The sequence below is a fragment of the Chironomus tepperi genome, unplaced genomic scaffold (genome assembly GCF_022539635.2).
Source record: "Chironomus tepperi strain 1889 unplaced genomic scaffold, CSIRO-AGI_Ctep_v1 contig_247, whole genome shotgun sequence".
NCBI lineage: Eukaryota > Metazoa > Arthropoda > Insecta > Diptera > Chironomidae > Chironomus > Chironomus tepperi.
The window spans coordinates 136354-207766 of NW_027226369.1; the positions used below are offsets into that span (position 1 = coordinate 136354).

Below are 71413 nucleotides of genomic sequence, written 5' to 3' on the forward strand. Positions count from 1 at the left end.
GTTTGAAAAAAAATTAAAAAAAATTTCAAAAAATAATTTTAAAACGATTTTAAAAAACTAAATTAAAAAAGTTAAAAAGATGTGAATTAGTTTTCAAAAACAATTACCGCGTTTTTTAATGATATTTAACTTATTATTTTTAGAATTCATAAGAAAAAAAATTTCAAACTTTTTTAGTGAAGCTTAATTTTTTTAATTTAATTTTTTAAAGGCCGCAAATTTTGTTAATTTAATTTAATTTAGCTAATTTGCAACAAAAATAAAATAATCAAAAGATTGTCAAATCATCAAATACATATCCAAATGCATATTTGAAATTTAAAAAAAAAATTTAAATTTTATTCAAAGTTGCAACTTTTCAAGTGTCTAATTTCTTAAATCCAATTTATATGAAAGAATTTTTTTCAAGCATTTTTTTTAATGATTTTAGCTTTTTTAACTTTTCAAAAGCATTTTTAAATTATTTAACCTTATTTAAACTTAAAATAGTTTTTGCTTCGTTTTAAAATGTTAAATAAATTTGAAAATTCATTCACGCCATGAAAACTTCAATAAATCAATCACACCAAATAGTCTCAATTATCAATAAATTAAACTAACTTCTTGTTTCCCACGTCAACTCTTCCATATTATTTTCTGTCAAGACTTGTGTTTCGCTCTGATGTTTTAATGAAACTGATAAGTCCATCAACAAATACCTTTAGCCAAACCGTAAAGTTTCTTTTTAACACAGCAGCAGCAAAACGATGAATCTTTTATTTAACATATGGTTACATATTTTAATATTAATGAGTCTGTGAACTGGTATTTTGACTGTTAAAGACAACGGACCCGACATGAGAAAAGCATGAAAAAAGTCACGTGTTACACAAAAAATGTAAAATGAAAATTGACGTCAATCATTAATAAAAATATTTAAAAAATGCAGTCAATTTGACTATTTTTAAAAATAGAATTTAACTAATTCTTTTAACACAATTAAATCAAATTTTGTGACTTTTTTGTCGATTTTAATAAGGTGTCAAATTCAACTTTTTTTGTCTACGTATTGTCTTTGTTAACACCATTCCTTAAATTTTTTATCATCCGACGTCAATGAATACGATTATATAAAATATAAAATAAAAACAGATGATTTCTGGATGTTCAACATGTAATACGCGAATAAAGAAATTTTTGTGAAAACTTGTTTTTTTATGTCTGCCCAAAAAAGTTGTTGAACTAGAAAAAATTGACTCGAAGTTCATGTTCACCAATTGAGGTAGAAGATTTACTGAAATAATCGCCACGATAAATTATTGTAATTTAATTTTCAGAGGGATAGTCCACATATTAGGTAACTTAATATATTGACTGTTTCCCACGAAACCTCCCCCCTTTCCCTCCTATCCCCAATCTCCAAATTAGAATTTTAGGAGCACAAATCTCAATTCCCCCTAAAAATGTCACATAACAACCGAACGGCCCCAATTTCAAAATTATTTTTAACGGCAAAGTCTGGTAAATTCAAGGTGCGCATGCAAATGTCGTGGTCTACAAAACGATTCATCGTCAAATTTGATATTTTGCAACGTTTTGATTTCATAAGTCACCTGATCCACAGTTTTGTTTATGATTATTTGCTGCGTTAGTGAAGAATTTGCATGTTGACTACGTGACTTTGCATAATGCAAATGGTGAAAATGATCAATATTTAAAATTCACAAAATTATCTAAAAAGCACAATTGATCAGACTTATTCATAATTGATGAGATTCTTGGATTGGTCTTGAATCTGAACTGAAAATATGCTATACTAAGAGCTGAGCTTGATGTTGACTCAGGTTATGTAAGAAAAAGTCGACTCAAGCCAACTTGATGTCATATAAAATTGCGAGTCTACTTCAAGCTTTGACTAAGGGATTGTTCACATTACGTAACTCGAAAAATCGAATTTTTGACTTACTTGTCCCCATTCCTCTACGTAACTTTCTTTGTCTTTCTCGAATTCCAAAAACTTTTCTCCAATTTCTGTCGATTTTTAAAAACTTTCTAAAGCTTGAAACTCTAATCGTTTCTTCGGTTACAGAAAGCTGTACGATAGTAGACAGTATTTTGGGATTGACAGACGGAAACCAGCGATATAGCCAGCTTTAGGCGCCATATGACGTAGATCATGGATCATAATTGATCTGTACGGCCAGCTAAGTAAGTACAATATTTAAGTTTGATCGTTGATCTCAAAATTTTTCCGTTGAAAGTATAATTCAAAAAAGATAAGCAATATCCTCTAAAAATCAACTTTTGAAAGTCTATGACAGTGGTGTGCAACCTGTGTGCCGTCAATTTTTTTGGATATGCCATGATTTGCTTGTGTGTGGCTTCGATCAAGGCTTACCACCAAGGTTTGCCGTGTAAAGTAAAAGGTTGCTCACAGCTAGTCTAGGGGTTTATGGCATCAAAATTGCAATATAAGTTTGCCTACACTTCTCAATCAACAACACTGGATTTATGTACCAAATAATTTCCCCAAATCCTTCCTTAACTCCATTATTTTTCAGTTTATTAAAAAAGCTTCTATAAAATAAAGCAAGCACAGCATGTCATCCTAAAAAAATACCACAGAAAAATTGTCAAAGCTTAATAAACCCCAAAACTCACTTTTTCTCCCTCATTTCCTCTCCGATTTTTCATCAAAAAAATAAAAAAATAAAAAGTTTTGTGTGAGAAAAGCCACTAAAGTTGCTAGATTTTAATTTCTGTAGGGAGCACATCCAAAAAAAGAAGAAGAATTGAAAACTTTTTCATGCTGTCTCGCTTTTAATTGTCAATAGGAATTATGACTTTATCTTTTTTTATTTTAACCTTAAACACTCACAGATACACACCTTAACAAGATCCAACATAAAAAATTGTCAGGAATGGAGGATGAGACACAAATCCCATTAAAGTTTTCCATGCTTATTTTCACCGCAACATCAAACTTTATATCCTCAGTTCAGGTTTATTTTTGCTGAATATAAAAATGAAATTTTTAGCCAAGCAACATGGATGGATAAAAAGTTTGTTTTTTGTTTCTCTTCCTCCTCTTCTGTCGAGGAAGGAACCAAAAATGAGGAATTTTTACTCAGTCGATGTCTCCTCCTCGGCAGTTTTGTCAACAATATAATATAATTTCCTCTGCACAGCAAAAATTATTTTTTATTTTTAATTTTGTTGCTTTATTTTTTATAATTTTTTTGTTGGAAGGCAGGATGAGGAGGCACATGAAGGGTAATAATTTGTGTAAATTTTTTTGAAAAAGTGAATTTTGAAGGGTTCATCCATAACTGTAGATCTGCAGATCAAAAAAAGGCGGTCGCCAAAGCAGGCAATGAGCATGCTTTCATTGTTCAGAAATACGGTACCTTAAAGCGTTCTCTTTGCTGATGAGGGTCAGACTTGGACGAACTATAAGAAACTGCCGAATACTACAGGCCTGCGCATCTAGAACTCTAGAATTTTAAAATACCAGATCAGCATTCCTGAATATTTCTTTAAATGGGACGTTAAAGAGCTTAGGTGATAGTTCATCTCCTTATCTCAGACCTTTTCGGTATTCAAACTCGCTTAATGCTTCTCTTTGAAGCTTCATTTAGCACATGACGTTCCTTGGACGTTCCATAGCGTTGCTTTCGGCAATATAATCATCCTATGCGAGTAGTGAAACTCAGCCATAATATTCCACATCCAAACTCGATGAATTTGAATGAAAGACGACTGAGCATTAATTTTGGCTACATTACCAATATTACAGCTGCAAGATTGCAAGATTTCCTGGTTTCAGTCTCAAGATTTGAGACCGAGACTTGGGGAAATTATCTTGCAATCTCATTTTCTCGAGTTCTTGAGAATTTGTCGAACCCAAGACTTCAGGATACCCTACCTAGTAATACTTTCTTACTTCACTTGCCGTACAGATCAATTGTGATCCATGACCTTCCTCAGATGTCACTTAAAACCAGCTCTATCGCTGGCTTTCATTTGCCAATTTCCTATTCCAAATGCAATACTATCTCGATCTACAGCTTCTTTCCATGAGTTCTTTGACCGTCCACGTGACTTTAGCCATCTACAAAGTCTGCCAAGTAATAGTTTCCAGTAAAGTGATGGTACAATAGGATTTTAATCGTAATGGATTCAGTTGAACTTTACAAACATTGTGTATATAAAAGTGATTCCAATCCCTTGCTAACCAAACTTCATACAATGTATCACCAACCCCAACTAACAACATATAACAAAAAAAAATTCTTTATTATATAAAAAAAATGTTGAAGAAATGTTTGTATTTCATTAAGCGACAATTTACCGTGATTCAGTTAGAGTATTGAGGCAGAAAAACTTTTTTTTTTGAGCTGCTGAGCATGCAGCAGTCGAGCTAAACAACAACAACAAGAAAAAACTTGCACGCAAAAAAAAATAACTTTTTCAACATTAAATGCTGCCAGTTTTGTTGGATGCTTTAAAAAAAAGTTTGATACACCCGCATTTGCTACATGAAAAAAATGTTTATACAATGAATAATAAAAAAAAATTGTTTGCTTCAAATTGCCAAACCAAAGTTCAACAGAAAAATAAAGTGCGAAAAATAAATATTTTCGGTAGGGATGAGAAGGAAGTTGGGAACACAAAATATTAACACAAAAGTTTTGTGGATGGATTGAGTTTTTTTTTAAATGAAATTTTTGTTGTTTAATTGATTTTTTAAGTGACATTGTTGAATGTTTGCGATTGAATTTTAGGAAACTTGATTTAAACTGAATTGAAATTGATGAAAATTTGTTGATTTTGTTGATCTGCAGATGAATTTTTAAAGTGAAAAATGTGTTGAAAGAATTGAAAATTTCCATAATTATTTATATACATACTTCGCTGGCCGTACAGATCAGTTGAGATCCATAGGTCGGATTTTATGTTCAGAAATTACCAAACTCTTAAATAATAGACGAATGTAATAGCTGCTAAATACGGTTTTTCAGCAATTGGTAGACTGGAAATTAGGAATATTAGCCTTCAAGCGAGAAACTTGTGCAATTAACAGGTCATCAATAGAACAGACATCAACAAGAAGATTCAGATGAGCAAGCGCAATTAGTTTAGACCAAGGCATTGACACACGTTTCATCCGAATGAAAGGATTCTTTATCTCCATACAAAAGTTTTACCGGATGAAAGATTGTATGGACCGGATGAAAGCGAATGAAGAGTTTCAATGCCATGGTTTACTCATGCACTTCTTAAAAAGAATACCAGAACAAGTATCAGTTTTAGGACAGAAACACAGGTCTCTTAGATCGCCCATGGATGGTAGGAATCGATGATAAGAGACATGAGAATGAAGAAACAATTTCAATTTAATTTAAAGAGTTTAAAAGCATTTTGTTGTAACCTAAGGTACCCAATAGAAGAATGGTAAAATTTCAAAATCCCAAACCCAATCTGCCAAACATTTTTGAAAATCCATACGGATTCATTAATTTGTTACGTAACTCTTGAACGGAAGGGGATGGAGTGGTAGTTTGAGATTTTATTAAGATGCTAACAGGTTCAGTTGCTGTTCCATAAAAACTCACAATATGGTCAGTATTGTTTTCAGTATCAGTACCCAAATATTTGCACCTCCAATGCTGGCGACTTATTCTAATAATTTCTTCAAATTTTCTATATAAATTCTTCCCTAAAAACTTCAACCAGATGCTTGAAAATTGAAATTAAGAATCTTCTTTTTCAACATTTCTTCTCATTCTTTAAAGACTTAATCTTACAACCTTCTTCATAAAATCTCCTTAAATTTAATTTTCCACAAAAATATTCTTTTTCACTTAATTCTTCTGCATAGAACAACAACATCATCGCGAGTGAGTTAAGAGTCGCTTAGAGTTTTTTTTTCATCATGAACACAAATTTTCACTTTATATAAAAGAAGGCACAGATATACACACATAGGATTTCACTCTCCTACTCGTTAGAAGGTGAGAATATTTTCATAAATTATGCATTATGAGTCTTATAACAAAAAAAAAAAAAAAAAAAAAAAAACATTTACGCTGTCACGTTTTCTATTGCTTTTCGACACTTTTTTTGTGTTTCTTTTCTTTTCCTTACTTCACGGGTATGTAGGATGGAAAATATTTAAGGCAAAAGCAGTAGCATGTGAAAGAATTTTAATTCGCAAACGTGACATAATTTATGAGGAATTGTGAATTTATGTATATTCTGCTTATTATTATCGTGATGATACTCATATTGCATATGCAGTGTAACGTAAAAAATGAAGATTAAAACATTTTTGTTGGAAATTATTTTATTTTTTAACTGAATATGGGTGGAATTACGGAAGAGATTTTTTACGCTTTTCAGTTATTGTTAGGGAGAATTTTTATGTGGAATTTAAATTAATGATTTTTATTTATATTTTTTTAAATTCTTTTTAGAAATAATATGTGATTTTGGAATTTTTAAAAAATTAAATTTTTTAAATAATAATTTTTTAAAATTTAAAACTCAAATTTTTTAAATTTCTATAATATTAAAATTTTTAAAAATGTTTTATATTTCAAAAAAAAATTATTATTAAAAAAAATTATGATTTCATTTAAAAAATTTTAAAAATTTTTATTATAATTTCTAAAAATCTAACTTTTTAAAATTTTTAAATTTATGAAATTTTAAAAAAATTAAATTTTTATAATTCTAAAAATTTTAAATTTCGCAAGGTTTAAGAATTTTAAATTTTTTTATAATTTTTAAAAAATTTTTTAAAATTTTCTAATATTTTACCATTAAAAAAATTTATATGTTAACAATTTGTATTATTTTTCAAAATTTTAATTTTTAAAGGTTTTATTTTTTCATAATTTTAAAATTTCTTAAATTTTCATAATTTTGAGTTTTTTTAAAAATATTTTAAATTTCTAAGATTTTAAAAACTATTAAATTTTTTTTTTAGTTTTAGTTTTAGTTTTTAGTTTTTTTTAAATTCTTGCAAATCTAGATTGGAAATTTTTCCAGTTCTTTAAAATTTAAATTTTTTAAATGTTAAAAATAGGTTTATTATTTTTTTTATCAAAAATCAACTAATATCATTGCGCAGCTTAGCAATCCTTAATAAGCTTCTCAAAAATATTCTTAATTCCAACTCCATCCATTCACTTCCAGAATTTCCCCATCCATTTACGCTTCAAGCTGCATATGTGTCTCATTTTTCTCCAAAAGTTCATATTGAAAGCATTATAAAGGAAGTAAGAAACATGATGATAAGAAAATTGCTCCATTAGTTGGAAGGAATTAAGCGCGACATGTTACTACCGCTACTGCTATTAATGCTAATGCCATGGATCTACATACACGAAAGGATTATGGATGATATGAAAGCTCTCATCATATGTTGATTATTGCTTTAAGTCTGCATGATGTTGTTATATTTTCTTTGATTAATTAAGATGATATTAATACAAACAAGAGAGCATGAGTTGGTAAAAATGATGAGCATATATCTCAATTTCATTGTGATGCTTAGTGGATTTTGATGAAAACTTCTTGAAAATTAAAATCTTGAAACTTTTCAGACGAGATGTTGTGTAAATTAAGCTTAAGTAATAATTAATTGGTATTTGGAAAGAAGATCTTGTGGAAAAATTATGAATATTTTAGGAAGGGCTTTTTGGAGATGATTTGTGATGAGTTTGTGTCAAAGGATATCAAAAAGTATTTTAAATGTCAAATAATTTGAGCACTTTTAATTGAAATTAGTCTCGTAAACATCATGACGATGACTAGACTATCAAATCTACCTGAATACAATTCTATTCAGGCTCGTTATCCAGAGGTCGGCAACTGTACATCCTTGACAGCACTTCCATGACGGTAAACCATGACCAAAATCGAAAACTGTACACAATTTTCACAAGATTCCCCCTATTTACGCACCAATATTGCAAATTTTAAATGTAAGCAAACAAATATGAGTAACAAATCAAGTACGTAAGAATGATGTGAAGACGTCAACTCACACTTCTAATTATATTAACATGCTTAATGCCATTTAATAACACAAAGTTCTATAAAGTAATGTATATTTGGGTACCATTAATGTGTCAAATCTCATTGAGTGAACATCAGTTACTGCAAAAGAAATGAAAATTGATTTTCAAAATTTTAAAAATAAAGTGCAATCTACAGACAGTGGATGTAGAAATGTTAACAATCAAGAATGTTTAGGTGAATATAATTTGTATTGGATTGGATTTTGGTTGACTGTTCATGACTTTCGATTTTTGTATCACTCATGTTCCGTACGACAAACATGAAGAAGGCTCTTATAAACCTCTTTTATCAAAGGAAGCATCCTAAATTTGACGTAAATATGACTGCCTAATTAAGGCGGGTTCCATTTGTTATTATAAAAGTAGATTAGCGAATCCTTCAAATTTGCTTGTGCATATATAATCTGACCCTTGTTTCAAACAAATTCTAAAAATATCGCATTAATAAATAATAAATTTAACCTTGCACTTGTATAAGCCACTGTGTTGCATATAAATGTATTTTTTTTTTAAATTCACATATTTTCTATGCATATCAAACTCATTAATAAGCAGTTCATGTTTCATAAGACAATATGACGTTGATGATGATACAAAATAACATAAAATAAAATTGATGGTCTTCAAGGTCGTAAAAATTGCAGATTCTTACAAAAATTTAAATATTGGAACGTTAGGGGCCATTCAGTTATTACGTAACAGGTTTTTGAGATCGAGGTCAAGTCTACACAGACTGGAAATTTGAAGAATTCTATTGCCTCGAGAATTGCTCGAGTGGACATAAAAGTTGGACCTTGAAATCAACTTGTTATAACGTACTTTTGTCCACTAAGGTCGGTCTAGGTCTCGGTCTCAATAATTCATCGAAACCGAGACATCGAGAAATATTGTCACAATTTGAACAATGAAATTTGACAATTGAGACAAAGATGTCATTTCTTCATGTTACATAATAAGTGAATGCTTCCAAAATTTTTCAAACTTTTGAAGTTTCGAGACAGTTTACAGATTGATAACTAATTTAATTTCATTTTATGTTTCTTTTTAATAGATCTGACATCATTTGCCACATTGAATGAGCGATCACCAAATCTAAATGAACTTGAATCAAAATTAAGTTCGGAATTTCCTAATTTTAAATATTGCGAAAATGAAGATGACATCATTAGCAAAATTAATTCAATTAACATTGAAGATTCTCAACAAAGTCAAGAAGTAGTTTTGAACAGAAAAATTAAAGTTAGCGATAATTTAATTAATTTAAATTCCAAATGCCTTCAAATACTAAGCATGAAATGCAAAAATAGATCAGCAGTAATCGAAATTGAGTCAATAAATAAGGGAATGTCAAGAATTTATTGGAAGTCAAAAGATATTGATGAATTTTTAACTCTGAAATTCAACGATAATGTTCATCATGACGAGATACGAAAATTAAATGGATTTATTTCAAATTTCTTGTGTAATTCACTTATTATTAACCATTTAGGTAAGTAAAGCATCTATTATAGCAATTTGTTTAACTTAAGCTCCTTTCTTTCACCTTGTTTACTCATTCTGTTACTAATACTTACTGGCTCATAAGGAAAATACTAATAAGCAAAAGGGATATCCAGAATCGGGTCAATAAGAAGTGAATTGATTGCTACAAAAACTTCCACAAGTTGGATATTGTTGAGCACCAAATTTACATAGCAATCTAGCATGCAAAAAAGCATCACATCTTGATGTGCATTAAAAAAGAGCTCATATCATTAGATTCATTTTGAGAAGCTCATTCTCATAAAATAATACAAATTGTGTCATTACCAAGCATCGAATTAGTCAACGAATGCAAAAATAGGAATCAGACACAATATGAAACTCTGAAAGTGAGTGTAACAGTTCACAATAACAGCAACAAATCACATTGAACAATCAGATCGTTCAAAATAATTAATTTGAAAAATTCAGACACTAATACTCATCTTAAGTTCATAAGAAATATCAACAGGAACTGATTGTTGTCACCAGTGGGCTTAAAAGCCAACAGAAGTCGATAACCAAGCTGCATAGAACATAAAAGTCATCAAATATATTTTCTTCTGGATGATTTAAGTCGCTGAAAATTATTCCAAAAATATTATGAAGTCTTTAGTTTATGTCACAAATTTTACGTGTTACAGATGCTAAATTGTCGTCACAAAGTCGCTGAGATAGTCGTCAACAGTTAGCAGCAGATTTTCCAGCTAAAATTTTAATAATTGGCACTTTTAAGTAAATTTAAATTTATTTGTAAAGTTTGTTTACAAAGGGGCTTAAACTATGAAAGTTCAATTTGAGAAATCGAACTGAACGCGTCCTTGCAGAAAAAAATGTAAACAAATCAGGAAATATTTTACGGGAGGAAGTTCATTGCTGTTTTTTGTGATTTTAATGCTGAAAATAAACTAAGGATGAGGACGGCACAAAGGAAATTGATGATCAGTACATCACTAGCCACAAGAAATAATTCGTCGTCAAATGTTAATCGTAAGTTACAGAAATTTTCATTTGTGAATCTCAAAGTAAGAAATAATTACAGCGAGAATGTAATTGTGGACACATCAAGCATTTTTGGACGAAATAGGATGTTGACAAGTTAATGAGACAAAATTATTAATAAACGCAGTTCAGGCGTAAAAATACTGTACAAGTTATTTCAGTTCTTCGTGATGTTAAGTGAGCAGTGACAGTCAGGTTATTTTAAGATCTTTAAAGCTTCATACAGTCGTCAGTTCACGCATGCAAGCCAGAACATTGGTCATTGAATCATGGATATAGGCTAATTGACGTTACGAGTACTAAGCTTAATGAATTTGAGTTCAGTTGAGGATATTAACCATCAAGTATGCTGTGAAATCGAGTTAATTGGTTCTAAAGCGCATAATGATCATAATAAGCTTATCTTTATAATTATTATACATTATTTTTCATAATTGAATGCATAATTCATTTAATAGTCACACCGATCATCCATGAGAGAATTTCTTGGATTTTCAACGCAATCATGATTCTGGAACAATGACAATTAAGGAAATTATGGACACTTAAAGCAGACATCACACAGACTGAAAATGAAAACATTTTCAAGCTTTTATTTCAACTGCATTTTATATTAATTTATATTTCGAATCCTGTCTTTGTCCTCAGTTTTTTAAATTGAAACTTTATTTTTTGCATTTTCTACATTATTTTATAAACTACTTTTGCACTAATTGTATTTACTTTTTCCAGGACTCATAAAGAAGCTATCATTTCATCCTGGAATGAATTCAATAAGCATCAATCTCCTAGCTGATATCCGTGACTTCAACTTGCTTCTCCTTGCAGCTGAGCATGGAAACACAGAAATTGTCGAAATTTTACTTAAGCAAGGCATGAACACAAGTTCATCAGACAATAAAATCAATGCTCAAACTCTAGCCTATCAAAATCAACATTTTGACGTTCTGCACCTGTTATTGCAAGCAAATCTGAAGTTTCCAGACTCATTTGATGCCAGCTTGTGCACTGGAAAATGCGAAGAATTTTGTGATGTTACTGAGGAAGTCCACAGTCTTATTAAAGCTAATGACAATCGAAAATTAAAGGAAATTTTAAATCGGCACAAAAATCTCAAACATTTTTACAATTTTGCAAATGAATCAGCTTTAAAAGTTGCGATTCTTAAAAGGTCTTATGATACTTATAAGGAACTGACTGGCAGGAAATTTCGATATGCATCTCATGAAGATCCAGCTGAATATCTACATGATCTAGACGTTAGAGATAAAAGAATAGTTCGAGAAATTCATAACAACTTTTCAGAGGGCATTGTTGACAAGCACATTAATGTTCTTATTGGTAATTCCTTCATTTATCATGATGACGTAGATGGCCAGAACAAGCAAAACATAATTATTCGAGCATACAAGTCTCTTGATTCCATACCACTCGTCAGAATCATTCTCAAGATTGTTGCAGCATCTAAAAATTTCAAAATTATTTTCGACTTCAATCGCGAGTCAGTGAATGTAGCTGATCCAACAGTTGAATCATGTACTCAAGGTCTATTCTATGTATCAGGTAGAATTTATATTGGAGCTAAACAATTGCTCAATTTGACTACTGAACATGAAGCATTGGCTAATCTAGCTCATGAGCTTTGTCACTTTACAATGAATTTAGTCTACAATAATGCTGCAAAACCTTACAAAGCTAATGATAAGAAAGTTATGAAGAATTTTCAAGAAATTTCAGATATTTGTGAGAAAAGTGATGAACGAGAAGACATTGTTGACATGGTGTATGAAGCATATCCAGAAGAAGTTTATCACGCTGAGTTAATAGTTCGTCCTGTTCACATGTTAGTTTACTATAAAAATTCTCCTGAAATATTAGAACGAAGAAAGGAAACATACAGCAGATTATTTGAATTTTATGAGAAGAAGGTCGTTCCAGAATTAGAAAAATCATTGCCGGAAATCGAACATAGAGATGAAAAAGTTATTAAAAAGAAGGATAAAAAAATTTCGAAGTTGAGGAAGCGAGCAATAATTGGTGGAATGTTTTCAGTCATTGGTATCATAGCTGCAATTGCGATTGGAATTAAGTTATACAAACCAGTTTATAAGTTCAAAGAGCTATCAATTCATGATCAGAAAGTCGTCGAAATGTGTCCAATTATCTACAAAAATGTAAGCCTTAAATTTGTTGATTTATTTCCTCGAAATTCTAACGTCTATGAAAAATTAGAGTCAGATCACATATCGCAAATGCTTAAAACATTTCCTTTAAACATAAGTGATCCTCATAAAAAATATTTGGATGATTTTGTTGAGCATGATTGGAGGAACTTGACAAAAGAACTAAAAGAAAAAATTTTAAATTCAAATTTTACATTCCAAAATGAACGTGTAAAATTCGAAAAATTGTACGAAGTTGTCCCTAAATCATTTGATTCACTAACTTCTCAGCAAATTATGGATGTCTTGGATGGAAAAGCATTAAATGTATCAAATATGATTAAAAATGAGACGAAGTTTATTGTTGACAGAATAATTACGGATGAAAATATATTTGCAGTTTATCACTTATTTAATCACAACTATACTGATAATAATAGAAGATTTGAGGAGTTTTATGAAAAATTCAGAAATCAAAGTTTAATGATACAAGTTAAAGAAATTGAAGAAAATGAATATCTAAAACCACATAACATTGCTCCAGTCGAATTCTACAGAAACATAGACACAGAAAAACTATTATCACATAAATCCTTATTTTTCAATCTGGATGGTGTCCTTAAAATTGCCAATGAGACAAAAATATTCATTCTATCAGCAGAAGCAGGAACAGGCAAGACAGAAACATTTGTCCAGCTCACAATGAGAATCAAATATAAATTTCCGTCTCACTGGGTTTCTTTCATTGACTTGAAAGATCACAAAGAATTGTATAAGGCTATTGAGACTCTAAATGATGTGATGGAAATGTTTGAAAAGATTTTTGGACTCAGTGACGCAAATAAATTTGAGAAAGAGGCTTTTGAGGAACTTTTTAAATCAGGGAATGCAATTTTTTTATGGAATGGATTCGATGAAATTTCACCAGGATTCAGTGAGGCTGTATTGAAGATATTAAGCATAATTGAGAACAAGACTGGAAATATTCAATTCATATGCACGAGACCATTATATAAGGACTTACTACGAGATGCATTCATGACTGAAATTTATACTCTAGTTCCTTTTACGATAGAAGAACAGAAAAACTTTATAGAAAAATTTTTAATTTCACAAAATATTAAAAATATCAAAATTCCGCATTACATCACAAAAGTTAGGAAAATCCTCAATGCTACTCAATCTGATGAATTTGATACTCCATTATTGCTTTGTATGATCTCAGAGTTAGTCTCAAATGATGTCAAAATTTATAAAACTGAAAATGTGTACGAATTATACAGAAAATTCGTTGAAAAGAAAATCCAAATTTGGCAAGAAAAAAGTGCATTTGCTAAGCAGTTCGTTAATAATATTCTGATTAGCGGATTTAGCATTAAAAATTTACATCAACAGTATGCTTTAAAGACTGAACTTCAGACAGGTGCTTATCTCAAAAATTTTGCATACTACAATGCTCTAAAGTTGAAAATCATGCGACAAAAAGTTCCAGAAATCTTGTCAAATGATGAAATTTCTAGAATGGGTATTTTGTACATCAATGGACCTATATCTATCAGATTTGCTCACAGAACCTTTGCTGAATTTTTCATTGCACAATATTTTATCGAGAACATTTACATGGCTGAAGATGAGCCAACAGGTGCGGAAGTTGAAAATAGAATTCGAACATTCTATCAAATTTTAACTCCACCGTTCATTAAAGTTAGGAATTTTATTATGTCTTTTCTTCTCACTAAAGCTGGAAATATGACAAAAATGTTTGATTCAAAAGTTTCAAAGATTATTAGAACACGGTTCCAAAAGCTTTATATTAATTCACTGAGAGATAGCAAGGTACTGTCACTTTTAGACTTCTTCACCAAAGATCACAAAGTTTTGACTGAACTGCTTCAAATTGATGCTGATGAGACACTTTACTCTGCAATATTTAATTATGACAGTCATGCAAGTTCAAATGAGAATATTTCATCTAATCTTGGTTTGAACAATTATGGCAAGGAACACTTGACTGACATCGAATACCAAAAATTAATAGATAGTAAAAATCAAAAAGGAATAATTCTATTCAGCTTCTATTGCATTAGCCGAAAAAATCGAGAGATCATTAAACCTGGTAGAATTTTCCATGAGAAGTTCACATTAAATGAGGAGCTTATTCAAAATGACGATCCGTTTTTTGTTTTTGAAGAAATCACAAGGAATTTAACAAAACCTGAACTTAAAAGACTTTTGACATCAGAAATAATATTAAATCCTATTTATACCAAACATATTAATAACATATTCAATGAACAAATGTGGAAAATTGTTGAGGAAAATTTAAATGAAACTGAACAAAAGGAAATGCTACAAAAATTCTTCAACACCACGACAATCTTCTTAGATGAAAGAAATTTACAATTTGGACTAGAAAAGCTACCAAAATTATTCTCAAACAGTGAAATTATTGAAATATTTTCAAATTCATCGATTTTAATCAAAGCTGCAAACTTCCGCAAACATAATTTTCAACCTTTATGGAACTTTTTCATCAATCACACAAATTTGGACCAACAGAAGTCAATGCTTAAACAAACAAACCAAAATGAATGTTTTGCAATACCTTATGGTGATATTTATCAAGTAAAGCATTGCTATGTATTTCCAGCACTCAACATGCTGCAAACATCTTTATTCTCATATGACAATCTTGATTCATTCAATAGAATTTCAAACATTTATGACACTTACTTCAACAAAACAGAAATGCAGCAAATAATCGCATCAAGTTCAACGGAATTTCTTCCAATTTTTATAGTTGAAGGCTATCAGCTACTTTGTGAGAGATTTGTTGATTATTTGAAGGAACTATTTAGTGGTAACGAAGATGATTTACAAAAATTTTTGTTGCGAGAGATCGAACCAACAAATATGAATGTCTTTGATCTTTTGAATGGTTTTAATGATCCTTACAGTTGTCTTGAAACATTTTCAACATTACGTGGTTCAAATACAACGCTGACTATCTAAAATTAAAGTATTAAACTCGAGTTTTCTTCGCCGAGTTTACGACAAGACTAGAGGATACTCTGACGAAAATTAGCGCAATCTATTCATTGGTGATGAGGTAATTTTGAACAAATACTTTCTATAGACATATGATCCAACAAAATTTAATGTCTATGAAGTTCTTATTGATTTCAACGACAGTAATAATTGTCTGGATTTATTTGCCAAACTAATTAAATAAAACTAAATTTGTTGATTAAAAAGCCGAATTATGTTAATTTTTGCATACTGCATACTCCCTGCAACCAAATGCCTTATGTGAGAAACTAGTTAAATATTTACGTCATCATACAGATTTTAAAAACTAAATTGTGACTGCATTGATGACGCCAGCATCATATGTTAATGTTTATGAGTGTGCAAAGAAAATATATCGGCACATGTGGGTCTGCTTACAAATAAATATATTCAAAGTGACCACATTTAACTCTTTTCAATATAAAACTTGTTTTTTTAAACACGCATAATCTCTGTGTTGACTCAGTGTTGTGTCAGTATTTGATGGAAATACATCACAAGAGCATTAGTTGAATTTTTTCAAATGAAAATAATTAAAATACAGTTAATAAAATGAGCATAGACTCTTTAATATCCCAAAAACATCAAAATTTAGTTGATCGAAATGATAATTTGGCATGGGATCAAAATCATCATAAAATTGAAGGTAAGTTGAATGAACTTATTGATTTTTAACTTATTTACTTACTTTACTGGCTATATACGTAGATTAATTTTGATTCATGGCATTCTTCAGGTGAAATTTGATGCTGATTCTTTAGCTGGTTACTGCTTGCCTAGTGTATAGTATTTTAAAAGTAGTTGTTATCAATGGCAGCTGAAGAACCTTTAACATTTAGCTTTAATATCGTTAATTCACTGAAAGTTTTAATTATTTTTTTATTGGAATAACCCAAAAGTTAGTCATTCAAGTATACATATTATGATAATGATCATGACACATAAGTGCTAAATATGTGAGTTCTTTTTTTATTTATAAACATATGTATATAAATAACAGAAGATGTTAATGACCTTGAAAATTAAAAATAACAAAAATAAGCTCACACATAAAACTTTCCGGTGCCTAATTGAATACATTTGTCTATTTTTAATATCATATTGAAGATTGTTTACCAGGAGCGTAACCTAATTAAGTTATTTTCATGGTTTTATATCATTTACATTTATTAAACTATTATCCTACTCAGGGAGCGAAAAGAGTTGTCACTAACAATCATCTCAGGTTACGCTCGTGTAACTTACTTATGAAGCTACTATGGGACTTAAAGACAGTGGATTTTTGGGCTTATTCAATAACATTGAATTAATTATTGAATAATGTATTGTATGTACTTACTAGCTGGCCGTACAGATCAAATGTGATCCATGACCTCACATGGATATCTCCTGAAGTTGCCACTATCACTGACTTCCACTTGCCTTTTCCCAATGCCCAATGCAATACCATCTTAATCGACAGCTTCCTTCCAAGTGTTATATTAAACCATAATCTACATCTCTCTTTTCAGACTTGAAGCTAAGGCCAACAGAATTAACATTCGAGAAACCTTCAAAAGATTTAATCACAGCAATAGAACTGACTGCACTTGAAAATGAATTAAACTTCATAATAATCAAAGACTTTATCAATATAGCTGAAATAGTGCAAAATATTGAATCATATGATATAAGTGATACTCAAAACAAACAGCAGGAAGCTTTGCTTTTAAAATTTCAAATCACAGACTTGCTGGAACCAAGCCTAATAGATTTAAGAAAATTAAACAAAATTAGTCAAAATAAACCAGCTGTAATTGTAATTGAATCAGCAGTTGACCATAAATCCGTTATTTACTGGAAACTTCCTATAATTGAAGATTTTTACTCACTCAAATCAAATGAGGAACTAAGTTCTGTTGAAGTCAAAAAACTAAATGCATTTATTACGAATTTTCTTGCTGAATCTGTTCAGAATAATCACTTAGGTAAGTTAATATAAGAATAACATCCGAAAATCATTACAAACATTTAATTTTTTTTAAGGTCTCATCAGCAAACTTTCATTTCAACCTGGAGTTAAGTCAATCAGTCTTGACCTACTTGCTGATCGTCGTGATTTCAATCTACTTCTTCTTGCAGCTGAACATGGAAACTCAGAAATTGTCGAAATTTTACTACAACATGGAATGAACACAAACTCATTGGACAATAAAGTCAATGCTCAGACTCTAGCCTATCAAAATCAACATTTCGACGTTCTGTACCTGTTATTGAAAGCGAATCTGAAGTTTCCAAACTCATTTGATGCAAGCTTATGCACAGGCAAATGTAAAGACTTTTGTGATGTCACTGAGGAAGTCCACAATCTTATTAAAGCTAACGACAACCGGAAATTAAAGGAAATTTTGAATCGGCACAAAAATTTGAAACATTTTTACAATTTTGCAAATGAATCAGCTTTAAAAGTTGCAATCCTCAATGGATCGTACGATACTTATAAGGAACTGACAAGCAGGAAATTTCGATATGCATCTCATGAAGATCCAGCAGAATATTTAACTGATCTAGACGTTAATGAGAAAAGAACAATTCGAGAAATTCACAATAAGTTTTCAGAGGGCATAGTTGAAAAGCACATTAATGTTCTTATTGGTAATTCCTTTATTTATCATGACGAAGTCGATGGACAGGACAAGCAAGACATTATCAGTCGAGCATACAAGTCACTCGATTCCATACCACTAGTCAGAATCATTCTCAAGATTGTTGCTGCATCAAAAAATTTCAAAATTATTTTCGACTTTAATCGTGAGTCAGTGAATGTGGCTGATCCAACAGTTGACTCATATACTCAAGGTCTGTTCTATGTTTCTGGTAGAATTTACGTTGGAGCTAAGCAATTGCTGAGTTCGACTACTGAACATGAAGCTCTGGCTAATCTTGCTCATGAGCTTTGTCATTTTACAATGAATTTAGTATACGATAATGAAGCAAAACCTTTCATGGAAGACGATTTGATGGTCGAAAAGGAATTTCAAGAAATTTCAGATATTTGTCAGAAAAGTGATGAACGAGAAGACATTGTTGACATGGTGTATGAAGCATATCCAGTAGAAGTTTATCATGCTGAGTTGATTGTTCGTCCAGTTCACATGTTAGTCTATTATAAAAATTCTCCTGAAATACTAGAACGAAGGAAGGAAGCATACAGCAGATTATTTGAATTTTATGAGAAAAAAGTCGTTCCAGAATTAGAAAAGGCACTACCGGAAATCGAGCATAGAGATGAAATTGAGCTTAAACAAAAGGATCAGAAAATATCAAAACTTAAGAAAATTTCATTGATTGGTGGAATATTAGCAGTGCTTGGAGTTATAGCAGCAATTGTTATTGGATTCATTTTCTATACGCCGACTTATAGCTTTGAGGAACTTAAACCTGAACAACAGAAAATTGTTTCAAATTCGTCAATAATCTACAAGAATACTCAGATTCAATTTAATAACTTATTTCCTGAAAATTCTACAGCATACCAAATGCTAACATCTGATCACATCACTCAAATGTTACACGGAGAAGTCTTGAATTTTAGTGACCCACATGTCCATTATTTAGATGAGCTAGTCACACATTCATGGACAAACTTAACGGAGAAATTGCAGGATAAAATCCTAACTTCAAACTTGACATTCCAAAGTGAAAGTTTGAAGTTCAATATTTTACATGAATCAAATCCAAAGGTCTTCGACTCGCTAACGTCTCAACAGATTGTTGACGTTTTGGACAACAAATCAATGATCATATCCAACATGATCAAAAATGATACAAAATTCATCGTAGAAAGAAGATTTTTTGATGAAAACCTCCACGAACTTTATTATGATTTTATGCATTTTATTAATGGAAATGATGATTCATGTAGATGTGATTGCCTCAATATTACTGGAAATACCAAAACATTTGAAAGCTACTATGAAGAATTTAGAAATCAAAGTTTAGTTACTCAAATCAAAAAACTAGATGAAATCAGAAGGAAGGAAACTTATACAGTATGCCCAATTGAAGGATACAAAATTAAGATTTACTTCTATCCATATCCTGTAGCTGAAACTTTACTGACTCATACATCCTTACAATTTGACTTTGAAGATGTTCTTAAAATTGCAAATGAGACAAAAATATTTGTTTTATCAGCAGAAGCAGGAACAGGCAAGACTGTGACGTTTGAGCAGTTTACAATGAGAATTAAGAAGAAGTTTCCAACTCGCTGGGTTTCTTACATTGACTTGAAAGATCATAAAGAATTGTACAAGGCTGTTGAGACTTTTGACGATGTGAAGGACATGCTTGAAATGATTTTTGGACTTAACGATAAAAATAAATTTGAAAAAGAAATGTTTGAGGAACTTTTCAAGTCCGGGAATGTAATCATATTATGGAATGGATTTGATGAAATTTCACCGGAATTCAGTGAAGCTGTATTGAAGATACTAAGCATAATTAAGGACAACACTGAGAATATTCAATTTATATGCACAAGACCACTTTATACTGACAAGTTGAGAGACAAATTCAGTACAAAAACATACACTTTGATTCCATTTACGAAAGAAGAGCAAATTAATTTTATAACCCAATTCCTGATTGCTAACAAAGTTGACGAGTTAAAAATTCCGGATTATATTCTAAAAGTTCAGTCTATAGTTAATTCCACTCAATCAAAAGAAGGCTTTGATACACCATTGCTCCTTGGAATGATGGCTGAACTAGTCTCAAGTGATGTCGAAATTTATGAGACAGAAAATTTGTATGAACTTTATAGGAAATTCGTTGAGAAGAAGGTCCAAATTTGGCAGGAAAACAGCGCTTTTGCTCAGCAATTCCTCAATACTCTTGTGACTAGCGGATTTAGCATCAAAAACTTGCATCAAAGGTACGCAATGAGACATGAACTGCAATCGGGTGACTATTCCTACAAGTTTGCATACTTCAATGCTTTGAAGCTCAAAGTCATGCGACAAAAGGTGCCAAAAGGATTAACAAACGATGAAGTATCAAGAATGGGAATTTTGTTCATTAATGGACCGAAAACCTTCAAATTTGCCCACAGAACCTTCGCTGAATTCTTTGTAGCTCAATATTTTGTCGAGAACATTTACTTTGCAGAAGATGAGCCAACTGATGAGGAAGCAGAACGGCGGATTCGTTTGTTTTTCCAGACATTCCACTATCCATTCTACAGAATAAGAATTTTCATCAGATCCTTCCAAGAAACTCAAGCTGCGAATGAAACGCAACCATTTGATGCTCAAATATCAAAAGTTTTGAGGACAAAATACCAGCGACTTTATTTTAACAGCATGAAGGAACTGAATGAGGTTACATTGTTAGACTTTTGGGCAAAGGATAACAAAGTCCTCACAGAACTGCTTCAAGTTAATTCCGACGAAACTCTTTATACAGCAACTTATAATTATGTTTATTATCCAGGATCTAAAAACCAAATTATGTATCATAAAGGAATAAATGACCTTGGAAAGAAATATCTAAGTGACAGTCAATATCAAAATTTTATAAGTGACAAGAATCAAAAAGGAATAATATTGTGGAGTTCTTACTGCATGAGCATAAAAATAATTGACTTACGGTATTTGGGATTTGGATTTCATGAAAAGTTTACTTTAGATGATGAACTGCTCAAAAGTAGTGATCCAATTCACGTCTTTGAATCTATAGCAATGAATCTAACAAAACCTGAGCTTAAGGTGCTTTTAACTTCGGAAATAATTTTAAATCCTGTTTATTTAATTAGTGGATATGTACGTTATATCTTTAATGAAACAATTTGGAGCATGATTGAAGATAATTTAACAATTGAGGAACAGAAGCATCTACTCATGAAATTTTTCAGTACATCCTCGATTTTATATAGCATCGATAATCTCAATTTTGGATTAAACAAGCTAGAAAAGCTCTACAATAGTTCAGAAATCTACGAATTCTTTTTGAATACAAAACTTTTGACAACAATTGCGAATTTCCGAAGCTACACATTTCAACCACTGTGGAACTTTTTCATCAATCATACGACTCAAGATCAACAGAAGTCAATAATGAGGCAAATCGTTCAAAATGATTGCATTTCAAGACCATTTAAAGCTTTTGAGCAGCTCAAGTATTGCTACGTATTTCCACCTTTGAACATGCTGCAAACCTCGCTGTTCTCATTCGAAAGCCTCGATTCATTCAATGATATTTCTAAAATATATGAAACTTACTTCAACAAAACTGAAATGCAAGAAATAATATTCTCTGGTACGGATTTCTTACCTGTCTTAATGGTGCAAGGAAATCACGACCTATGTGTGAAAACTGCCGAGTATCTTAAGAGAATCTTTAGTGGAAATGAAGAGCTGCTAAAAAGTTTCTTGTTGCATGAAATTGAACCTACAAATTTGAATGTTTTTGAGCTTTTCAGAGATTTTAATGATCCTAATAATTGCATTGAATCATTTAGTAAATTACTTAATCCTATGTAATGTACAAATTGTAAACTTTTCTATGAAAATAAATGTTTCTTTATTCAATTTATTGAAATTATTTTAAAATAGTGGTTGTCAACTTATGTGCTGTGATTCAAGTATGTTGTGTGATCTTCAAAGAGTGTGATTAGACGTACGCCATATTCAATGATGACACATCTTTGTACTTATTCGAGATTATCTCCCAATTATCTCGATTACTGTAGCTGAAACAAAACTGAAAGACTTGAAAATTTACCTAAACTATGCTACAAACTAAGGTCAAGATTATTTTGTAGTCAAGTACCTTCAATTATTTTTGGACATTTAAAATAAAGAAAAATTTAAATTTTTTTTAGAAATAATTTCATTTTATTTTATTTACATATATTTACATTTTAGTTAATTATTATTTTTGTCATTCCGCTTTTTAAGCCTCGTTCTACTTCAAAATATTATTTTTGGACATCTCAAATAAAGAAAAATTTAAAATTTAAATTTTTTTAAGCCTCGTCCTACTTTCATGCTATGCTAATCGATTCAAGTAAATTTGTGAATAAACTCAGACAATTATTGCGGTCATGAAAATCTATTAAGAGTTCAAATACGTTTAATTTTGTTGGCACAACTGTTTGTTTTAAAAAGTTTTTCAAAACTTCCTCATCTTCAATGAACAGCTCCATTAAATACCCGATAGTTTCCATACATAATTCTTGACTGCCCTGAACAATCAAAATAGGCAGGAAATCGGATGTGCAAGACAAAATAATTTCTTGCATTTCAGTTCTGTTGAAGTAAGTTTCGTAAATTTTAGAAATATTTTTAAATGAATCCAGGCTTTCGAATGAGAATAATGATGTTTGCAGCATGTTAAGTGGTGGAAATACGTAGCAATAATTGATCTGCTCAAAAGCTTTAAATGGTATTGAAATGCAATCATTTTGAACGATTTGCCTCATTATTGACTTCTGTTGATCTTGAGTCGTATGATTGATGAAAAAGTTCCACAAAGGTTGAAATGTGTAGTTTCGGAAATTTGCAGCTATAGTCAAAATTTTTGTATTTAAAAAGAAGTCGTAAACTTCTGAATTTGTGTAGAGCTCTTCTAATTTACTCAATCCAAAATTGATATTGTCACTGCTATATAAAATCAAAGAGTTCCCGAAAAATTTCGCAAGCAGATGCTTCTGCTCCTCAATTGTTAAATTTTCTTCAATCAAATCCCAGATGACTTCATTAAAGATGAAGCGAATGTCTCCACTAGCAAGATACACAGGTTTCAAAATTATTTCTGAAGTTAAAAGTGTCTTAAGCTCAGGTTTTGTTAGATTCATTGCTATCAATAAAAAGACATAGATTGGTTCATTATTGTTGAGTAGTTCATCATCTAAAGTAAACTTTTCATGAAATATATCTTCAAAATCTGTTAAACTATATATCCTTGAACTAGTACCTGGGCTCAGGCAGTAAGAACTCCATAAAATTATCCCTTTTTGATTCTTGTCGCTTAAAAAGGTCTGGTATTGACTTTCGTTGAGATGTTTATGGCCAAATTCTTTGATTTCAGCATTGTACATGGTTCTGTGCTTCAATCCTGGATAATAAACATTATTATATGTTGCTGTATAAAGAGTTTCGTCAGCATTAACTTGAAGCAGTTCTGTGAGGACTTTGTTATCCTTTGCCCAAAACTCCAGCAATGGAATCTCATTTAGTTCCTTCATGCTGTTAAAATAAAGTCGCTGGTATTTTGTCCTCAAAACTTTTGATATTTGAGCATCAAATGCTTGCGATTCATTTGCAGCTTGAGTTTCTAGGAAAGATTTGATGAAAATTCTTATTCTGTAGAATGGATAGTTGAATATCTGGAAGAACAATCGAATCCGCCGTTCTGCTTCTTCATCAGTTGGCTCATCTTCTGCAAAGTAAATGTTCTCGATGAAATATTGAGCGACGAAGAATTCAGCGAAGGTTCTGTGAGCAAATTTAACGGTTTTCGGTCCATTAATGAACAAAATTCCAATTCTTGATACTTCATCGTTTGTCAATCCTTTCGGGGCTTTTTGACGCATAATTTTAAGTTTTAAGGCATTGAAGTATGCAAATTTGTTGTAATACTTAGTCGACTGCAGTTCATGTTTCATTGCGTATTTTTGATGCAGGTTTTTGAAGCTGAATCCGCTAGTCACAAGTGTATTGATGATGTCTTTAGCAAATGGGCTATTTTCTTGCCAAAGTTTGACCTTCTTTTCAATGAACTTGCTATAAAGTTCGTACAAATTTCCTGTCTCATAAATTTTAACGTCAGTTGAGACAAGTTCTGCTATCATTCCAAGAAGCAATGGAGTATCGAAGCCTTCCTTTGATTTTGTGGAATTAACTATAGACTTAACTTTCAGTACATAATCGGGAATTTTTGACTCATCTACTTTATTACCAATTAAGAATTTCGTTATATAATTAACTTGCTCATCTGAAGTAAATGGAATCACAGTGTAGGCCCTTGTATTGAATTTGTCTCTCAACTTGTCAGTATAAAGTGGTCTTGTGCATATAAATTGAATGTTCTCCGTGTTGTCCTTAATTATGCTTAGTATCTTCAATACAGCCTCACTGAATTCCGGTGAAATTTCATCAAATCCATTCCATAATATGATCGTATTCCCGGACTTGAATAATTCCTCAAAAATCTCTTTCTCAAATTTGTTATTGTCGCTGAGTCCAAAAATCATTTCAAGCATGTCCTTCACATCGTCAAAATTCTCAACAGCCTTATACAACTCTTTATGATCTTTCAAGTCAATGTAAGAAACCCAGCGAGTTGGAAATTTCGTTTTGATTCTGATTGTATATTGACTAAATATCACAGTCTTGTCTGTTCCTGCTTCTGCTGATAAAATGAAAATTTTTGTCTCATTGGCAATTTTAAGAACACCTTCAAAGTCAAATTGTAAGGATGTATGAGACAATAATGTTTCTGCTACTGGATATGGAAAGAAATAAGCATTAATTTGGTATCCTTCAATTGGACAGACTTTATAAGTCTCTTTCCTTCTGATTTCATCGAGCTTTTTGGTTTGAGTTTCCAAACTTTGATTTCTAAATTCTTCGTAGTAGCTTTCAAAAGTCATTGTATTTCTAGTAATATTGAGGCACTCACATCTACATGAACGGTCATCTCCGTTAATAAAATGCATAAAATCATAATAAAGTTCTTGGAGGTTTTCATCAAAAAATCTTCTTTCTACGATGAATTTTGTATTATTTTTAATCATGCTGGATATGATGATTGATTTGCTGTCCAAAACGTCAATAATCTGTTGAGACGTTAGCGAGTCGAAGGGAGTTGGATTTGATTCATGTAAAATTTCTAACGTCAAACTTTCATTTTGGAATGTAAAATGTGAGGCTAAGAATTTTTGCTGTAATTTTTCTGTTAAGTTTGTCCATGAAAGAGTTACCAACTTATCTAAGTATTCCACATGCGGGTTACTAAAATTCAGAGGCTTTCCATTTAGTATTTGAGATATGTGATCAGATGTCAGCATGGCATAAGCAGTAGAATTAGCAGGAAATAAAGAACTAAATTGAATCTGCGTATTCTTATAAATAACTAACGAATTTGAAACAATTTTTTGTTGTCGAGGATAAAGTTCCTCAAAACTATAAGTTGGTGTATAGAAAATAATTCCAATAACAAATGCAGCTAAGATTCCAATGACAGCTAACAGCCCACCAACTAATGATATTTTTTTCAATTTCGAAATTTTCCTATCCTTTTTTTGCTGAACTTTCTCATCTCTGCTCTCAATATCTATCAATGCTTTTTCTATATCCGGAATAACTTTGTTCTCATAAAACTCAAATAATCTTTTAAAAATTTCTTTATTTTTTTCTAGTCTCCCTGGATTATTTTGATAGAAGACAACTAGATGAACGGGACGAACAATCAGCTCAGCATGATGCATTTTCTTTCTATAAGCATCAAAAACTATATCAATAATGTTTTCTTCCTTATTGCTTTGCTGACACAAATCAGTGATATTTTGGAATTCCTTTTCCATTTTTACGTCACCTAATTTGTAAGGTTTAGCTTGATTTTTGTAGACTAAATTCATTGTATAGTGACAAAGCTCGTGTGCAATGTTTGCCAAAGTTATATGCTCTGTCTCTGAATCAAGTAACTGCTTAGCTCCAATGTAAATTCGTCCAGAAACATAAAATAGACCTTGAGTTTCCGAGTCGACTGTTGGATCTGCAACATTTACTGACTCGCGATTGAAGTCGAAAATAATTTTGAAATTTTTTGATGCAGCAACAATCATGAGAATGTTTCTAACGAGTGGTATGGAATCAAGTGACTTGTATGCCCGACTGATGATATCCTGCTTGTCCTGTTTGTCAACATCTCCATGATAAATAAAGGAATTACCAACGAGACCGATAATATGCTTGTCAATGATACTATCTGAATATTTATCATGAATCTCTCGAATTATTTTCTTGCCACTGTACTCCAAGTCTTCAAGATCTGCTGGATCTTCAAGCTGGATCTTCATGTGCATATCATGATGCATATCTAAATTTCCGTCTTGTTAGTTCCTTGTATGTCTCATAAGATTTACTAAGAATCGCAATTTTCAAAGCTGATTCGTTTGAGAAATTATAGAAATGTTTGAGATTTTTGTGTTGATTTAAAATTTCTTTTAATTTTTGGTTGCCGTTAGCTTTAATAAGATTGTGGACTTCCTCAGTAACATCACAAAATTCTTTGCATTTGCCTGTACACAATCTGGCGTCAAATGAGTCCGGAAACTTAAGATTCGCTTGCAATAACAGGTACAGAACGTCGAAATGTTGATTTTGATAAGCTATAGTTTGAGCATCAACTTTGTTGTCCAATGAGTTTGTGTTCATTCCTTTTTGAAGTAAAATTTTGACGATTTCTGAATTTCCCATTTCAACTGCAATAAGTAACAAGTTAAAGTCACGAGAATCAGCAAGATGATTGATGCATATTGGTTTCATCTCAGGTTGAACTTGAAGTTTGCTGATTAAACCTTAAAAAGTTAAAATAAGTTAGTAAATTTTGAGTCAAGTAAATCTTTTGAGTCTTAATAATGATTAGGAGCGATTGGTTTCTAAAGAGATTCTATTCTGCTCAGACACGATAGTTAGATTTAAGACTTGAACTCACCTAGATGGCCACTCTCGATAGATGTAATGAGAAACTCTATTATAAATTCATGTAGCTTTCTATTATATACACAATTAAGATTTTCGTTTGATTTGAGAACTAATAATTCCTCAATATCTGCTGATTTCCAATAAATTGTTGATCTTTCACCTCCAAATGATTCTTGAATGATCAAAACTGGTTTATTTCTGAATTTATGACGTAATTCTTGTATAACTAATTCGTCTTCTTGATTTTGAAGACGAATCAAAACATTTTTCTCTGCTTTAGTGCTGTAAGTTGACTCCAGTTTTTGGAAATTATGAATTGGTTTTAGTTCCATTTTAAAGTATTACTGCAGGTCACTGTTTATAAAGTATAAGTGAAGAATTCTGAGATTTAAATACTTGCTTACATCGCTGTGTGATACATGAGATTTGATACCTGTATTATTATTAAAGAAACTTTAGTTTCGCAACTTTTAATATTATTTAAAATCTCAAAACAAACAAAATCTCAAAACAAACAAAATCTCAAAGCAAACAAAATCTCAAAACAAACTAATTCTCAAATACTGTAGTATGACGTGCTTAATGCAACTCGACTTATCAATAAATCTGTTTGAACATTTTATTACATTTGAACTTGAGCCCATTAAACTATTTTTAAATTTTTAGAAACAATTTTATTTTATTTAATTGATTCATGCAAATTTATGAACAAATCAAGACAATTGTTACGATCAATGAAATCACTCAGCAATCCAAAGACATTTATTTTTGTATGCTCAACTGTTTGCTGCAAACCAAAACTTCCTCATCTCCAATGAACAACTCCTTGCCCAAAACTTTAACACTTCGTCGTCAACTAGGGTTTCTGACAGCGGTTAACCGTTAACAGCATAACAGCGGTTTTTACCTGAAAATGCGGTTAACGCAAAACAGCGGTTATTGAAAATTATATAAAATAAATATATCTACGAAAATAAATGTTTCTTTATTCAATTTATTGAAATTATTTTAAAATAGTGATTGGTAACCTGTGTGCTGTGATGTTCTGATTCACCTATGTTGTGTGATCTTGGTGCGATTAGACGTCACACATTCAATGATGACACATCTTTAGACATTTTCGAGATTATCTCGATTACTGTAGCTGAAACAAAGCTGTAAGACTTGAAAATTTAGTTAAACTATGCTATAAACCAAGATCAAGATCATGTTGTAGTCAAGTACCTTCAAAATATTATTTTTGGACATCTCAAATAAATAAAAATTAATTTTTTTTTTTAGAAATGATTTCATTTAATTTTATTTACATATATTTACAATTTAGTTAATTATTATTTTTGTCATTCAGCTTTTTAAGCCTCGTTCTACTTCAAAATATTATTTTTGGACATCTCAAATAAAAAAAATTTAAATTTTGTTTAGAAATAATTTCTTTTATATTATTTACATATAGTTACAATTTAGTTAATTATTATTTTTGTCATTCCGCTTTTTAAGCCTCGTCCTACTTTCATGCTATGCTAATCGATTCAAGTAAATTTGTGAATAAACTCAGACAATTATTACGGTCATGAAAATCTATTAAGAGTTCAAATACGTTTAATTTTGTTGGCACAACTGTTTGTTTTAAAAAGTTTTTCAAAACTTCCTCATCTTCAATGAACAGCTCCATTAAATACCTGATAGTTTCCATACATAAATCTTGACTGCCTTGAACAATCAAAATAGGCAGGAAATCGGATGTGCAAGACAAAATAATTTCTTGCATTTCAGTTCTGTTGAAGTAAGTTTCATATATTCTAGAAATATTTTGAAATGAATCCAGACTTTCGAATGAGAATAAGGATGTTTGCAGCATGTTAAGTGGTGGAAATACGTAGCAATAATTGATCTGCTCAAAAGCTTTAAATGATCTTGAAATACAATCATTTTGAACTTTTTGCCTCATTATTGACTTCTGTTGATCTTGAGTCGTATGATTGATAAAAAAGTCCCACAGTGGTTGAAATGTGTAGTTTCGGAAATTTGCAGCTATAGTCAAAATTTTTGTATTAAAAAGAAATCGTAAACTTCTGAATTTGTGTAGAGCTCTTCCAATTTACTCAATCCAAAATTGATATTGTCACTGCTATATAAAATCAAAGAGTTCCCGAAAAATTTCGCAAGCAGATGCTTCTGCTCCTCAATTGTTAAATTTTCTTCAATCAAATCCCAGATGACTTCATTAAAGATGAAGCGAATGTCTCCACTAGCAAGATACACAGGTTTCAAAATTATTTCTGAAGTTAAAAGTGTCTTAAGCTCAGGTTTTGTTAGATTCATTGCTATCAATAAAAAGACATAGATTGGTTCATTATTGTTGAGTAGTTCATCATCTAAAGTAAACTTTTCATGAAATATATCTTCAAAATCTGTTAAACTATATATCCTTGAACTAGTACCTGGGCTCAGGCAGTAAGAACTCCATAAAATTATCCCTTTTTGATTCTTGTCGCTTAAAAAGGTCTGGTATTGACTTTCGTTGAGATGTTTATGGCCAAATTCTTTGATTTCAGCATTGTACATGGTTCTGTGCTTCAATCCTGGATAATAAACATTATTATATGTTGCTGTATAAAGAGTTTCGTCAGCATTAACTTGAAGCAGTTCTGTGAGGACTTTGTTATCCTTTGCCCAAAACTCCAGCAATGGAATCTCATTCAGTTCATTCATGCTGTTAAAATAAAGTCGCTGGTATTTTGTCCTCAAAACTTTTGATATTTGAACATCGAATGCTTGCGATTCATTTGCAGCTTGAGTTTCTAGGAAGGATTTGATGAAAATTCTTATTCTGTAGAATGGATAGTTGAATATCTGGAAGAACAATCGAATCCGCCGTTCTGCTTCTTCATCAGTTGGCTCATCTTCTGCAAAGTAAATGTTCTCGATGAAATATTGAGCTACAAAGAATTCAGCAAAGGTTCTGTGAGCAAATTTAACGGTTTTCGGTCCATTAATGAACAAAATTCCAATTCTTGATACTTCATCGTTTGTCAATCCTTTCGGGGCTTTTTGACGCATAATTTTAAGTTTTAAGGCATTGAAGTATGCAAATTTGTTGTAATACTTAGTCGACTGCAGTTCATGTTTCATTGCGTATTTTTGATGCAGGTTTTTGAAGCTGAATCCGTTAGTCACAAGTGTATTGATGATGTCTTTAGCAAATGGGCTATTTTCTTGCCAAATTTTGACCTCCTTTTCAATGAACTTACTATAAAGTTCGTACAAATTTCCTGTCTCATAAATTTTAACGTCAGTTGAGACAAGTTCTGCAATCATTCCAAGAAGCAATGGAGTATCGAAGCCTTCCTTTGATTTTGTGGAATTAACTATAGACTTAACTTTCAGTACATAATCGGGAATTTTTGATTCATCTACTTTATTAGCAATTAAAAATTTCGTTATATAATTAATTTGCTCATCTGAAGTAAATGGAATCACAGTGTAGGCCCTTGTATTGAATTTATCTCTCAACTTGTCAGTATACAGTGGTCTTGTGCATATAAATTGAATGTTCTCCGTGTTGTCCTTAATTATGCTTAGTATCTTCAATACAGCTTCACTGAATTCCGGTGAAATTTCATCAAATCCATCCCATAATATGATCGTATTCCCGGACTTGAATAATTCCTCAAAAATCTCTTTCTCAAATTGGTTTTTATCGTTAAGTCCCAAAATCATTTCAAGCATGTACTTCACATCGTCAAAATTCTCAACAGCCTTATACAATTCTTTATGATCTTTCAAGTCAATGTAAGACACCCAGCGAGTTGGAAATTTTGTTTTGATTCTGATTGTATATTGACTAAATATCACAGTCTTGTCTGTTCCTGCTTCTGCTGATAAAATGAAAATTTTTGTCTCATTGGCAATTTTAAGAACACCTTCAAAGTCAAATTGTAAGGATGTATGAGACAATAATGTTTCTGCTACTGGATATGGAAAGAAATAAGCCTTAATTTGGTATCCTTCAATTGGACAGACTTTATAAGTCTCTTTCCTTCTGATTTCATCGAGCTTTTTGGTTTGAGTTTCCAAACTTTGATTTCTAAATTCTTCGTAGTAGCTTTCAAAAGTCATTGTATTTCTAGTAATATTGAGGCACTCACATCTACATGAACGGTCATCTCCGTTAATAAAATGCATAAAATCATAATAAAGTTCTTGGAGGTTTTCATCAAAAAATCTTCTTTCTACGATGAATTTTGTATTATTTTTAATCATGCTGGATATGATGATTGATTTGCTGTCCAAAACGTCAATAATCTGTTGAGACGTTAGCGAATCGAAGGGAGTTGGATTTGATTCATGTAAAATTTCTAAAGTCAAACTTTCATTTTGGAATGTAAAATGTGAGGCTAAGAATTTTTGCTGTAATTTTTCTGTTAAGTTTGTCCATAAAAGAGTTACCAACTTATCTAAGTATTCCACATGCGGGTTACTAAAATTCAGAGGCTTTCCATTTAGCATTTGAGAGATGTGATCAGATGTCAGCATGGCATAAGCAGTAGAATTAGCAGGAAATAAAGAACTAAATTGAATCTGCGTATTCTTATAAATAACTAACGAATTTGAAACAATTTTCTGTTGTCGAGGATAGAGTTCCTCAAAACTATAAGTTGGTGTGTAGAAAATAATACCAATAACAAATGCAGCTAAGATTCCAATGACAGCTAACAGTCCGCCAACTAATGATATTTTTTTCAATTTCGAAATTTTCCTATCCTTTTTTTGCTGAACTTTCTCATCTCTGCTCTCAATATCTATCAATGCTTTTTCTATATCTGGAACAACTTTGTTCTCATAAAACTCAAATAATCTTTTAAAAATTTCTTTATTTTTTTCTAGTCTCCCTGGATTATTTTGGTAGAAGACAACTAGATGAACGGGACGAACAATCAGCTCAGCATGATGCATTTTCTTTCTATAAGCATCAAAAACTATATCAATAATGTTTTCTTCCTTATTGCTTTGCTGACACAAATCAGTGATATTTTGGAATTCCTTTTCCATTTTTACGTCACCTAATTTGTAAGGTTTAGCTTGATTTTTGTAGACTAAATTCATTGTATAGTGACAAAGCTCGTGTGCAATGTTTGCCAAAGTTATATGTTCTGTCTCTGAATCAAGTAACTGCTTAGCTCCAATGTAAATTCGTCCAGAAACATAAAATAGACCTTGAGTTTCCGAGTCGACTGTTGGATCTGCAACATTTACTGACTCGCGATTGAAGTCGAAAATAATTTTGAAATTTTTTGATGCAGCAACAATCATGAGAATGTTTCTAACGAGTGGTATGGAATCAAGTGACTTGTATGCCCGACTGATGATGTCTTGCTTGTCCTGTTTGTCAACATCTCCATGATAAATAAAGGAATTACCAACGAGACCGATAATATGCTTGTCAATGATACTATCTGAATATTTATCATGAATCTCTCGAATTATTTTCTTGCCACTGTACTCCAAGTCTTCAAGATATTCAACTGGATTTTCATGTGATGCATATCGAAATTTCCGTCTTGTTAGTTCCTTGTATGTCTCAAAAGATTGACTAAGAATCGCAATTTTCAAAGCTGATTCGTTTGAGAAATTATAGAAATGTTTGAGATTTTTGTGTTGATTTAAAATTTCTTTTAATTTTTGGTTGCCGTTAGCTTTAATAAGATTGTGGACTTCCTCAGTAACATCACAAAATTCTTTGCATTTGCCTGTACACAATCTGGAGTCAAATGAGTCCGGAAACTTAAGATTCGCTTGCAATAACAGGTACAGAACGTCGAAATGTTGATTTTGATAAGCTATAGTTTGAGCATCAACTTTGCTGTCCAATGAGTTTGTGTTCATTCCTTTTTGAAGTAAAATTTTGACGATTTCTGAATTTCCCATTTCAACTGCAATAAGTAACAAGTTGAAGTCACGAGAATCAGCAAGATGATTGATGCATATTGGTTTCATCTCAGGTTGAACTTGAAGTTTGCTGATTAAACCTTAAAAAGTTAAAATAAGTTAGTAAATTTTGAGTTAAGTAAAACTTTTGAGTTTTTATAATGATTAGGAGCGATTGGTTTCTGAAGAGATTCTATTCTGCTCAGACACGATAGTTAGATTTAAGACTTGAACTCACCTAGATGGCCACTCTCGATAGATGTAATGAGAAACTCTATTATAAATTCATGTAGCTTTCTATTATATACACAATTAAGGTTTTCGTTTGATTTGAGAACTAATAATTCCTCAATATCGGCAGATTTCCAATAAATTGTTGATCTTTCACCTCCAAATGATTCTTGAATGATCAAAACTGGTTTATTTCTGAATTTATGACGTAATTCTTGTATAACTAATTCGTCTTCTTGATTTTGAAGACGAATCAAAACATTTTTTTCTGCTTTAGTGCTGTAAGTTGACTCCAGTTTTTGGAAATTATGAATTGGTTTTAGTTCCATTTTAAAGTATTACTGCAGGTCACTGTTTATAAAGTATAAGTGAAGAATTCTGAGATTTAAATACTTGCTTACATCGCTGTGTGATACATGAGATTTGATACCTGTATTATTATTAAAGAAACTTTAGTTTCGCAACTTTTAATATTATTTAAAATCTCAAAACAAACAAAATCTCAAAACAAACAAAATCTCAAAACAAACTAATTCTCAATTACTGTAGTATGACGTGATTAATGCAACTCGACTTATCAATAAATTTGTTTGAACATTTTATCACATTTGGACTTGAGCCCATTGAACTATTTTTAAATTTTTAGAAACAATTTTATTTTATTTAATCGATTCATGCAAATTTATGAACAAATAAAGACAGTTGTTACGATCAATGAAATCACTCAGCAATCCAAAGACATTTATTTTTGTATGCTCAACTGTTTGCTGCAAACCAAAACTTCCTCATCTCCAATGAACAACTCCTTGCCCAAAACTTTAACACTTCGTCGTCAACTAGTTAATAAATGTTCTTTTGTACAGTAGATTATTGATTGTTTACAGATGGATACAGACATATTTATAATTATTGGTGTGAATCAGAGTATTACAAAAAAGATAATCTTTGACCCATGAGTTTGTACCCAAATAGAACAAAGCAATCAAATTTTGAAAAGTTTTGAATTTATGGTTCATAAATGTTTGCTAATCTTGTACATAAATACTAAATTAAGTACTATGAATAATACAAATATGTTACAAATGACTGTAAGTAATAAGCCAATTACTACTTGCTTGCAGAATTTCCAAATCCTATGACTCATCTTTTTTAAAACTTGATTTTCGATATCCCATAATGCTTGTTCTAATTTAGGAACGATCTTTCTCTCATAAAAATCAAATAATCTCCTGTATGTTTCCTTCTTTCGTTCTAATATTTCAGGAGAATTTTTATAGTAAACTAACATGTGGACAGGACGAACTATTAACTCAGCATGATGAGCTTCTTCTGGATATGCATCATACACCATGTCAACAATGTCTTCTCGTTCATCATTTTTCTTACAGATTTCCAAAATTTCATGAAAATTATTCATAGTTTTCTTATCATTAGCTTTATAAGGTTTTGCGGCATTATTGTAAACCAAGTTCATTGCAAAGTGACAAAGCTCATGAGCTAGATTAGCCAAAACTTTACGTTCAGTAGCAGAATTCAGCAATTGTTTTGCTCCTATATAAATTCTACCTGATCCGTAGAACAGACTTTCAGTACATGAGTTAACTGTAGGATTTGCCACATTCATTGACTCACGATTAAAGTCGAAAATAATTTTGAAATTTTTAGATGCTGCAACAATCTTTAGAATGATTCTGACAAGAGGTATGGAATCGAGTGACTTGTATGCTCTACTGATAATTTCTTGCTTGTCCTGTCCATCGACTTCGTCATGATAAATAAAGGAATTACCAATAAGGACATTAATGTGCTTGTCAACTATGCCCTCTGAAAAATTGTTATGAATATCGCGTACTACTCTTTTCTCTTCAACTCCTAGATCATATAAATATTCAGCTGGATCTTCATGAGATGCATATCGAAATTTCCTGCCAGTCAGTTCCTTATAAGTATCATAAGATCCATTTAGGATTGCAACTTTTAAAGCTGATTCGTTTGCAAAATTGTAAAAATGTTTGAGATTTTTGTGCCGATTCAAAATTTGTATTAACATTTGGACGTCGTTAGCTTTAATAATGTTGTGCACTTTCTCAGTGACATCACAAAATTCTTTGCACTTTCCTGTGCACAAGCTGGCATCAAATGGATCTGGAAACTTCAGATTCGCTTGCAATAACAGGTACAGAACGTCAAAATGTTGATTTTTATAAGCTAGAGTTTGAGCATCAACTTTGTTGTCCAATGAGGTTGTGTTCATTCCATGTTGTAGTAAAATTTCGACAATTTCTGTGTTTCCATCCTCAGCTGCAAGAAGAAGTAGATTAAAGTCACGACGATCAGCAAGTAAGTCAATACTGATTGATTTAACTCCAGGTTGAAATGAAAGTTTGCTAATGAGACCTTAAAGAAATTAAATGTTTGTAATGATTTTCGGATGTTATTCTTATATAAATTTACCTAAGTGATTGTTTTGAACAGATTTAGCAAGAAAATTCGTAATAAATGCATTTAGTTTTTTGATTTCTTCAGGATTAAGTTCCTCGTTTGATTTTAGTGAGAAAAAATCTTCAATTATAGGAAGTTTCCAGTAAATAACGGATTTATGGTCAACTTTTGATTCAATTACAATTACAGCTGGTTTATTTTGACTAATTCTGTTTAATTTTCTTAAATCTATTAGGCTTGGTTCCAAGAAGTCTGTGATTTTAAACTTTAAAAGCAGCGCTTCTTGCTGTTTGTTTTGATTATCACTAATATCATATGATTCAATATTTTGAAATATATTAGCTATATTGCTAAAGTTTTTGATTATATTGAAGTTTAATTCATTTTCAAGTGCAGTCAATTCTATTGCTATGATTAAATCTTTTGAAGGTTTGTAGAATGATAATTCTATTGGCTTTAGCTTCAAGTCTAAAAAGAGAAATGTAAATTATGATTTAATATAACTCTTGAGAGGAGACTTTCGAAAGTATTGTAATTTGCATTGGGAAATGGCCAGTATCAGAGATAGCTTCCAGGGGACATCTTTGAGAAGTCATGGATCACAATTGATCTGTACGGATATCAAAATAAATAATTTGAAACAGTAGCTTAAAAACTAGATACTGATAAAATCGATTATCACACATTATTCAATAACAGTTCTTCATAATGTTATAGAACAATTTGTGTGAATTCAACAAAAATTTGATTGCCGAAAATATCTCTAAATCTGTTCCATTACCTTTGATTAAAATCGATTATCGCACATAATACAATTCATTTAATCATTTTATCCCTTAATATAAGTTCAATTTTATTTCATTAATTATTTTTTATTGAATTTTGGTTTGTTTACAATAATTTTACTGACTAAATTTCGTTGAAAAAATTCAAATTTATGGCCAATCGTTACAAAATTTTTCAACAAAAATGTTAATTTTACTAACTTAAACAAGTTTAATACATACATTTAGTAATCAACAATGTCAGTAAGAAGTTCATGTATAGTTTAGTACTAAAATTTATGAATTAGCTTGTACACAAAGAAAGTTATGAATGGATTCCTAAAATTCGTCAGTAACGGTGATATAAATGGCTCTAGCAAGGGAACCAAGCATCGAAGAGTATGTAAATTTGGTATTAAACTGTGTGTTTCGGCATATTCTATACGATTAAAATATAATATCTTAAAGAATTTTTTTTGACCAGGTCGCTATGTATTTTTTACTGGCTGCTAAACTTTAGCATTTATGTGTCATGATCATTATCATAATATACTTGATCGACTAACTTTTTTTCCAATGGGTTTTTTCCCAAAAAAAAAAACTCGTTAACGGTTCTTCAACAGCCATTACTAACAAATCGTGATTGGAAAACAAGTAACCTAGTAAGAATATAATAAACACTCAACTTACCATCAATTTCATGGTGATTTAGATCCATATCCAAATTATTATTTTGTTCGACCATACTTTGATTTGTTCGAGACATTAAATAATCTATGCTCATTTTATTAATTGTCTTTTAATTACTTTAATTTAACTAAATATATCCAACAAATGCAACAAATGCTCTTTTGATGTATTTTCATCAAATATTGACACAATACTGAGTCACCAAAAAGATCCTGTGTGTTTATATACAAGTTTGAAAGAGATAATTTGAATAATTTTAAAGGCAGATCCACAAAATATTGACAATATATTTTCTTTACACTCTCACAAACTCTTTCACATGTGAAGCTGCCGTCATCAATTTATTTTTTTAAATCTGTACGATGACGTGAACATTTAACTGGTTTTTCACAAGAGGCATTTGTTTACATGTTTGCAAAAACTAATTCAATTCCGTTTTTTAATCAACAAATTTAGTTTTATTTAAGTAATTTGGTGAATAAATCCAGACAATTGTTACTGTCATTGAAATCAATCAGAAGTTCAAAGACATTTAATTTTGTTGGCTCAACTGTTTGCAGTAAGAAGTTTTTCAAAACTACCTTATTTCCAATGAACAGCTCCTTTAAATACATTATAGTTTCGTTACATAAATCTTGACTGCCCTGAACAATCAAAATTGGCAGGAAATCGGATGCACTTGAGAGAATAATTTCTTGCATTTCAGTTCTGTTGAAGTAAGTTTTGTATATTTTAGAAATATTTTTAAATGAATTCAGGCTTTCGAATGAGAATAAGGATGTTTGCAGCATGTTGAGTGCTGGAAATACATAGCAATGCTTTACTTGATTAAGATCACCATAAGGTCTTGCAAAACATTCATTTTGGTTTGTTTGTTTAAGCATTGACTTCTGTTGGTCCAAATTTGTGTGATTGATGAAAAAATTCCATAAAGGTTGAAAATTATTTTTGTGGAAGTTTGCAGCTTTGATTAAAATCGATGAATTTGAAAATATTTCAATAACTTCAGTGTTTGAGAATAATTTTGGTAGCTTTTGTAGTCCAAATTGTAAATTTCTTTCATCTAAGAATATTGTCGTGGTGTGGAAGAATTTTTGTAGCATTTCCTTTTGTTCAGTTTCATTTAAATTTTCCTCAATAATTTTCCACATTTTTTCATTGAATATGCTATTAATATGTTTGGTATAAATAGGATTTAATAGTATTTCAGATGTCAGAAGTGTTTTTAGTTCTGGTTTAGTTAAATTCTTTGTGATTTCTTCAAAAACAAAAAATGGATCGTCATTTTGAATAAGCTCGTCACTTAATGTGAAATTCTCATGGAAAATTCTACCAGGTTTAATGATTTCTTGATTTTTTCGGCTTGTGCAATACAAACTGAATAGAATTATTCCTTTTTGATTCTTAATATCTATTAATTTTTGATATTCGATGTCAGTCAAGTGTTGCTTACCATAATTTTTCAAAGCAATACCAGTTGAGATCTTCTCATTTGAATTTGCATGACCGTCATAATTAAATATCGCAGAATAAAGTGTCTCATCAGCATCAATTTGCAGCAATTCAGTCATAACTTTGTGATCTTTGGTGAAGAAGTCTAGGAGTGGAATTTCATTGCTGACCCTAAGTGAATTAATATAAAGATTTTGGAATTTTTTCCTTATAATCTTTGAAAATTTTGAATCAAACATTTTTATCGCATTTGCTGATTTGGTTTCAAGGAATGACATGATGAAATTCTTTATGTTTTTGAACGGTGGAGCTAATATTTGAAAAAATGTTCGAATTCTATGCTCGATTTCCGCGCTTGCTGGTTCATCTTCAGACATGTAAATATTCTCTATAAAATATTGTGCAACAAAGAATTCAGCAAACGTTCTCTGTACAAATCTGATAGATTTAGATTCGTTTATATTTAAAATACCAATCCTAGAAATTTCATCATTTGACAAGATTTCTGGAACTTTTTGTCGCATGATTTTCAAATTTTGAGCGTTGTTGTATCCAAAATTCTGAAGATAAACATCCTTCTGAAGTTCAGTCCTTAGAGCGTATTTCTGATGTAAATTTATAATGCTGAATCCACTAATCGGAACAGTATTGACGAATTGCTTACCAAATTTACTCTTTTCTTGCCAAATTTGGATTTTCGTTTCAATAAATTTTTTATAAAGTTCGTATAAATTTTCTGTTTCATAAATTTCGACATCATTTAAGATCAGCTCTGAGATCATACCAAGCAATAAAGGCGAATCAAATTCATCAGATTGAGTAGCGTTGATGATTTTCCGAACTTTTGTGATATAGTGTGAAATTTTGAGCTTTTTAATATTTTCTGAAATTAAAAATTTTTCTACAAAGTTGTTCTGTTCTGTTATTGTGAAAGGAACTAGTGTGTAAATATCAGTCATGAATGTGTTTTGAAGATGATTCTTATACAATGGTCTCGTGCATATGAATTGAATATTCCCAGTGTTGTCCTTAATTAAACTTAGTATCTTCAATACTGCTTCACTGAATTCTGGTGAAATTTCATCAAATCCATTCCATAATATGATTGCATTCCCAGATTTGAAAAGTTCCTCAAAAATTTCTTTCTCAAATTTGTTTTCATCATTAAGTCCAAAAATCATTTCAAACATATTTCTTACATCGTTAAGAGTCTCAATAGCGTTATAAAGTTCTGTATGATCTTTCAAGTCAATGTAAGAAACCCATCTAGTTGGAAATTTTCTCTTGATCCTCATCGTCAACTGTTGAAATGTCACAGTCTTGCCTGTTCCTGCTTCTGCTGATAAAATGAAGATTTCGGTCTCATTAGCAATTTTAAAGACGCCATCCAAATTAAGTACTAATAAATTATGGGATAAATTTATATCTTCATCCGTAATAATTCTGTCAACAACAAATTTCGTCTCATTTTTAATCATGTTAGACACTGTCAATGCTTTTCCATCCAAGACATCCATAATTTGCTGAGAAGTCAGTGAATCAAATGATATCGGGACAACTTCATATAATTTGCCAAACTTTAAACTTTGATTTTGGAATGTAAAATATGAACTTAAAATTTTTTTCTTCAGTTTGTCTGTTAAATTCCTCCAATCATGTTCAACAAAGTTATCTATGTACTTATTGTAAGGACTGCTAACGTCAAAAAGAGGTCCAGCAAGCAATTGCCTAATGTGAACTGACAATAAATTATCATAAACTTTCGAATTTCGAGGAAATAAATCAATAAATTTAAGGCTTACATTTTTGTACTTAATCGAAGATATTTCGATGGATTTCTGATTATAAATTGGTAGGTTTTTAAAACTATGATTTTGTATTCTGATCGCAAAAAGTAAAAGGACAATAAAATTTGCAACTATAATGGAAGTAACTATTAACCATACCAGGGAGCATATTGTTGCTCCCTTCCAGAAATCCGAAATCTTTTGATCCTTCTGTTTTTTAGCTCTATGTTCGATTTCCGGCAATGCTTTTTCTAATTCTGGAATGATCTTTTTCCCATAAAAATCAAATAATCTGCTGTATGTTTCCTTCCTTCGTTCTAATATTTCAGGAGAATTTTTATAGTAAACTAACATGTGGACAGGACGAACTATTAACTCAGCGTGATGAACTTCTTCTGGATATGCTTCATACACCATGTCAACAATGTCTTCTCGTTCATCACTTTTCTCACAAATATCTAAAATTTCTTGGAAAGTCTTCATAGTTTTCTTATCATTAGTTTTATAAGGTTTTGCAGCATTATTGTAGACCAAATTCATTGTAAAGTGACAAAGTTCATGAGCTAGATTAGCCAATGTTTCATGTTCAGTAGCAGAATTGAGCAATTGTTTAGCTCCAATGTAGATTCTACCTGACACATAGAACAGACCTTGAGAACACGATTCATCTGTTGGATCTGCCACATTCACTGATTCGCGATTGAAGTCGAAAATAATTTTGAAATTTTTAGATGCTGCAACAATCATGAGAATGATTCTGACAAGAGGTATGGAATCAAGAGATTTGAAAGCTCTACTGATAATTTCTTGCTTGTCCTGTCCATCGACTTCGTCATGATAAATAAAGGAATTACCAATAAGGACATTAATGTGCTTGTCAACTATGCCCTCTGAAAAATTGTCATATACCGCTTTTTTCTTTTTCACGCCTAGATCATGTAGATATACAGCTGGATCTTCATGAGTCGCATATCGAAATTTCCTGCTTGTCAGTTCATTATAAGTATCATAAGATATTTTAAGAATCGCAACTTTTAAAGCTGATTCGTTTGAAAAATTGTAAAAATGTTTCAAATTTTTGTGCCGATTCAAAATTTCTTTTAATTTTCGGTTGTCGTTAGCTTTAATAAGACTGTGGACTTCCTCAGTAACATCACAAAATTCCTTACATTTGCCTGTGCATAAGCTGGCATCAAATGGATCTGGAAACTTCAGATTCGCTTGCAATAACAGGTACAGAACGTCAAAATGTTGATTTTTATAAGCTAGAGTTTGAGCATCAACTTTGTTGTCCAATGAGGTTGTGTTCATTCCATGTTGTAGTAAAATTTCGACAATTTCTGTGTTTCCATCCTCAGCTGCAAGAAGAAGTAGATTAAAGTCACGACGATCAGCAAGTAAGTCAATACTGATTGAGTTGACTCCAGGTTGAAATGAAAGTTTGCTAATGAGACCTTAAAGAAATTAAATGTTTGTAATGATTTTCGGATGTTATTCTTATATAAACTTACCTAAGTGATTGTTTTGAACAGATTTAGCAAGAAAATTCGTAATAAATGCATTTAGTTTTTTGATTTCTTCAGGATTAAGTTCCTCGTTTGATTTTAGTGAGAAAAAATCTTCAGTTATAGGAAGTTTCCAGTAAATAACGGATTTATGGTCAACTTTTGATTCAATTACAATTACAGCTGGTTTATTTTGACTAATTCTGTTTAATTTTCTTAAATCTATTAGGCTTGGTTCCAAGAAGTCTGTGATTTGAAAGTTTAAAAGCAGCGCTTCTTGCTGTTTGTTTTGATTATCACTAATATCATATGATTCAATATTTTGCATTATATTAGCTATATTGCTGAAGTCTTTGATTATATTGAAGTTCAATTCATTTTCCATTTTACAGATCTATTACTGTGATTAAATCTTTTGAAGGTCTGTCTATTGATAATTCAATCGTTCTTAGCTTCAAGTCTGAAAGAAAAAATATCATTTTTTATATATCTCTTGGAAGAAAGCTATCAATTAATAATAATTAAATGCTTGAAGCTCCCTGCCTTATTATCTGGAGGTGCTGCAATAATCCTATGGGAGGTATTGAATCGAAGTAAGTTAATAATATAAAACAGTCGTTTTACAATAACAAACTTATTAAGATCGATTATCACACATCATTCAATAATTATTTTCTTTAAATGCCATCTATCCTGATGAACTGTCATTCAATGCTCGATGTCAATCGCGAACCTTCCATTTATAACTATATTCTTGCGGAGCTCTTCCTAATCAGCTGCCACTTTCAGACTCACAAAAAAAATCCAGTAGGATCAGGTAACTTTTAAGCCCACAAAACAAGATCAGTAGGATCCGTATAATTTAATGAATTAAAATTTAATTTTTAGCTATTATTCTTGCAGTGGTTGTCGTTCAAGAGGCTCGTATGATTTGTGTGATTATTCCTATGTATGAGAATCAATGGTTTAGCTGCTAAACTTTAGCATTTATGTGTCATGATCATTATCATAATATACTTGATCGACTAACTTTTTTTTTCCAATGGGTTTTTTCCCAAAAAAAAAAAAAAAAAAAACTCGTTAACGGTTCCTCAACAGCCATTACTAACAAATCGTGATTGGAAAACAAGTAACCTAGTAAGAATATAATAAACACTCAACTTACCATCAATTTCATGGTGATTTAGATCCATATCCAAATTATTATTTTGTTCGACCATACTTTGATTTGTTCGAGACATTAAATAATCTATGCTCATTTTATTAATTGTCTTTTAATGCTTTAATTTAACTAAATATATCCAACAAATGCAACAAATGCTCTTTTGATGTATTTTCATCAAATATTGACACAATACTGAGTCACCAAAAAGATCCTGTGTGTTTATATACAAGTTTGAAAGAGATAATTTGAATAATTTTAAAGGCAGATCCACAAAATATTGACAATATATTTTCTTTACACTCTCACAAACTCTTTCACATGTGAAGCTGCCGTCATCAATTTATTTTTCAAATCTGTAGATGACGTGAACCCATTTAACTCGTTTTTCACAAGAGGCATTTGTTTACATGTTTGCAAAAACTAATTTTAATTTTTTTTTTAATCAACAAATTTAGTTTTATTTAAGTAATTTGGTGAACAAATCAAGACAATTGTTACGATCAAAGAAATCACTCAGCAATTCAAAGACATTTAATTTTGTTGGCTCAACTGTTTGCAGTAAGAAGTTCTTCAAAACTTCCTCAGCACCAATGAACAACTCCTTTAAATACCCGATAGTTTCGATACATAAATCTTGACTGCCCTGAACAATCAAAATAGGTAGGAAATCAGATGCACTTGAGAGAATAATTTCTTGTATTTCAGTTCTGTTGAAGTAAGTTTCGTATATTTTAGAAATGTTTTTAAATGAATCCAGGCTTTCAAATGAGAATAAGGATGCTTGCAACATGTTGAGTGCTGGAAATACATAGCAATGCTTTACTTGATTAAGATCACCATAAGGTCTTGCAAAACATTCATTTTGGTTTGTTTGTTTAAGCATTGACTTCTGTTGGTCCAAATTTGTGTGATTGATAAAAAAGTTCCATAAAGGTTGAAAATTATTTTTGTGGAAGTTTGCAGCTTTGATTAAAATCGATGAATTTGAAAATATTTCAATAACTTCAGTGTTTGAGAATGATATTGGTAGCTTTTCTAGTCCAAATTGTAAATTTCTTTCATCTAAGAATATTGTCGTGGTGTTGAAGAATTTTTGTAGCATTTCCTTTTGTTCAGTTTCATTTAAATTTTCCTCAATAATTTTCCACATTTTTTCATTGAATATGCTATTAATATGTTTGGTATAAATAGGATTTAATATTATTTCAGATGTCAAAAGTGTTTTAAGTTCAGGTTTTGTTAAATTCCTTGTGATTTCTTCAAAAACAAAAAACGGATCGTCATTTTGAATAAGCTCGTCACTTAATGTGAAATTCTCATGGAAAATTCTACCAGGTTTAATGATCTCTCGATTTTTTCGGTTTGTGCAATAGAAGCTGAATAGTATTATTCCTTTTTGATTCTTAATATCCATTAATTTTTGATATTCTATGTCAGTCAAGTGTTGCTTACCATAATTTTTCAAAGCAATACCAGTTGAGATCTTCTCATTTGAATTTGCATGACCGTCATAATTAAATATCGCAGAATAAAGTGTCTCATCAGCATCAATTTGCAGCAATTCAGTCAAAACTTTGTGATCTTTGGCGAAGAAGTCTAGGAGTGGAATTTCATTGCTGACTTCAAGTGAATTAATATAAAGATTTTGGAATTTTTTCCTTATAATCTTTGAAAATTTTGAATCAAACATTTTTATCGCATTTGCTGATTTGGTTTCAAGGAATGACATGATGAAATTCTTTATGTTTTTGAACGGTGGAGCTAATATTTGAAAAAATGTTCGAATTCTATGCTCGATTTCCGCGCTTGCTGGTTCATCTTCAGACATGTAAATATTCTCTATAAAATATTGTGCAACAAAGAATTCAGCAAACGTTCTCTGTACAATTCTGATAGATTTAGATCCGTTTATTTTTAAAATACCCATCCTAGAAATTTCATCATTTGACAAGATTTCTGGAACTTTTTGTCGCATGATTTTCAAATTTTGAGCGTTGTTGTATACAAAATTCTGAAGATAAACATCCTTCTGAAGTTCAGTCCTTAGAGCGTATTTTTGATGTAAATTTATAATGCTGAATCCACTTATCGGAACAGTATTGACGAATTGTTTACCAAATTTACTCTTTTCTTGCCAAATTTGGATTTTCTTTTCAATCAATTTTTTATAAAGTTCGTATAAATTTTCAGTTTCATAAATTTCGACGTCATTTAAGATCAATTCTGAGATCATACCAAGCAATAAAGGCGTATCAAATTCATCAGATTGAGTAGCATTGATGATTTTTCGAACTTTTGTGATGTAGTGTGAAATTTTCAGCTTTTTGATATTTTCTGAAATTAAAAATTTTTCTACAAAGTTGTTCTGTTCTGTTATTGTGAAAGGAACTAGTGTGTAAATATCAGTCATGAATGTGCTTTGAAGATGATTCTTATACAATGGTCTCGTGCATATGAATTGAATGTTCTCAGTGTTGTCCTTAATGATGCTTAGTATCTTCAAAACAGTTTCACTGAATTCTGGCGAAATTTCATCGAAGCCATTCCATAATATGATTGCATTCCCAGATTTGAAAAGTTCCTCAAAAATTTCTTTCTCAAATTTGTTTTCATCATTAAGTCCAAAAATCATTTCAAATATATTTCTTACATCATTAAGAGTCTCAATAGCGTTATAAAGTTCTGTATGATCTTTCAAGTCAATGTAAGAAACCCATCTAGTTGGAAATTTTCTCTTGATCCTCATCGTGAACTGCTGAAATGTCACAGTCTTGCCTGTTCCTGCTTCTGCTGATAAAATGAAGATTTTCGTCTCATTCGCAATTTTTAGAACGCCATCCAGATTAAGCGGTAATGAATTATGGGATAGATTTATATCTTCATCCGTAATAATTCTGTCAACAATAAATTTCGTCTCATTTTTAATCATGTTAGACACTGTCAATGCTTTTCCATCCAAGACATCCATAATTTGCTGCCAAGTCAGTGAATCAAATGATTTAGGGACAACTTCATACAAATGACCAAACTTTAAACTTTCATTTTGGAAAATAAAATTAGAATTGAAAATTTTTTCCTTCAGTTTTTCTGTTAAGCTCCTCCAATCATGCTCAACAAAGTTATCTAAGTATTTTTTGTAAGGACTACTAACGTCAAAAGGAGATCCATTTGGTTTAAGCAATTGCTGTATGTGAACTGGCAATAATCTATCATATACTTTTGAATTTCTGGGAAATAATTCAACAAATTTAAGGCTTACATTTTTGTACATAATCGGAGACATTTCGATGACTTTCTGATCATGAATTGATAGGTTTTTGAATCTATAAGCTGATTTGTATGAACTATAGCCAAAGACAATTGCAGCTATGATGCCAATGACTGAAAACATGCCACCAATAATTGCTCCCTTCCTCAACTTCGAAATTTTTTTATCTTTCTTTTTAATGACTTTTTCATCTCTATATTCGATTTCAGGTAAAGCTTTTTCTAATTCTGGAACGACCTTTCTCTCATAAAAATCAAATAATCTGCTGTATGTTTTCTTCCTCCGTGCTAATATTTCAGGAGAATTTTTATAGTAAACTAACATGTGAACAGGGCGAACAATTAACTCAGCATGATGAACGTCTTCTGGATATGCATTATACACCATGTCAACAATATCTTCTCGTTCATCACTTTTCTTACAAATATTTGAAATTTCTTGAAAATTCTTAATAATTTTCTTATCATATGCTTTGTAAGGCTTTGCAGCATTATTGTAGACCAAGTTCATTGTAAAGTGACAAAGCTCATGAGCTAGATTAGCCAAAGTTTCATGTTCAGTAGCAAAATTGAGCAATTGTTTAGCTCCAATGTAGATTCTACCTGAAACATAGAACAGACCTTGAGTATATGAGTCAACTGTTGGATCTGCCACATTTACTGACTCGCGATTAAAGTCAAAAATAATTTTGAAATTTTTTGATGCTGCAACAATCTTGAGAATGATTTTAACGAGTGGAATAGAATCGAGAGACTTGTATGCTCGACTGATGATGTCTTGTTTGTCCTGTCCATCGACTTCGTCATGATAAATGAAGGAATTACCAATAAGAACATTAATGTGCTTTTCAACTATGCCCTCTGAAAAATTGTTATGAATATCACGTACTGTTCTTTTCTCCTCAACTCCTAGATCATGTAAATATTCAGCTGGATTTTCATGGGACGCGTATCGAAATTTCCTGCTAGTCAATTCTTTATAAGTATCGTACGATCCACTAAGAATCGCAACTTTTAAAGCTGATTCGTTTGCAAAATTGTAAAAATGTTTGAGATTTTTGTGCCGATTCAAAATTTCCTTTAATTTTCGGTTGTCGTTTGATTTAATAAGACTGTGGACTTCCTCAGTGACATCACAAAATTCTTTGCATTTTCCTGTGCATAAGTTGGCATCAAACGAATTTGGAAACTTCAGATTCGCTTGCAATAACAGGTACAGAACGTCGAAATGTTGATTTTGATAAGCTAGAGTTTGAGCATTGACTTTATTGTCAAATGAATTCGTGTTCATTCCATGTTGTAGTAAAATTTCGACAATTTCCGAGTTTCCATGCTCAGCTGCAAGGAGAAGTAGATTAAAATCGCGACGATCAGCAAGTAGGTCAAGACTTATTGACTTAACTCCAGGTTGAAATGAGAGTTTGCTGATGAGACCTTGAAAAAAAAAATTAGATTTTTGTGATGATTATTTTGTTGATTTTTGGATGTTATTTCTATATTAACTTACCTAAATGATTATTTTGTACGGATTCAGCAAGAAAATTCGTAACAAATTCATTTAGTATTTTGACTTTTCCACACTTTAGTTCCTCATTTGCTTTGAGTTTGAAAAAATCTGCAATTCCTGCTAACTTCCAGCAAATAACGGATTTATGGTCAATTATTGAGTCAATTACAATCACAGCCGATTTATTTAGGCAGATTTTACTTAATTTTAAGGAGTCGGTGATTTGAAACTTTAACAATAAAATTTCATGTTGTTTGTTTTGATTATCACTAATATCACATGATTTGAGGTTTTCAAATATATCAGCTATATTGTTAAAGTCTTTGATTGTATTAAACTTGAACTCATTTTCAATCTTATTCAGATCTATTACTGTGAATAAATCGTTTGAAGGATTGTCTATTGTAGATTCAATCGATCTTAGTGTCAAGTCTGAAAGAAAAATATAGATTATGTTTTTATATGGCTATTGGAAGGTTGCAGTCAATTAATAATTATATAATTCTAATTCAGCCTTATGATCAGAACCACTTGCAAGCTCTGCATATAGCAAAGACACGAGTACGTCATAAGACCAAATGAACAATATATTCAGTCACAATTCGTGTACGCAAGATTTCGAAAAGAAAATCTGGAAATAGTTTTTGTGCCAAAATTTCATCCAACACACGAACCGATAATCGTAATTAGAACGATGAAATGGAAAATGATGATCACACATCATTTAATCATTCCTTTCCATAAAGACCATCCATTCTGATGATGAATTTCCATTGTTTAATGTCAATCACGAACCTCTCATGCTTTCTGAGATTCAGTTCTCAAAGAGGTAATTCCTAATAAGCTGCCAATTTAATGAATTATTCAGCAAAATTGCTCCATTGCTGCATCATTGACGTATTTATAATTGTTGAGATTATTCAGATCATCCAGTTACGAAAAAAGCAATTCGTTTGTAGCATTTGTCGCATTCAAATGATCCAGTACACATAATTACATCCATTTTGTCGAAAGCTTTAAGACGAATGTCAAATCAGCAAGTGTAAAAAGATCCAGTACTAATTTTTTTCAAATTCACGACAGATTTTAACATCCAAGGAAATATTTCCATCAACACTTCACAATAATCTTAATTCAGCAATATTGCATTAATTTGACACATTAATTCATCGATTACAATGATCCAGAACAAGTAAGTCCAATCACATTAGATTAAACTAAGGAATTAATTCCAAAATAATATGATGTCCTGCAATTTTGTCTTTTCACACAAGACATTTCAAAAATTGTGTTAAAATTCTCATGAGTGGTGAATTAAGCTTCACTCGACTCAGAGATCAATCATAAAAGCACAATTGTGTCCGTAAAGCAGCATAAATCCGACATTCAGCGAGGCAAAACACAACAACAGAGCAAAAATAAATTTGCAAAGTTTCAAATTTAATTATTTGTTGTTTTTCAGAATACTTACCATTTGACCAACAAATTAAGCTTTCCTAGGTCTGTTCAGCAGTCTTCTAATAAATTCGCAGCAACAATCAGGCAGCTAACACCTCAAAACAGCACTTAAAATAATTTTTTTAAAGAAAAATTATTTTTTTCTCACGTTTTTTAAAGGACGCGTTCAGTTTCACTAAAGCATGAAGTTGGCTGCAAGTCGGCAAAACAATCAAATTTGAATTTAAAATGACCGTTGAATTCCATCAAACGCACATAATGTGCTCGTTAAGTCGATAACAACAGTGGATTGATGAGACGTTATGCTGCTTCATTTAACATCCAGTAAATCCAGCGAGTAAAAACCAACAAAATGTAACCATGATTACATTTAGCTGAATATTGTCCTCAAAAATTAAAATTTAATTTTTAACAATTTTTTTCTTGTCAATTGATATTATTCAGGTATTTAAAAAGGCAAGAAGGCTTCAATATCCACGCGTTCAGGCCAGTTTTACTTCCAATTATACAAAAAAAAACTTCCAGATTTTGATTTATATTCTTGAAATTGAATATAATGGTGATGCGTTTCGATGGTAAATCCCAGAAATACAGGACAAGTCCGTTTATTGTAGGCAAAATATTCGATACTTCTTGTCAGCGTATAATTTGTGTGATCATAATCTTATTTATGGGAGTCACAAGTTTAGCATTTTTGTGTCATGATCTTTATCAAAATACACATGACTAATTTATGGGTTTTTTTCCCAATAAAACAACTGTTAACGGTTCTTCAGCAGCCATAACTAACATTCAGCAGCCTGAACAACATTATTTCAGGTGCCATCTAAGTCAAGCCTTCCAAATGTATCACAATTCTTCCGGATGGCTTCACTGGCCATTAAGGACTTAATAACTTCGCAGGCTGTACAGATCGACTGTGATCCATGGCCTCCCTCGGATTGCCTAAAGCTGGTTCCATCGCCGGTTACCGTCTTCCAGTAAGTAAATTAGTTAAAAATTAATAAGTTCACTAAACTTACCATCAATATTGATATGATTTGGATCATCAACTAAATTATCATTTTGGTCGACTAAATTTTGATGTGATTGAGACATTAAATGGTCTATGCTCATTTTATCAATTGTCTTCTTTTAACAAAATATAAAAATAATTCAACAAACGCTCTTTTGATGTACTTCCATCAAATACTGACACAATACTGAGTCACCAAAAAGATCCTGTGTGTTTATATACAAGTTTAAAAGAGTTAATTTACATAAGGCAGATCCACATGTGACAATATATTTTCTTTACACTCTTGATGCTGCCGTCATCAACAAAGTCTCAATTTACTTTTTGAAAATCTGTATGATGACGTGAATATTTAACTGGTTTCTCACATGAGGCATTTGGTTACTGGAAGTATGCCAGTAGGAATATCATGGTTTTTTTGATCAAAAAATAAAAGTTTATTCAAGTAATTTGGTGAATAAATCCAGACAATTGTTACTGTCATTGAAATCAATCAGAAGTTCAAAGACATTTAATTTTGTTGGCTCAACTGTTTGCAGTAAGAAGTTTTTCAAAACTTCCTCATCACCAATGAACAGCTCCTTTAAATACCCGATGGTTTCGTCACATAAATCTTGACTGCCTTGAACAATCAAAATTGGCAGGAAATCGGATGCACTTGACAAAATAATTTCTTGCATTTCAGTTCTGTTGAAGTAAGTTTCGTATATTTTAGAAATTTCGGTGAATGATCTAAGACTTTCGAATGAGAACAGCGAGGTTTGCAGCATGTTCAGTGGTGGAAATACATAACAATACTTGAGCTGCTCAAACGCTTTAAATGGTCTTGAAATGCAATCATTTTGAACAATTTGTGTCATTATTGACTTCTGTTGATCTTGAGTCGTATGATTAATGAAAAAGTTCCATAAAATTTGGAATGTGTAGCTCCTGAAATTTGCAGCTATGGTCAATATTTTTGTATCTAAGAAGAATTGGTAAATTTCTGAACTATTGTAGAGCTTTTCTAGCTTGTCGAATCCGAAATTGAGATTATAAATGCTATACAAAATCGAGGATGTGCTGAAAAACTTCACAAGCAGTTGCTTCTGTTCCTCAGTTGTTAAATTTTCTTCAATAAAATTCCAGATGGATTCGTTGAAGATGTAGCGGACACCACCATTGATCAGATTCACAGAATTTACAATTATTTCCGAAGTTAAAAGTGCCTTAAGCTCAGGTTTTGTTAGATTCTTTGCTATCAATTCAAAGACGTGGATTGGATCAAGATTTTCAAATAATTCGTCAGCTAAGGTAAACCTTTCATGAAATGTATGTCCATAATCCCTTAACATAATTATCTTTGAGGCCAGGCAGTAAGAACTCCACAAAATTATTCCTTTTTGATTCTTGTCACTTATAAAACTTTGATATTGACTGTCACTTAGATATTTCTTTCCAAGGTCACTTATTCCTTTATGATACATAATTTGGTTTTTGGATCCTGGATAATAAACATAATTATAAGTTGCTGTATAAAGAGTTTCATCAGCATTAACTTGAAGCAGTTCTGTGAGGACTTTGTTATCCTTTGCCCAAAAGTCTAACAATGGAATCTCATTTAGTTCCTTCATGCTGTTAAAATAAAGTCGCTGGTATTTTGTCCTCAAAACTTTTGATATTTGAGCATCGAATGCTTGCGTTTCATTCGCAGCTTGAGTTTCTTGGAAGGATTTGATGAAGATTCTTATTCTGTAGAATGGATAGTTGAATGTCTGGAAGAACAATCGAATTCGTCGTTCTGCTTCCTCGTCAGTTGGCTCATCTTCTGCAAAGTAAATGTTCTCGACAAAATATTGAGCTACAAAGAATTCAGCGAAGGTTCTGTGGGCAAATTTGAAAGTTTTCGGTCCATTAATGAACAAAATTCCCATTCTTGATACTTCATCGTTTGTTAATCCTTTTGGCACCTTTTGTCGCATGACTTTGAGCTTTAAGGCATTGAAGTATGCAAATTTGTAGGAATAGTCACCCGATTGCAGTTCATGTCTCATTGCGTACCTTTGATGCAAGTTTTTGATACTAAATCCGCTAGTCACAAGAGTATTGAGGAACTGCTGAGCAAAAGCGCTGTTTTCCTGCCAAATTTGGACCTTCTTCTCAACGAATTTCCTATAAAGTTCATACAAATTTTCTGTCTCATAAATTTCGACATCACTCGAGACTAGTTCAGCCATCATTCCAAGGAGCAATGGTGTATCAAAGCCTTCTTTTGATTGAGTGGAATTAACTATGGACTGAACTTTCAGAATATAATCCGGAATTTTTGACTCGTCAACTTTGTTAGCAATCAGGAATTGGGTTATAAAATTAATTTGCTCATCTTTAGTAAATGGAATCAAAGTGTAGGTCTTTGTACTGAATTTGTCCTTCAATTTGTCAGTATAAAGTGGTCTTGTGCATATAAATTGAATGTTCTCAGTGTTGTCCTTAATTATGCTTAGTATCTTCAATACAGCTTCACTAAATTCCGGTGAAATTTCATCAAATCCATTCCATAATATGATTGCATTCCCGGACTTGAATAATTCCTCAAAAATCTCTTTCTCAAATTTGTTATTATCGTTAAGTCCAAAAATCATTTCAATCATATCCTTCACATCGTCAAAAGTCTCAACAGCCTTATACAACTCTTTATGATCTTTCAAGTCAATGTATGAAACCCAGCGAGATGGAAACTTCTTCTTGATCCTCATCGTGAACTGCTCAAACGTCACAGTCTTGCCAGTTCCTGCTTCTGCTGATAAAACAAACATTTTTGTGTCATTAGCAATTTTAAGCACATCTTCAAAGTCAAATTGTAAGGATGTATGAGTCAGTAAAGTTTCAGCTACAGGATATGGATAGAAGTAAATCTTAATTTTGTAGCCTTCAATTGGACAGACTGTATAAGTCTCTTTCCTTCTGATTTCATCCAGTTTTTTGATTTGAGTATCCAAATTTTGATTTCTAAATTCTTCGTAAAATATTTTGAATGTTTTGGTATTTCCAGTAATATTGAGGCACTCACATCTACATGAACGGTCTTCTCCGTTAATAAAATGCATAAAATCATAATAAAGTTCATGGAGATTTTCATCAAATATCTTCCTTGTTGCGATAAAGTTTGTGTCATTTTTGATCATGTTGGATATGGTCAGTGATTTGTTGTCCAAAACGTCAATAATTTGTTGAGACGTTAGCGAGTCGAAGACCTTTGGATTTGATTCATGTAAAATGTTGAACTTCAAACTTTCATTTTGGAATGTCAAGTTTGAGGTTAGAATTTTTTCCTGCAATTTCTCGGTCAAGTTTGTCCATGAATGTGTGACTAGCTCATCCAAATAATGGACATATGGATCATCAAAGTTCAAAATTTCACCGTGTAACATTTGAGAGATGTGATCAGATGTCAACATTTTATAAGCAATCGAATCAGCAGGAAATAGATCATTCAGCTGAATCTCATTATTCTTGTATATTATTGATGAATTTAGGACAATTGTCTGCTGCTCAGAATTGAGTTCATCAAAACTATAAGTCGGTGTATAGAAAATAAATCCAATAGCAATTGCTGCTATAACTCCAAGTATAGTCAAAACCCCACCAATTGCAGACAATTTCTTTAATTTGGAAATTTTTCGATTCTTTTGTTCCAGCACAATTCTGTCCCTTCCTTCAATCTCTGGCAGTGCTTTTTTCATATCAGGATAAATTTTATTTTCATAGAATTCAAATAAGCTGCTGTAAGCTTCAATCCTTTGCTGTAATATATCAGGGGAATTTCGATAGTAAGCTAACATGTGCACAGGACGAACGATCAACTCAGCATGATGAACTTCTTCTGGATATTCTTCATACACAGTGTCAATTATGTCTTCTCTTTCATCACTTTTCTTACAGATTTCCAAAATTTCATCTAATTTTTCTTTAGTGCTCGAATCATCTGCTTCATATGGATTAGCTCCGTTATTGTAGACTAAATTCATTGTGTAGTGACATAGTTCATGTGCTAAATTTCCTAAAGCTTCATGTTCAGTAGCCGAATTGAGCAATTGTTTAGCTCCAATGTAGATTCTACCCGACACATAAAACAGACCTTGAGTATACGAGTCAACTGTTGGATCTGCCACATTCACTGACTCACGATTAAAGTCGAAAATAATTTTGAAATTTTTTGATGCAGCAACAATCTTGAGAATGATTCTGACGAGTGGTATGGAATCGAGTGACTTGTATGCTCGACTGATGATGTCCTGCTTGTCCTGTCCATCGACTTCGTCATGATAAATGAAGGAATTACCAATCAGAACATTAATGTGCTTGTCAATAATGCCCTCTGAAAATTTATTGTGAATTTCCCGAACGATCTTCTTATCATCGTCATTTAAGTGCTGCAAATATTCAGCTGGATCTTCATGAGATGCGTATCGAAACTTCCGTCTTGTTAGTTCCTTATAAATTTTGTAAGATCCATTGAGGATCGCAACTTTTAAAGCTGATTCGTTTGAAAAGTTGTAGAAATGTTTGAGATTTTTGTGTTGATTCAAAATTTCTTTAAGATTTTCGTAGTCGTTAGATTTGATCAGTTGATGGACTTCCTCAGTGACATTGCAAAATTCTTTGCATTTTCCTGTGCACAAGCTAGCATCAAATGAGTCTGGGAACTTCAGATTCGCTTGCAACAATAGGTGCAGAACGTCGAAATGTTGATTTTGATAAGCTAGAGTTTGAGCATTGACTTTATTGTCCAATGAGTTCGTGTTCATTCCATGTAGTAGTAAAATTTCGACAATTTCTGAGTTTCCATACTCAGCTGCAAGAATAAGTAAGTTGAAGTCGCGAGGATCAGCAAGAAGATCAAGACTGATTGACTTCATTCCAGGTTGAACTTGAAGTTTACTGATGAGACCTGAATCAAGGGATGAAATTTCAATTAAGCTACAAATAATGTCAAATTTATATCAAAACCTACCCAAATGATTATTTTCAACAGATTTAGCAAGAAAATTGGCAACATACTCATGCAGTTTCTTATCCTTTTCTAAATTCAGGTTTTCATTGATTTTTAATGTCAAAAATTCTTCAACTTCATTTAATTTCCAGTAAATCGAAGAATCATTTTCTGACTCCAAAATGATCACGGCTGATTTATGTGCAAAAATTTTGTTCAATTTGTTAAGATCTGATGAATTTAGGTCGATTAAATTGTCTGAAGATTGAAATTTTATTAGTAAAGTGTCTTGGTTGGATTTGGTTAGACTAAATGACTCAATGGTTTCAAATATGTCTGCCTTGCTGTTGTAATTTTGAAATGTTTCAAATTTTGCCTCATTTTTATCAATTTTTGTGTCTTTGATCTTAATGTTAGGGCCTGTAGTGTGATCTGATGTCAATAGAGACTCTAGTTCAAGACCTAAAAAGGTTGGAATTAAATTTAAAATTAACAAAAAATTCAAATTTTCAGTTTACTTCAAAAAAACTATTTCAAATTGATAAAATTAATAAAATTACCTCCAAATTTCAAGCTCACATCCTTCGCAAAACTGTCATTATGAAATTTTCGATGATTTTTGCTCATTTTTGTGAGCATCAATTCAATATTTTTCGCTTTAATTCCACATTCTTTAATATCTCTAATCTTCTCACTATGAAAATTAAATCTATACTAAATGACAAATGATCTGAACTTTGAATAACGAGTTTTAATGTCAATATATTTTGTTTTGAGATAAGAAAGAATTAATTTATGGATTTTTTGTGTCGTTTCCATTTCGCATTTATATTTCATCACAAAAAAAATCCCGAATGGCACAAATTGGTTAATCGAGTAATGGGCAACATTTTTTATGTCATGACACACCTTAGCGGTAACCTACGATTAAAACCGCATATGACATGTGGCTTAAGACATTATAAAAAAAATTTTTAGCTGTATTCTATTGCGCCGCAGCACACCACCGGGCTAATCTATCAGAAATTCAGCTTCACGCTCACATGACTGAATGCGGATTTGAATCGAATTTGAAAACATACTGAACTCTTGTTGGTCATGTGCCGGACTTTTGATCAACTTATTCTGTTCGGGAATGTTTATTTTGAATTTATTTTAATTATACACTCAAAACTTGTTCTTAAACTTATTCTTTTGCATGGAACGGTGATATTTTCACGAGGACCTAAAATAATAAATCTTCCAATTGTATGATTTTGTATGTGTCCTCAGATGAGAACCTGAGGTAGCAGTGTATTGGGAACAGCCTTTCGGCAACGCTCCCTGATATGACATCAACTCGAATATTGCATAGAAAAATCAATTCGATTCCATATAAAACTTGAGTTGATTTCAAGCTCTATTTTCTGATGAATGGTTTAGCCAGTGATGCATCCCAGTCAGGAGGGAGTTTGGGCGTTATGTATGTCTAAATTCCTCCCTTTTTGGATAAATTCTTCAATTTACAAGAGTTTCTCATTGAAAAATTCCCAAAATCTTCTAAATTCTTGCGATCTAGCTATGTACCTAGTCTGAGTTTTGCATATAGAAGCGTAGCCCGACGAGGGCATGAGCTCTCATCCGAGAAAATCGGAAACCGTTTGTTCTGGTTTCGCCCTTACTTGTATAAGATCAAAAATCTGCGGACAATATTCCTAAAGTCTACAAAAATTTTGACATTAATTTATCTCAATTTTTTTGATATTTGCACATCGACTGCACACAGTTAACATCAAATATTATCTAACATTATTGAAAAATTAGCAAATATTTTATCTGCGTCAAAAATCAATCAATCAAAACAGCGAGTAAATATTCATCATCAAACAAAAATTTTCGTGCTAAATAAATTGATTTGAACACAAAATCCACCCAAAAGGCATAGACTTGGCAGAAAAAAAAAGTTTATTTGAATCATTGAATAAATATTTTGAAAATGTTTCTCTTAATTTAAATGCGAGAAAATTAATTTGTTGATTTAAAATATTTGTAAAGTTTTATTGAACGTCACATAATAATTAATTGAATCTATATTATCGAAGAGAGTAAACAACTGTAAATTGGAGCGTAAAATTGTATAATAAGAACATTTGTAACAACAAACTGTACAGAGTGGAAGTGTAGAGACTTGATAGAGACTATTAAAGTTTAGTCTTGTGGATCTTTAGAGCTTTTTAGAGCGAAACAATGCGGAAATCAGCTTTATTTGTTGAAATCAGACTTAATTATACCATTAAAGTCTAGCAGGAATACGCAGCAGTGGCTTAGTCGTTAGAGTGTCGACCTACCGATCCTAACGACCGGGTTTGATCCGAGGAAATTCAGACGAGTTTGAATGCTTTTTCGCTGTTCTAGCCACATCAACTCGGTTTGTGTCCATCAAAACCAACTTCGCAGCTTGTCCCTTCGAGTTCTCTAAATTGCTGTAATTTTTGAAACAATTGAACACCTGAGGAAACGTTCAGAAGTTGCATAACGCTTAGGGAGGATGAGGAGATTCTCCAAAAGCGAAATGGAAGCGTAAAGGAGTAATACGAGAATATCAATTAAATGTCAAAACAAAGAGTTTGTACAAGCTTTGGGATGTGATCAGCAATAGGGCCAGATGGGGTAAGCCTCTTGTAATAGCTTAGGATCCAATTTGGAGCATGGTTCTAGAAAGTGATTTAGAAAGAGGGATACCTTTTGGTTACAAACCGGTACGGTGAGGAAAGGGCTCTAAAAATACAATTTTAAGCGTTCCAAAAACTTCCAAACATTCCCTGACGATTGAACCAAACTCAATTGCGGATTTCAATCACTACAAATTCCATCAATTTCGCTACTACAGCAAAAAACAAAAAAAATCAAATAAATTCATCTATCCAATTTTTACAATTGCTTAACTCTCAAAAAAATATAAACTTTCAATTCCTCCATTGATTGCATTGCTCGATAGAAAAAGTTTATGTGTTACTGAAATGATTTAATAAACTTTTTGTTCTATTTTCAATTTTCATTTGACGCTGTTAGAGTCGACTCTCTATGTTCGAGTGTAAAGTTAATTTTCAGAACTTATTCTTTCGATTTGTGCAATAATTTGCCCATTGACTTAGAGAATTGAGAGGATGTTCACAGTTTTGTGTATGGGGGATTGTACAATTGTTACAATTTTCACAATGGGGATTGAGTGAGTCATAGGTGACTGGAAGGATCACTTTGTGAAAACATGGAATTTTGATAAAAATTTTTATTTTAACTGAATTTTTGATCATGTTTTTTCATTGGCGAAATGTGAAAATTTTTATCATTTTTACAAAATGGGAATTCTTGTAAATTGCTATTTTTCGATCAATTTTCTTAAACATTCTTGAAATTTTTTTTCTTATTTAAAAAATGTCTCATTTTTGATCATTTTACCTCGAATTTCTCAATTAGTGTGGAAATACTTTCAAAAAAGCCGAATTTTGCCTTGATTTTCTTAATTAGGGTTGGCACCAATTTTATCGTTTCTATATTTGGGGTTAAGAATTGCCGAATTTTGCCTCGGTTTCTATATTTGGGAAAATTACAAAATTGCCGAATTTTGCCTCGGTTTCTATATTTGAAATTACCTTCAAAATTGCCGAATTTTGCCTCGGTTTTTATATTTGGGGTAAATTATCCCCTCAAAATTGCCAAATTTTGCCTCGGCCATTCTATATTTGGGGTAAATTGACCTTCAAAATTGCCGAAAAGTTTTCTCGGTTTCTAATTTGGGGTAAATTACATTCAAAATTGCCGAAAAATATTTGGGGTTAATTACCCCTCAAAATTGCCGAATTTTGCCTCGGTTTTTATATTTGGGGTAAAAAAATTGCCGAATTTTGCCTAGGTTTTTATATTTGGGGTAAATTACCCCTCAAAATTAACGAATTTAGCCTCGGTTTCTATATTTGAAAAATTACCCTTCAAAATCCGAATTTTGCCTCGGTTTCAATTAAAAATTACCCTTCATTATTGCCGAATTTTGCCTCGGTTTTTATATTTGGGGTAAATTACCCTTCAAAATTGCCGAATTTTGCCTCGGTTTCTATATTTGGGGTAAATTACCCCTCAAAATTGCCGAATTTTGCCTCGGTTTCTATATTTGGGGTAAAATTACCGAATTTTGCCTCGGTTTCAATTATGGGGTAAATCGCCCTTCAAAATTGCCGAATTTTGCCTAGGTTTTTATATTTCGGGTAAATTATCCACAGAAAAGCCGAATTTTGCCTTTTCTATTTTGGGGAAAATTACCCTTACTTGCCGAATTTTGCCTCGGTTTCAATATTTAAATCGCCCTTAAAATTCCGAATTTTGCCTATTTTTATATTTCGAAATTATCCATCAGAAAAGCCGAATTTTGCCTTGGTGAATTTGGGGAAATTAGATTCAAAATTGCCGAATTTGTGGTTGTTTTGGGGTAAATCGCCCTAAAAATTGCCGAATTTTGCCTAGGTTTTATATTTAAATTATCCCTCAGAAAAACCGAATTTCACCTCGGTTTCCTAAAAATCCCTTAAATTATTCTTGTTATTAAGGATGAAAAAACTCTCGTTCGAATTTCGTCTCTATTCTTATAAAAACATGAAAAACCTCGAGAAAAATCAATTTTTCACTTACATTTCCCTAATATGAAAATCATGAAACCATTTATGTTTTTGAAAATCAATTTTGTCAGTTTTGTATGAAAAAATTGCGAAAATTGTACGAATTTCTACAATTTTCACAATTTTTATATGAAAAGATAAAACCATTAGAAAAATACAATACTGTTCACAATTTTTGTAATGAAAAAATTGTAAAAATTGTAAAAAATTAAATTTCGGTTGAGTGTCTGAGCCTTTCTGAGCCTTGCTTATTCTTTCATTTGTGCAATAATTTGCCCATTGATTGAGGAATCGAAGGATGTTGCAGTTGGGTGTATGTCGGGATGTGTGGGTTGCTTGAACAGTAGCGTGGGAAGTCGGAGTTGATTGGCGAAATTTTAGTAATTTTGATCAAAATTTTTAATACTTTGTGGTCTTTTTGTCAATTTTGATTATCAATAATCATTTTTGACACTCTTTTGATCATTTTTGGTCAATTCTGGTCAATTTTTCGATCATTTTTGAACATTCTTGAAAGTTTTTGACCAGTTTTGATAATTTTTGATCATTTTACCAGTTCTACAACCTTAGTTGGTTGCAAATGTAACGTTGGCACATATTCGTATGTATAACTGTAGCTAGAAACCCGCAAAAGCATCAAAATGTGACCAAAACATGATCGTAACCTCAAAATAATTCTACAAAAATCCATTAAAAGTCTAAAAAATCGCTCTAATTACTCTCAACTTTTCAATTATGCCATTGTCTGCATCAATTTTAGGTCGACATTATGGACCTGCATAGGCAAAAGTTTCTTAATTAAGTTCTACCGAAGCGCACGAAAAATTTTATTGACATTTCATTTAATTCAATTTTAAATATTTAATAGAAAAATTCAAATTCTATTTTTGAAAGGAATTTTTTAACTAAACAATATCAGCACAAAGCTCAAAACTTTGTGATGAAAATTCAGTTTCATTATAATTTAATTAAAAATATGTTTTGTTAAAAATTTAGTTAAAACGTTCTTTTAGTTGGCATGGAACTTGAACTTTTGCCTTTTGTGAGTTGCTGCAAAATATTTTTTTCGATGGAATTATAATGAATACAAACATATTGCTACACTGTGTGCACATTATTTGTAACAATAATGATTTTACTAGATGGAAAGAATTATTTATGCAATCTCAGTCATGATTATCTGATACGAAAACGAGGCAATTTATTGCATGAAATATTCGTAATGAGATGAGAGAAAATTAATTATGTGCTGTTGTTTATCACCCTAATAAGCAAATAGTATGCTTTTATGGTATAGTAGGGGCACTGGGTTACCTTAAAGCGATCTTCACACAAGTGTGAGTTTGTCTGCAACTTAACATATAATACCTCCCGTTAAGTAGATTTTAATAGGAATTGAACTCTTATTTATGTACTTCGTTAGCCGCACAGATCAATTGCGATCCATGACCTTCCGTAGATGTCGACGAAAGCTAATAATTCCAACCCCAATTAGAATACTATCTCTTGCTTCTTCTAAAATGCAGGCAAATATGAAGCAAGTGACTCATGCTTTCCAAACAGAAGTCGCAAATTCAGATCATATTAACATAAAATAACTGATAATTCTCGTCAAGAGCAAGCTCTAAACAGCGTGCTCATTGCCTGTTAAGATTGACAACAAGAAGTCACACTATACCAATATTTAAGTTCTATTCTCATTTATACCTCCTTCAAGACAAATCATTATTCTAATTTTACAAAACGCTTACTCATTTCATATAGGTTGTTCTACCTCATTTCGTAATTTGACATCTAAAACCACCCTCCTTCCAACAGAATCAAAAGCTCTCAGTCACCTCAAAATATAATTCATCATTTTAAACGCAAATTGAGTTCAAACCTTTCCAACGAAGACAAAAAATTTCACATGAGAAACTTGGTAAATCACTCAATTATGTTACATACATGTGTCTATTAAGCACATCGCAAAATGAAAAATGTCACAAAAAAATACCGAGAAAAGGATTAAGCGAAGAAAAAATGTTGCGAACTTTTGATTAAAAAAGTTTTTTTAAAAAAATAATTTGACAAGAATTTTTTTTGAAACTTAATGAAAATTACATTGTGGGAATGTAGAAAGGGGGTTGTGGAATTAAGGTAATTTTATTCTTGAGGTTTTTTAATAATGTCGTATTTTAGATGCTTTTGTGAGTAGATCAATTGTTTAAATGTGCATTTTATCAAGCTTGCATGAAACTATTGACAAGTTAGTGTCAAGAGAGTTCGACTGGAAATCTTAATGAAGCGGGCTCGATTCCCATAAGTAACTAAAAAGCAACATTGTATTGTTTTTAACGATCCCAGGCTCGATCCTATGAAATGTCTACTCAAAGTCGATTCCAATTTTGTAAGAAAAAGTCAACTCAATTCTCGACTTTATCGAAGTCGAATTCGATCTCTGGTTTGAGAAATTGTTATCAAAAATCTTATTCATCTTGACAAAATCATCAAAGTTCAGTATTCAATGATTTTAGATCATTGGTAAATCCAGAAAAGGAATGTTTTGGGATCAAATTTGAAAAGGACGTTGGACTGCTCATTAAATATTTACATCCAATAAATACATCCAATATTAAAATGAAATGGGTATAAAATGGTTCGATTCCGACTCAACCCAAGTTTATTCAGTTCTACTTGATATTTAAGCTTAAAGTTGCCCAGAAATGCAGAAAACCCTTGAACAAGCAACCGAACGTCTCTAGTTCCAAAGACCAGAATAAGCTAAAAGCTCACTCGTTTATATGCTTAACTATTATATTTAAGTAGACTAAGCTCTTACTCTACTGAGTAAGTGCATGCTCATTGCCTGTGAGACGTCTGCTCCATCACTATTTGGTTTCAGATATATCACAACATTACAGGCGCATTTTTGGACTATTGGAGACTTGCCAACCCTGAAGTTTACTCAAGTGTCAACATCAGATTGAAAAATATTTTTATGATGAAGAAAAAAAAAGATCATTAAATCTCCTCGACATGCACATTAAATATTTCATACCTTAAAAAAAATTCCTCATCATTATTTAATCCTCATAAACTATCAGGAATAAAAAAAAAATTTTCAATTTATCATCTGGAACAAACCTCCATAAAACTTTCTCGTTTACACACACAATTATGGTAGATAAACTTACCCCACATTTTTTTGTGCCAAACATTATATCCAATGAGAGAAGCCAAACATCATCATCAAAAATGATTCCACTCAAATATTTACAATATGTTGTACCTTCGTCGTTAGCTACAAAAAAAAAAAACGAACTCAATGCATTGTTTGCATACTAAAATTTTATGCTGTAACATAAATTTAATTGCATAAGGTTTTGAGGGATATAATTTACCTTTTAATGTCTGTTTATCGACAATATTTACCATAGTTAAACTCAAAAAAAGGATGGAAAAATGAAACTTATGGCCATTAAGCACATGCTAGGACTTTTATGACTCTTACAAAATGTCAATGCACACAATTTTATTTTTATATGTTATCAAAATATCATCAATTTAATCGAATAAAGTCAATAAATTGATTACGATAACCTTACTCGAATGTTGCACGATGCTGGTTGGTTTTATGGCAATATCGAGATTTTTGTGGCATCGACTAAAAGTTTTCAATTAAGATAATCTAATTATCTGTAGTCTTTAATCGATGGGAAACATATTGGGTTAATAAACTTTTCACATTTTATTTAATCAACTTTTTTTTAATGGATATACGTTTGCATGTTTTTTGGTGGACGTTGAATGTTAATAGGAACTTTTTTTGGGATGTAGTTAGTTGATGTTGAATTTAATTGGGTATTTTTTGGGATGAAATTTTTGAGCTCAGCTTATGTTAAGTGGAGATTCTGATATAGTCATGGGAGATTATTAGAGTATCAGAGAATTTTTTAGACAGTTGTCAAAAGATAAGTTTTTAATGGTGTTATACTGTATATTGGATGTTTATGGCACGATCTAGAAACTATGGTCAAATACTATCTTGCAAGTTTAAAATCAAAACAAGCGGATCTACTCAGCATATGGTGCATTTCTTAAAGCACTGTCCAAGAGTCTGTTTAGAGGTGGTCAAGCTATACTAAACGATTATTCGATTTATTGCATTATACGGCTTGGAAATCTGGAACTCTACACAAACAGATGAGGAAGCAATTGGTGTCTTTGAGAGATGAATACTGTTAATTAATGGACAGAAGTGAATCGAAATAGATTTATGAATTCTATGAGCTTATGATGATATTGTCACTCTAGAGTAAAATTTGCAGACTTTGTGGACAGAAAAAGATCGAAAGACCGAATAGTTCCTGGATTGGATGTGTTGATAAGGACGCTAGAGTTCTCAATATTCCGAATTGGCAAAAGTTATCGAAAAATAGAGCTGTACAGACGTTCTTTAACGCAGCAAAGGGTTAAAAAAAGGGATAAATGTATGATCTTGTGACAGCTTGAAATTGATAAGAGAAAAAGAGGGAGGAAGAAGGGGCTGTGAGTAATAAAAAGTGATTTTTTACTTTAAACAATAATATGTGGACATGAAAATTAGTCAAAAGTTTGTAATAATTACCAAAAATAACCGCATAGAATTAAAGAAAAATTAACAAAATAGCTTTAACGACTACATTCAACCTAAATCACAATCTTAATGTCTCATCTCTCAATCTTATTAAATTAGATCCATAAAAAAGTCAAACAATATAAAATGCGACAATAATTATTACAGTCACAGCAGTAGATTAAAAAAAAGCTCATAAAAATAATTTCATTCTATTTTTTATTGAAAGTCATAAAAATCGAGTCACAATTTTTTAATTAAATCAAGAACAATAAAATTCGATCTATAAACATTTTTAGTAAGTAAACATCTGAAATAGTCAATATAAAATTTATGTACACAAAACATGGTGCTGAAATGGATCATACATAATTAAATTGTAGTTTTTTTTACGATGTAAACAAAAGTTTGCATCAGAGTTGTAAAACAGGCACGTGTCGCAGGCAAAAACCGTACAATTCCTCGATAATTTGAATGGTTTTGTATGTACCTGTCATAGCCAAAAACCGTACAATTTCTTGATATTAGGTTACAATTTGTATGGTTTTGTTACTGCCACAATTTCATAAACGGTTTTAAAAACCATACAAATTATCAAGAAATTGTAAGGTTTTTACCCATACCAGATGCCTGTTTGGCAACTCTGGTTTGCAACATTAAAACCTCACAAAACACTTACTATAGCTGAATTTATGACACAAATTAGTATGGATAGCAGGTGATGGAAAGTTTCACCGACGAAAGATCCTCTCGCGTGCATCTAAATTATTTATAAGAATCAACAAGATGGAAAAAGAAGAAGACAAAAAAGGGTTTTTTAGCAAATTTTTAACCTTTTTTCTCTTTATGACGCGCCATAAAATTTAATCGCTTCTCATTGCTTTAAGAATAAAAAAGTATATACGACGAGTGAGAAGAACATGCACATTTTGATTTACGACATAAAAGGTGTTCGTTCGGGATCATAAAATAAAAAGGGAAGAAATCTTTGAATCATCTTATTCCCTATCAATGTTTTAACATGAACAACTCAAAGATTTGTTGGAAAATCATCGGATTGCTGTTCAATTTGGAAGCGTGACGCATTTTAGATTTGAGGATTTTGATAAGACTTTATTGACTGTTTTGAGGTTAGGGATGATGATAAGGAATCTCGAAGAGTATTTTGGAAAATGAGTCAATATCTTCGACACAGAAATTGAAGAAAATCTGAGCACAGGCTGACTTGAAAATGAAATGAAGCTTGATGTCATCGAATCTGACCTATGGCAAGAGTAACGCTAACCTGAGGTTGGATTTTCGGTGATTTCTGAATTGTGCTTTTCGGGTTAAGGCTCTTCGTTGTCAAGTTTAAACGATGTTACTGGTCTGATACCTTCCGACTATTCTTGAGATTCCAAAGAGGGTTGATCATGGTTTGATGACTAAGATGTGTACTCTACTAAATATGCCTTGACATATGCTATATATTTGTCTTATTTCTTGCTGTAACCATGTTTCTTTGTCGTCAAAAAGCTTCCCATCTGACTATGTACAAGTTGTCTGTCCATAAGTCGGCTAGTCGATTCAAAATCCGGCACCACGTTAGCGTGACCCTGACATATTGTCAGATACAATCTGAACAATTGAAATGTCAAACATTCACTATTCAAACAAAAAGTCCTCACCGTTCAATAAATGTACACCTCAAATTTCAAAATCAACATCAACTGCTCTCACAACTCAGTCAAAATGTCAACAATCATCCCCAACTTTTCATCTCAACAAGCTATTCAAGTGACTCTTTTTTTTTTCAAGATATAAAACTGAATGGAAATTTACTTTTTTTTTGCGATAGTAAAATTCTGAAAGTATTGATGACAGTGTGAACACGTTCATGTTAAAACTTTTAAAGCACTCCTCACGATGGTCTTTAAACTTTGAACGAAAAACTACTACAAGCTGAATCCTTAACATCTTACAGGTGAATGCTATATTTCTTGGGTTTCGTACTTAAGCTCTTTCGTTTTTATAGAGATGGAATTTTATGAGAAATTTATTTTTAGAGTTGGAATGATTATTACTTGAATGAATAAGTTGGATTGGATGGGAATTTAGAAGAAGGTTAGAAAGGTTTAAAGGTTTTTTTTTAATTTTTAAAATTTTATAAAATTTTTTGAATTTTTTTTTTTAGAATTTTAATTTTTTTTTGAATTTTTGAAATCTTTTTTAATTTTCAAATTTTTTTTTTTAATTTTTAAAAAATTTTTTTGAAATTTTTGATTTTTCAAAAATTTTTTAATTTTTAAAATTTTTTTTGAAAATTTTTTTTTAATCTAATTTTTAATTAATATTTTGAATTTTTAAATTTTTTTTTTTAAATTTATATTTTAAGCTTTTTTTTAAATTTTTTAAAACTTTTTTTTGAAATTTTAAAATTTTTTTTTTGAAATTTTTGGAATTTTTAAAACAATTTTTTAAATTTTTTTTTTTTTTAAACCTTTTTTAATAATTTTCATTTGAATTTTAAATACTTTTTAAAATTACAATAGTTATCCGTAAAATTACAATCAACTCAACCTTATTAAGACCAAACATCATTCAGAGTCATCAAAACATAAAGCACAGACCATAAACTCATAAAATGGTTTAGCAACAGCACTCAGTACAAAATAAATATTTAAATTCAGTCCACCTTTTAATTTTTAATCGGTCATTTCCATAACACGCACAATTTATTTACAAAAAAAAATTCAATTTTTAATGGACCTTCAACATCCAAACAAAAAAAAAATGGCAAATTTGTAAAGAGCTTTTCATGATACTTCAAAACCCCTTTCTATCCTCACCGACTGAACAATAGTCTAGAGCTGTAATTGGTTTACTTTTGTTGTTATAATGAAATCAAATTTACATGACTGAATTTTGGTCTTTTATTCTCGTGACTGTTGTTTGTTATTCATTTTTATAACCCTTACCCCGTACGTTATGCTGTTTTGTATCCTACACAAATTACATTCATGATTAATTTCATAATTTAAAATGATCATTAAATTTTTATGCTTCACTTGTGCTTTCGTTGATTGTTGGCTTTTAAATGATTTTTTTTTTGAGACGAGAGAAATGTAATGAAAAATCGTTTGGAGCTGAGGGGTAGATTAAGGTTGATGAGGATTTTTTTTTAATTAATGCTAAAACTCATAAAACAATTTTTTTATATATATTTGACTAAGACAGTGGTGGCCAACCTGTGTGCCGCAACACACTTAACAATTATAAATTTTCATGAGCCGTACGCCGTATGCGGTTTACGACCAAGATGTACCCACGAAATTAAAGGTTGACTACCACTGGACTAAAGTGAAAATATGACTAAAACAGTTGTTGGCAACCTGTGTGTCGCGGCACCATCAAAAAATTCAAAATTCTCATGAGCCGCATACCATATGCGGTTTCATAACAAGCTGAACCCACAATAAATAAAAGGTTGACCACCACTGTACTAAAGTGAAAATCAAACCATGAACCGCATTTTTTTTTTATTTCGACCTTTTTTGACAGGCAAAATGTTTTATGGCATTTTTCTCAAGTACCCATATAACTTTTTTTCAGATCTCATCAAGTGTAAATTTGTTAAAACATGAGTGATAATTGAATGGCAGTGGGTCAAGGGAGACTCTTTTTTTTATTTACGGTGGAGCTTTTTTGAGGTGATTTATTTGATTTTTTTCAATGACAGCAATTGGGAGCATTTTTTTGTGGTATTATGGCTGGTTGTTCTTCTTGTTTTATAGTCTAGGGAACCTCCCGTAAACCTCGAAATCTTGGTCGTCCAAATTAGTGATGCCAACTTTGCTGGCTGCACAGATCAATTGTGATCCAGGATCCAATTGTTCTTCATCAGATGTTACCTGAAACTGGTCGTATTCCAAAATTTAGCAAAAAAGGAGCCAACAACACATAGTGTTCTCAAGAGGTCACCCATCCAAGTACTAACTATGATCGATGTTGCTCAACTTCAGTGATCGGACGATAACTGTTGTGCTCAACGTGATATGAACGTTGACGATTAATTTTAAGTGCGAAAATTCTATTTATAGAATTTACAAAGTAGCTCTAAATGTGATAAAAATAGAAACAATGATTTTCATTTATTTTTTTAAACAAAATCCGGTTCATAGCTGAAATTAGAACGGAAATGTCCCGTTGTAGGCTAACATGATTACCAGCTTAATTTACTTTCGGAAGCCAAGTTTAAGTTAATTCGTTACGTAACGTAATAAGTTAGTATAAATAACTTTTAGTAATAAAATCTGCAAAAAAATAATTAACTTAATGATGAAAAAGTTAGGGTAACAAAAAAGAACACTTCTGCATTGTCCGGGAATCGAACCCGGGTCGTCCGCGTGGCAGGCGAACATTCTACCACTGAACCAACAATGCATTTGAAGATATATTTCATTTTTACAATTTTACATATTTTAGGCATATATTAAATAATTTTTGACAAATTTCAAATAATTTCAATCAATTTATCAAATTTAATGATTAAAGATTAGATAAGCTTACATTTAAGTAAATATACTGTTTAGATCAGTGAATAATTCATTGTTTTTCACAATAGTTTGTGTTTTTAAAAAAATGACGGTGAAAATAACTCATGAGCCGTAATACACAAACCGAGTTTATGCCGAGTGCGGTTTTAATCGAATCCGACAATACTTTCGAGTCTTATCCCCAATGTGATTAGATAAGCGTACATGTAAAATCGTTTCAACAACTGAAAAAACTGAGATCAGTTGTGGGCAACCTGTGTGTCACACTAATTTTCCGACAAATAAAAACTGGAAATGTCAAGAACCGGATGCAGTGTGCGAGTTCAGTTTGGGCTTATCACCGAGGTATGTAGCCAAAAATAATAGGTTGTCCAGCCCTGATTTAGATAATGCTTAAATACAAATAACCGTCAACAGTCAATAAGTTAGTGAACTCGATGAGAATTTAGGGACAGATCAGTTGGATCCAAGTCCCAAATCATTAAATTTCCATAAAATTTCCTCACATTTGCTTCCATTGAGTGCTTTTTAAAGCTCACTCATTAAAAAATATGTATTCATAAAAAAAAATGTCATGTGTTTCATCATGAATAAAAATCTAAATCGCATTAGTCATCAAAAAGCAGCATCTGTAACAACACTTTAATCACCTATACAAGAATGAATTCATGATAAAATTACAAAAGCTGTTAAAAGGAAGTGAGGATGAGAAAAATGTTTTCAATATAACATAAATTAGGCTGAGATGATCACAAAGGAAGCAGCAGCAGCAAAAAAGAAGGCAAATGCTCATGTATTACAGAAGAATTGGAGAGGAAAGCGAGTCGATGCCTTTTTTTTTCTATCCAATTTATGAGATAGAAATGGTAAAAAGGATTATAAAACCCATCGAATCCCTTTTTTCCTCCTTTATGCCTTAATATGACTTTGTACCAAAAAAAAATGAGTATGCCAGTTGCTTAACAGATGAAAAATTTTCTAAAGCAATGGGAATTAAAATGAGAAAATTTTGCTTCTTTTTTTTGCTGTTCATCCCTCATCAATGCTGTTGAGTCTGCCTCGATTTTTCTTTCAATTGAATTCATTCCTTCGTGGCTGTGCCTTTAGATTTAACGGAGAGCTTTTCTATGTAAATAAACGCTTTTTTTTGGATACTTTTTATGGCATTGACGAGAGGCTTCCATAAATTCTGTTTTTTTACCTTTTTTTGTCTTGTTCTTCTCTCAATTTTTGCTTGATTTTTTGTTGTTGCGTTTCTTGAACATTTTTTCAGTCGACGATTGACTTTTTTTTAGCCATTGTTTGTTCAGCTTGTCTGTACTTGAAATTTTATACGTGAGAAATTATGATTTTATTGATTGTAATCAAGGTAAATGGATGTATAGAATATAGAGGAAGTGTATCTAAGAGGAGTTATAGGGTCTAGTCTCTCCTTTCTGGGCAAGAGTTTCAATATTCCTAATAGGCAAAGAGCAATGGTGCATGTAGACCACTTACTTACTTCGCTGGCTGTACAGATCAAGTGTGATTCATGGCCTTCCTCAGTCGATGCCTTATACTGGCTCTATCGCTGGTGTAGTATTCTACTCGTATGTAGACCACTACAGTACCTAAAAGTGGTCTTTTGCCAGTTAGGGTACGCAAGAGTTTTTGTCTTCGAAACCTTTCAATATTACAAAATTTTGGCTAGATGTAGAGTATCTAATGCAGAGTTGGGCAACCTATTAGGTACTATGGCACACAGGTTGTCCATTACTGATTTTATACAAGATAAGTATCCCTAAAAATTGTCCTGGAAAGTATAAGTTGAAATATGTGGAATTAGGCTAGCATAGGGTGTAAAGCTGGTTTTGACGTTTAAATAATATAATGTTGGCAAGACGCAATCTCAATCTCTTGATGTCACTTGATGTCTTCTGAATTATTGATCCTTTTGTGT

At 31.5% G+C, this 71413-nt stretch overlaps 7 protein-coding genes, 1 non-coding gene and 1 pseudogene across 14 annotated transcripts; 2 read left to right on the plus strand and 7 right to left on the minus strand.

Annotated features, from left to right (window-relative positions):
- The first annotated feature begins 8118 nt into the window (after positions 1–8118).
- On the plus strand, positions 8119–15766 carry LOC139091530 (uncharacterized). The gene is made up of 3 exons (XM_070641663.1): positions 8119–8241; positions 9118–9555; positions 11322–15766. The coding sequence occupies exons 1-3, from the start codon at positions 8157–8159 to the stop codon at positions 15761–15763; spliced, it is 4965 nt and encodes a 1654-aa protein (XP_070497764.1). The 5' UTR covers positions 8119–8156; the 3' UTR covers positions 15764–15766.
- Positions 15767–16246: 480 nt separating this feature from the next.
- Positions 16247–22389, plus strand: LOC139091528 (uncharacterized). The gene is made up of 3 exons (XM_070641662.1): positions 16247–16466; positions 17332–17787; positions 17846–22389. Exons 1-3 carry the CDS (start codon positions 16373–16375, stop codon positions 22339–22341), a joined length of 5046 nt encoding a protein of 1681 aa, XP_070497763.1. The 5' UTR covers positions 16247–16372; the 3' UTR covers positions 22342–22389.
- Positions 22390–22764: 375 nt separating this feature from the next.
- LOC139091550 (uncharacterized) lies at positions 22765–27991 on the minus strand. Its single transcript, XM_070641685.1, has 2 exons — positions 27521–27991; positions 22765–27383 (listed from the first exon to the last, which is right to left on the minus strand). Exon 2 carries the CDS (start codon positions 26898–26900, stop codon positions 22845–22847), a length of 4056 nt encoding a protein of 1351 aa, XP_070497786.1. The 5' UTR covers positions 26901–27383; positions 27521–27991; the 3' UTR covers positions 22765–22844.
- A 1004-nt stretch (positions 27992–28995) lies between these two features.
- Positions 28996–34177, minus strand: LOC139091527 (uncharacterized). Its single transcript, XM_070641661.1, has 2 exons — positions 33677–34177; positions 28996–33539 (listed from the first exon to the last, which is right to left on the minus strand). The coding sequence occupies exons 1-2, from the start codon at positions 33996–33998 to the stop codon at positions 29548–29550; spliced, it is 4314 nt and encodes a 1437-aa protein (XP_070497762.1). The 5' UTR covers positions 33999–34177; the 3' UTR covers positions 28996–29547.
- Positions 34178–34300: 123 nt separating this feature from the next.
- LOC139091526 (uncharacterized) lies at positions 34301–43802 on the minus strand. 7 transcript variants are annotated; one of them, XR_011544520.1, is made up of 4 exons: positions 43475–43802; positions 42316–42769; positions 37566–42258; positions 35943–36066 (listed from the first exon to the last, which is right to left on the minus strand). XR_011544520.1 is itself a non-coding variant. In XM_070641660.1 (4 exons), the coding sequence occupies exons 2-4, from the start codon at positions 42692–42694 to the stop codon at positions 40690–40692; spliced, it is 1884 nt and encodes a 627-aa protein (XP_070497761.1). In that variant the 5' UTR covers positions 42695–42769; positions 43475–43802; the 3' UTR covers positions 40557–40689. The 7 variants fall into 7 exon arrangements, 2 of the variants coding, with proteins under 2 accessions (XP_070497760.1, XP_070497761.1); XR_011544516.1 differs by lacking the exon at positions 35943–36066 and adding an exon at positions 36447–36721; XR_011544518.1 differs by lacking the exon at positions 35943–36066 and adding an exon at positions 36447–36721 and having other exon boundaries at positions 42316–43254.
- A 129-nt stretch (positions 43803–43931) lies between these two features.
- LOC139091542 (uncharacterized) lies at positions 43932–48460 on the minus strand. The gene is made up of 2 exons (XM_070641676.1): positions 48249–48460; positions 43932–48175 (listed from the first exon to the last, which is right to left on the minus strand). Exon 2 carries the CDS (start codon positions 48030–48032, stop codon positions 43932–43934), a length of 4101 nt encoding a protein of 1366 aa, XP_070497777.1. The 5' UTR covers positions 48033–48175; positions 48249–48460.
- A 2476-nt stretch (positions 48461–50936) lies between these two features.
- Positions 50937–56381, minus strand: LOC139091532 (uncharacterized). The gene is made up of 3 exons (XM_070641665.1): positions 56254–56381; positions 55715–56155; positions 50937–55651 (listed from the first exon to the last, which is right to left on the minus strand). The coding sequence occupies exons 1-3, from the start codon at positions 56330–56332 to the stop codon at positions 51159–51161; spliced, it is 5013 nt and encodes a 1670-aa protein (XP_070497766.1). The 5' UTR covers positions 56333–56381; the 3' UTR covers positions 50937–51158.
- Positions 56382–68866: 12485 nt separating this feature from the next.
- LOC139091552 (5S ribosomal RNA) lies at positions 68867–68985 on the minus strand (annotated as a pseudogene).
- Positions 68986–69290: 305 nt separating this feature from the next.
- On the minus strand, positions 69291–69361 carry TRNAG-GCC (transfer RNA glycine (anticodon GCC)). Its single transcript has one exon. It is a non-coding gene; the product is annotated as a tRNA-Gly (tRNA).
- Between the last annotated feature and the right edge of the window lie 2052 nt (positions 69362–71413).

Bases quoted from the DNA above. Each gene is read 5' to 3' on its own strand.
- LOC139091530 (XM_070641663.1), top strand. From the start codon at position 8,157: ATGAAAATTGATTTTCAAAATTTTAAAAATAAAGTGCAATCTACAGAC. The intron at 8,242-9,117 runs GTGAATATAATT...TCTTTTTAATAG, and splicing joins TAACAATCAAGAATGTTTAG to ATCTGACATCATTTGCCACA. The intron at 9,556-11,321 runs GTAAGTAAAGCA...TACTTTTTCCAG, and splicing joins ACTTATTATTAACCATTTAG to GACTCATAAAGAAGCTATCA.
- LOC139091528 (XM_070641662.1), top strand. From the start codon at position 16,373: ATGAGCATAGACTCTTTAATATCCCAAAAACATCAAAATTTAGTTGAT. The intron at 16,467-17,331 runs GTAAGTTGAATG...CTCTCTTTTCAG, and splicing joins AAATCATCATAAAATTGAAG to ACTTGAAGCTAAGGCCAACA. The intron at 17,788-17,845 runs GTAAGTTAATAT...ATTTTTTTTAAG, and splicing joins TGTTCAGAATAATCACTTAG to GTCTCATCAGCAAACTTTCA.
- LOC139091550 (XM_070641685.1), bottom strand. From the start codon at position 26,900: ATGCATCATGATATGCACATGAAGATCCAGCTTGAAGATCCAGCAGAT.
- LOC139091527 (XM_070641661.1), bottom strand. From the start codon at position 33,998: ATGGAACTAAAACCAATTCATAATTTCCAAAAACTGGAGTCAACTTAC. The intron at 33,540-33,676 runs GTGAGTTCAAGT...TAACTTTTTAAG, and splicing joins TATCGAGAGTGGCCATCTAG to GTTTAATCAGCAAACTTCAA.
- LOC139091526 (XM_070641659.1), bottom strand. From the start codon at position 37,659: ATGAGCATAGATTATTTAATGTCTCGAACAAATCAAAGTATGGTCGAA. The intron at 36,580-37,565 runs GTAAGTTGAGTG...TTCTCTTTTTAG, and splicing joins AAATCACCATGAAATTGATG to ACTTGAAGCTAAAGCCAATA. The intron at 36,067-36,123 runs GTAAATTTATAT...AATTTCTTTAAG, and splicing joins TGTTCAAAACAATCACTTAG to GTCTCATTAGCAAACTTTCA.
- LOC139091542 (XM_070641676.1), bottom strand. From the start codon at position 48,032: ATGAACACGAATTCATTTGACAATAAAGTCAATGCTCAAACTCTAGCT.
- LOC139091532 (XM_070641665.1), bottom strand. From the start codon at position 56,332: ATGCTCACAAAAATGAGCAAAAATCATCGAAAATTTCATAATGACAGT. The intron at 56,156-56,253 runs GTAATTTTATTA...CAACCTTTTTAG, and splicing joins TGTGAGCTTGAAATTTGGAG to GTCTTGAACTAGAGTCTCTA. The intron at 55,652-55,714 runs GTAGGTTTTGAT...CCCTTGATTCAG, and splicing joins TGTTGAAAATAATCATTTGG to GTCTCATCAGTAAACTTCAA.